The sequence below is a fragment of the Pelophylax lessonae genome, assembly GCF_965119305.1.
Source record: "Pelophylax lessonae genome assembly, chromosome: 4".
NCBI classification, from domain to species: domain Eukaryota; kingdom Metazoa; phylum Chordata; class Amphibia; order Anura; family Ranidae; genus Pelophylax; species Pelophylax lessonae.
This window is the reverse complement of record NC_138771.1, coordinates 228,972,385-229,044,473: the sequence shown is the minus strand read 5'-3', so window position 1 is coordinate 229,044,473 and position 72,089 is coordinate 228,972,385.

Genomic DNA, 72,089 nt, shown 5'->3' with positions numbered 1-72,089 from the left:
ATGTGAAGCTAATGACCAAATATGAAAAGTAAAACCCATCCATGACCTTCTGCTACTCTTTCCTGGTATGCAAATTTAGAAACTGCAGTTTTGTCTGGATCTCTTAATCAGTGCCGGGACAAGGTCATTGGTGCCCAGGGCGAAGATGGCAAACTGTGATCCCCCCCTTAGGTGTAATGAAAGATTCAGTGTCATTTCAAAATGAGAAAATACTTAGAACAGCAGCCAATTTATGCAATAATAACCCACAGCATTTGCATCAGTTTCTGCAATAATGATCCCCGGCAATGGTGCTAGCCTATGTATTAACCCCCAGCATTGATGACAGTGTCTGCGATCCCCATGTGAACTGGCTGGAGTGGTTAACTCTCGGGGGGGGGGGGGGTTAATTAACTACTTGAGCTCTAGAAGGTTTTACCCCCTTCATGACTAGTCCATTTTTTGCAATTTAGAACTGTGGTACTTTAACTGGTAATTGCATGGTCATGCAACGCTGTACCCAAAATACATTTATGTAATTTATTTCACTCACAAAAAGCTTTCTTTTGGTGGTACTTGCACACCACTGGGTTTTGTTAGCTTTTATAATGTGAAAGAAAAAAGAAAAAATTTTGAAAAATTATTTTTTTAATTTCTGTTAGAAAACAGCGAATGAAAAAAATTTGTTTTAATAAATTTAGGCCAAAATGTATTCTGCTGTCTTTAGGAAAAAAATAAGTGTATATTAATCTGTTTGTGTGAAAGCGAAAATGCCTACAAACGATGGGATATATAATGCATTTTTCTTTTTTTTTTATACTAATAATGGCTGCGATAAGCAATTTATAGTGGGACTGTGATAGTCACACTAACTTACACTTTGTGAGAACTGACTAACTGCAACATCACCAGTGACAATACAGTGATCAGTGATAATACTATACACCAGGCATGTCCAACATGCGGCCCGGGGGCCGCATGCGGCCCAAAACCACACGCAATGCGGCCCACTGCCCCCTGACAAATTTTCTGCTGGGGAGGAAGGAAGTCGAGTTGAGGGCACAGCCACAGAGGTTTCCAACTAACTGTAGGCAGAGGCTGCCTCGGAGGGGATCATCCACTAGTTGTGTTAAATTAGTGCTGGGGGGGGGGCACGGCAGCGTGGGAAGAACGCAGCAGTGTTTTATTGTTTTATTACTTATATACCTTAACTATAGTATATATTTTATATGCAGCCCAAGAAAATTTCTCTACACTCAATGTGGCCCAGAGAAGCCAAAAGGTTGGACACCCATGCTATACACTGTCACTGTACTAATGACACGGGCTGGGCAGGGGGTTAACATCTAGGGGCAAATAAGGGGTTAATTGTGTGCCTAACTATATGTATATATGTATAACTATATGCTTTTTACTACAGATCGATTTGTTTATTGTCTCTGCTTTGCAGGGAAAAGAAAAAAAAAACAATCATTCCCTCTGTAAAGAGCCCTGTATTGATTGTCTACACAGAGCTCTGGGATGTGATTTGACGCAGAAAATCAGCAGGTTCCAGACGTGAATCATTGGCTGAGATCTGCTGACAGTCTCCTGCTGTGTCAAATTACAGGGAAGTAGGTGGGCGGGAGCATGAGCCAGAAACCCTGAAACAGGCAGCGACGTATGCCTGTAGCTGCCACCCTATCGCAGTATATGTACTGCGACAGGAAGGCAAGTGGTTAAAGTGGTTATTTGATGTATATTAAGTGTTTGTCCCGTGCTATGGATCTATGTACTAATGGGGATTCGGTATATGATGTCATTGTAGGCGAAACCTTGGGATCTAGTGATCACCAGTCAGTGTGGTTTAATATAAGAACTGTGAAAGAGTCACACCACACAAAAACAAAAGTTTTAGATTTTAGAAAAACAGACTTTTCAAAAATGAAATTAGTCATAAATGAGTCCTTATCAGACTGGAACGGATTACATGGAGTCCAGGAGAAATGGGACTACTTAAAAGGTGCATTATTGAAGGCAACAGAAAATTGCATTAGACTTGTCAGTAAAAGCAAAAAAAGGAAGAGACCACTGTGGTACTCAGCAGAAGTGGCCCAAATCATTAAAAATAAAAAGCTAGCATTTTGTAATTATAAAAAAACCCAGAGCAATGAAGATAAGGAAATCTACAAGATTAGGCAGAAAGAGGCCAAGCAAGTTATAAGAACTTCTAAAGCGCAGGCAGAAGAAAAACTAGCTCAGTCTATGAAAAAGGGGGATAAGACATTCTTCAGATATATAAATGAAAAAAGGAAATTAAAACAAGGAATAACTAAATTAAAAACAAAGGACGGAAGGTATGTAGAAGAGAATAAAGGGCTAGCCGACTGCCTTAATGAATACTTCTGTTCAGTTTTTACAGAAGAAAAAGAAGGAGAAGGACCTCCACTTGAAAGGATGACTAATGAATCATTTGATGCATGTGTCTTTACAGAGGAAGACGTTCTAAGATTGCTGTCTAAAGTGAAGACAAATAAGTCACAGGGTCCTGATGGGATACACCCAAGATTATTAAAAGAGCTTAGTGGTGAGCTGGCAAAACCATTAACAGATCTATTTAACCAATCATTAGTAACAGGAGTCGTCCCGGAAGATTGGAAATTGGCAAATGTCGTGCCCATTCACAAGAAAGGTAGTAGGGAGGAATCGAGCAACTATAGACCAGTGAGTCTGACATCAATAGTAGGCAAATTAATGGAAACCCTATTAAAGGATAGGATTGTGGAACATCTTAAATCCCATGGATTGCAAGATGAAAAACAACATGGGTTTACTTCAGGGAGATCATGTCAAACAAATCTTATAGATTTTTTTGACTGGGTGACTAAAATAATAGACGGTGGAGGTGCAGTAGACATTGCATATCTAGATTTTAGTAAGGCTTTTGACACTGTCCCACATAGAAGACTTATCAATAAACTGCAGTCATTGAGCATGGACTCCCATATTGTTGAGTGGATTAGGCAGTGGCTGAGTGACAGACAACAGAGGGTTGTAGTCAATGGAGAACATTCAGAACAAGGTCATGTTACCAGTGGGGTACCTCAGGGATCTGTACTGGGACCAATTTTGTTTAATATCTTCATAAGTGATATTGCAAAAGGCCTCGATGGTAAGGTTTGTCTTTTTGCTGATGACACAAAGATATGTAACAGGGTTGATGTTCCTGGAGGGAAACGCCAAATGGAAAAGGATTTAGGAAAACTAGAAGAATGGTCAGAACTCTGGCAACTGAAATTTAATGTGGATAAGTGCAAGATAATGCACCTGGGGCGTAAAAACCCAAGGGCAGAATATAGAATATTTGACACAGTCCTGACCTCAGTATCTGAGGAAAGGGATTTAGGAGTAATTATTTCAGAAGACTTAAAGGTGGGAAGACAATGTAATAGAGCAGCACGAAATGCCAGCAGAATGCTTGGATGTATAGGGAGAGGTATAAGCAGTAGAAAGAGAGAAGTGCTTATGCCGCTGTACAGAACACTGGTGAGACCTCACTTGGAGTATTGTGCGCAGTACTGGAGGCCATATCTCCAGAAGGATATAGATACTCTAGAGAGAGTTCAGAGAAGAGCTACTAAACTAGTACATGGATTGCAGGAAAAAACTTACCAGGAAAGGATAAAGGACCTTAACATGTATAGCTTGGAAGAAAGAAGAGACAGAGGGGATATGATAGAAACTTTTAAATACATAAAGGGAATCAACTTGGTAAAGGAGGAGAGCATATTTAAAAGAAGAAAAACTACCACAAGAGGACACAGTTTTAAATTAGAGGGGCAAAGGTTTAAAAGTAATATGAGGAAGTATTACTTTACTGAGAGAGTAGTGGATGCATGGAATAACCTTCCTGCAGAAGTGGTAGCTGCAAATACAGTGAAGGAGTTTAAGCATGCATGGGATAGGCATAAGGCTATCCTTCATATAAGATAGGGCCAGGGACTATTCATAGGATTCAGATATATTGGGCAGACTAGATGGGCCAAATGGTTCTTATCTGCCGACACATTCTATGTTTCTATGTTTCTACTATCCGTAAATCTAGCTGCTGCCTCCACTATAAACAACCCCCCAGTGGTGGTGTCTTAATAAATAAAAAGTGCTAAAGTGCAAGTGGGTGGCGGCGCTGCCTGTGTTAAATAAATAAGTGTTAATAGTGATATGAAAATTATTGTTAAAAAATACATTTTTTATTATGTATTAAATTTGCATGAGTTATACACAGTGGCGTAGCGTGGGGGGTGCAGGGGGGGCCAGCCGCACCGGGCTCAACATTTGGGGGGGCGCATCCCCAGTGTCACTCTGTCTGACTCTGACATACACAGTTCACACACTGTCTGCGGCTGCCTCCATCTTTAGGCTGGGATATATCCAGCGTGGCTGCCCTATGGCTGAAAATGGTGGGTCGAGGCAGGGCGGGGCTAGACTGTGTCTCACCTGCCCATTGGTCAGTGGCGGCTGGTGCGTTAGGGGCGCAGGGGCGCTGCCCCCCCATCCATGCCCCCGACCCCTAATCTACATGCGGGGCGCCGGACGCATGGAGTTCAATGGGGTTTTTTTTTTTTAATCCCCTGATCAGAGCCAGAGGCCACCCATTATGAGACCCGCTTCCTGATTGGCTGAAAGGCGAATGCATGCCATTGGCCGAGGAGATGGCGGGAGGACTCGAGGAGACGCGGGGAACTGAGGAGAAGCCGCCGCTGCAGGTAAGTCTCTCTACATTGAAGGGGGCAAGCTGGTCGCTCTGCATTGAAAGGAGGCACGATGATCTCTCTGCATTAAAGGGGGGCATGGCAGGCTGGTCACTCTGCATTGAATGGGGGCACGCTGGTCTCTCTGCATTGAAAGGGGGAATGCTGGTCTCTCTGCATTGAAGGGGGCACGCTGGTTATTCTGCATTGAAGGGGGCACGCTGGTCTTTCTGCATTGAAAGGGGGCACGCTGATCTCTCTGCATTGAAAGGGGCACGCTGGTCTCTCTGCATTGAAAGGGGGCACGCTGGTCTCTCTGCATTTAAGGGGGCACGCTGGTCATTCTGCACTGAAAGTGGGCGGGCACGTTGGTCATTCTGCATTGAAAGGGGGCACACTGGTCATTCTGCATTGAAAGGGGCACGCTGGTCATTCTGCATTAAAAGGGGGCACGCTGGTTATTCTGCATTGAAAGGGGCACGCTGGTCTCTCTGCATTGAAGGGGGTACGCTGGTCTCTCGGCATTGAAAGGGGGCACTCTGGTCTCTCTGCATTGAATGGAGGCACTTTGGTCTCTCTGCATTGAAGGGGGCACACTGGTCATTCTGCATTGAAAGGGGGCACGCTGGTCTCTCTGCATTGAAAGGGGGCACGCTGGTCATTCTGCATTGAAAGGGGGCACGCTGGTCTCTCTGCATTGAAAGGGGACACGCTGGTCATGGTCATTCTGCATTGAAAGGGGACACGCTGTTCTCTGCATTGAAAGGGGGCACGCTGGTCATTCTACATTGAATGGGGGCACACTGGTCTCTCTGCATTGAAAGGGGGCACGCTGGTCACTCTGCATTGAAAGGGGGCATGCTGGTCACTCTGCATTGAAAGAGGGCATGCTGGTCACTCTGCATTGAAAGGGGGCACGCTGGTCACTCTGCATTGAAAGGAGGCACGCTGGTCACTCTGCATTGAAAGGGGGCACGTTCGCACTCAATAAAGTATTTGAAAATAAACTTGTATTTAGATGAATTTTACTTTAATTACATCAGTATTTTCATAACAAACAATACATGTGCTTAGGGGGTAAGGGTTTCTTTAACTAATCTAGTGGAAGAGATTCGAGTGCTAAAATCCCGCGGGTTAGGGGGCGCAAATTACTTGCCTTGCCCCGGGTGCTGACAACCCACGCTACGCCTCTGGTTATACAGTATTGTTTATTGCACTTGTCACAACTGTTGTATATGCAATAATTGAACAGGTTTTATTTATTGACATCCCTAATCATGTTTATGGTCTGATCACTACTCAAGGCAACACAGTAAGGATTTTCAATATTCAAATTAATTAATTTTTTAACAATACTTTCCATATCGCTATTGACACTTATTTATTTAACACAGGCAGCACCACCACCCACTTGCACTTTAGCACTTTTTAAAGTGGTTAATTACCAATATAATTTGTAATAAACAGCATGAGGAGGTTAATGTATTTCCACTGGTCACTAATGCATTAGTGACCAACCAGTGTCAGTAAATGAACCCCTGTGTGCTGCATTAATGGCACCAGTGTCAGTGTTAACACTGACACTGGTGCCACTAATGCAGCACAAAAGGGTAATTAACTGCCACTGGTTGGTCACTAATGCATCAGTAACCAGTGGAAATGCATTAATCTCCTCATGCTGCGTATTACAAATATCATTGGTAATTAACCTCCCCTCAGCACCCCCCCTTCCCCCTAATCCAAAGAGTTAATTTTCCATCTGAAGATGGCAATCTGCTTACTTGTGCGATACACACTTGGTTCCTCCTCGGCTCCTCTAGGTTCCAGCCCTGGCAGCAGCACTCTATGCTTCTCTGAGTCCTCTGGCCGGCATCTCAGTAACGTCACCCCAAGCCAGCACTGTGAAGCGCCTGTCGGGGGGAGTATCTCTGCTGACAGGGAAGTGAAGGCTTGGCTGTTCTAGGCTTGTGCCGAGTGCAGGGGCGCACTAGGCACATAGCGGATGGTGTGTACAGTCTCACACACACACAGTGTACTCTGCCGGCACTTCACCTGCGCCCCCCCCCCCTCCTCTACGAAAATTGTATTGCCAAGGGGATCAGGCCCTTCTGCCCTCCCCTTGTACTGGCCCTGCTGCTAATTCTAAGTATCCACCGTTTATTGGTTTAGGAAGCCAGTGACGAAGATATGTAGAGCAGCCAGCAATATCATTATAATGTCAAAATTCTTCTCTGAAAGTCACTTTACAGTGATTAGTGCCTTTCTTGTTAAAGTAGATTATCTCATCATGGGGATCCATTGAATCATGCTAAATTTAGCACCATACACAACTAAAGTTTCTAGGAGGCAAGCCATTGTCAAGGGCATAGGAAGTTGGACACTGACATGGGAACTTTTAAAATGCCACACAGCACAGATAGGGTCTTTTTATGCAACTTCCAGGTTGACATGGGAAAAACAGTGGATGTAAGCAGCTTGGATAAGCAGCATTTTAAGAGGGAGAGACAAAGCAGGTTTTATTCTAAAATAAAAATTAGAGTGTGTTATATGAGAGACCATAGTAACAAACATTGTACAGTGGACGGACAGTTTGTAGGCAGCTTGGTTAGGCCACAATATAAGAGATAGGACAGTTTTCTATTGAAATTAGCATTACAGTGTTTTCTCTGAGAGACCATAGTCACAAATATTTTTGCATGCTGAAGCACCGGAATATACTGCAAACATCAGGCACAAGACAGGATTTACATGGAAACATCATGTTGCACCTTTATAGTGTACCATAATAAGCAGCAAATTCTGAGGCTCAACACAGGATTTTCCCTGCAGCATATATTAGAATTAGGAGTGAGCTCTGTGTTCCATGTGAATGTAAGTGCCACTGCCAGAGCACCAGAATAGACCATGAGAGGTGGCAGAAGCTGACAATGGTGGCTGGTTGGATTGGCTGGTATACTTTTTGTTTGCGGGGGAGGCTGGATGACATTTAAAAATTGAGTCTATATTGTCAGCAGCTGGGGTTTTGTACTCACTGGCAATGCAAGACTGGTTCATTTTGACACAAGTGAGCCAGTACACACTATCAAGGGTCAGGATTCCCCTTTTTGGCTGGCTGTCACAGATCAGCTGTGGAGCTTATCTGTGTCTTACTGTTTGCATATATTTTTTACCTTTTGTTGCTGTAGGTCTGCTGGCACCTGTGGTTCCACAAGCCTGTGCTCTGCTTTTGCTGCACTGACTTGGCAGCTATGGGTGTTGCCTGCTTCACCTGATGGATAATATAATGTCTTTCCTTCCTGCTACTTCCTGTCCAGCCTCCCATGTGTCTCCCTATTTAAATCCTACTCAGACCAGTTTCTGGTTGCTTGAGCAACACTTGTTCCTGAGCTCCTTCCGTGTTATTATTCTTACCTGACTTCTCATGGACTGATCTCTTGTGCACCAACTTGGCTAGTTCTCCTGATTACATTTGTCTGCTGCCTGCCCTGATCTTGGCTTGTTATCCAGCTCTCTTTTTGCTCTATCCATCCGTGCCTGCACTGTCTCTTTGGGAACTCTCCTCGCGAGCAGGGTGAACCTGGGGGTCGTGACCTGGGGTCAGCATGCAGCTAAGTCCAAACTCCCATGAGGGGTTCCCTGGCAAAACACACCCGCTGGCCCTTAGAGTCCACGCCCTGGAGGATCCTGTGTCACCTGCTCGTCTGTGGGCTCACATCCATAGAACCGTGACACTGGCATACTGACTGCAGGGTTAGCCAGGTGCTGCAGAGTATACTGTGTAATGGTCCGGTCAATGGTCCAGTCTTAACACCCAATAGCCCATTTGATTCTCACCTCTGAGAGAGTGTGCACTCAGCCCTATACCATTTGTTTATCACTCATATTGTTCAGGCTAAGTTTGTAAGTGTTGCCTGTGGCCTGGCCAGACCACAGTAGTTTAAAAAAAAAAATCTCTAAAGATGGAGCTGAGGCCACCCTATCTCCTCCTTTTAGAAATCAGAGGATTTAAGGCATGATGATCATCAGAGGAGATCCTGCCACTATCAGGAAATGCAGTAAATATGTTCTTGGACAGCAGCTCTTCAAAGTAACGCATTTTGAGCTTCTGCTAGATCTAATAGGGTAGCCATTCATTAGTTGTATCTTGCTTTGACTGCCCAAATACAGGGGTCCTTGCACAGAAATTTGAGCACAAGAAAACAACACCTAAGTGATAAACCACTTTAGTGGTAAAAAAAAAAAAACAGAGCCTGTCCCCATACCATATTGACCCAAGTACTCATTGAAGTCACACTGCTGCTACTGGTGCTTGTAGCGTGACCAACATTAAGTTCCAGCATGTGCTAATGAGGTGGTTGGCAGGCAGCTTATTTAGGCAGCTTATTTAGGCATTGCATTCCTGCCAGGCAAACACTGACTGGGTCACTGACTAAAGTGGCCATAAATCCTTCTGGCCTGAAAAACCTCCTAGTTACTACAGGGTGGTTTGGGGTCAGCCACCTCTCTCTCTCTCCCTCTCTCTCTCTCTCTGGGCCTGGAGAGCTGCCAGCAGCTCTAGCCTGAGGTGTTGCATATGTTTTGGGGCACCTGGCAGGTATGCTGGTTCCAAGGTGTCTGAGGATGAGGCCAGAGAGAAAGAGGGAGTACAGGTTACAGTATTGTCACCATCATACAATTCTGTTAAGCAGCAGATCGGTAGAAGATTCATGAAAAAAGGACTAGACTGCAGAGCCCAGTGAACTGTCTCTGGGGATCGAAGTGGCCTGTACCTGTAGGGCAGTCCCATCAGATGGATTAGGGTGGCTGCTCCTTCCAGTCCTCTACAAAGTGCTCCTGGACAAAACCTCTCTAGCTGCTGTTTTCTCCTCCCTTAGAACTATCCTCCTCTTCAGTCAGTGGTACCAACAGACAGTATGCCATTTCATCATCCATCACATTCTCCTTGTTGGAGCCCACATGGCAGTATGTTTCAGCTGCACGAACATTACTACCCTTTGCTGTTCCTTGTCTGATAACTCCCCTCTATGGTCCTGGTGCTATCTTCTTCATCCTCAACAGAATGGTAGTGCGTGACCAAGATCATGCTTCTGCAGCAAACATGGATCATACGTGATCCAACGATTCCACTGATTTGTCATTGACAGCTTGTGGGGCTATGATGGGATTAGCAGAAAATGAGGAGGAGGAGGAAGAGGGTGTATTAGCATTCTTTGCAGACAACTGGTTGCTCTGTGCCTGGCAGGAGAGCTATTCAACTAATTTCTGTGCATGCTGTGGTGGTATAGCATGACCACTCTGAGAAAGAGAAAGCAAATGTGCCCTGTTTCTAGATGGTGCGACCCAAAATCTGATTTGTCTTACACAACCAGCTTGACCCCTATTACATTCACAAATCTCTGACTCTCCCTTTAGCCCTACCTGACATTTTTTTGTTTTTAATAAAGGGAATATTCTACACTTAATGACAGATAGAGTAATAGGGAGAATATATATGTGCACACTACTTTAGTGCACAAGTATGCTGTTACATGCTGCAAACAAAGGGCAGCTTTGCCAGTGTCAATAACAAGTGTATGCCAGGGAAAGAAAATAAAAGGTCCTAGCAAAAGAAAATGAAAAAATAAACCTCCTCTAATAAGATAAACGCTAAAACACTAAACCCAATCCATTCTTTATTTAGCTGAAAATTAAATAATGGCTAAATGTGAAGTTAAATAATATTAAAATAACTTTAACTAAAAAAAGAGACTATAAGGGGGCCTGGTAGGTTAACAGCAAGTACATACATACTTACATAGTTACATAGTTAGTGAGGTTGAAAAAAGACACCAGTCCATCCAGTTCAACCTATGATGAGTGTGTGTATAAGTGTTTATGTCAATAGAACTTTGTATACCCCTGTATGCTATGGTCATTAAGGTACCCATCTAATAGTTTTTTGAAACTATTGATGTTCCCCGCTGACACCGCTGCTTGTGGAAGAGAATTCCACATCCTTACCGCTCTGACGGTATAGAACCCTTTTCACAATTTAAGGTTAAACCGCTTTTCTTCTAATTTTGGCCGCGAGTCCTTTTAGATTCCCTTTCGCTGAATAGTTTGTTCCCTATGCTAGGGTCGCCAGTACGGTATTTGTACATTGATATCAAATCCCCTCTCAAGCGTCTCTTCTCCAGAGAGAATAAGTTCAATGCTGGTAGTCCTTCCTCATAGCTGATGTCTTCCATTCCCCTAATTATCTTTGTTGCTCCTCTCTGGTCTCTCTCTAGTTCCAGTACATCCTTTCTGAGGACCGGTGCCCAGAACTGGACGGCATACTCGAGATGCGGCCAGACCAGAGTCAACAGTTGTTGCTGACATATACAAAAAAGAAATGTTGGGTCTCTGATCTGTGAACTCAGGGAGTGACACAAAGTAGCCTACCACATTGCAATCCACAATAATTGAGCACAATGCAGCAAAGTATAGTACTGCATAGCACAAAACTATGTCACCCTACATAAGGTGTCAGCTCTCCCTAAACTGCTCCAACACACATAATAAATTACTTAAGTTACATAACAAACCCCCCATTTTTAATTCCTCTAGGCCAGCTGTTCAAAAACCATGAAGTACATTATGGTTACAAAATAATTCGGCCTGGTGAAATTTACCAAAGTTCAGCATCAATGTGAACCTTGAGCACACTGTAATCACCTCAAACAGATGCTAGCAGTGAATCTTAAACTTATACCTGCTTTTTAATAGCCTAATTGCCTGTTGTGCCCAAGAGTAATTTAGCACTCAAAAAACCCTGCACAGCTTGTGTGACCTGGCAGCTGGCAAATGTCTCTATTGCAATGCTAAAAGGCTAAATCAGCTACATTGAAATCGTGTAACAGACTTATGTCAAACATGTTGCTGCAAAACATCTAGGAGAGGAGATGGAGACACTATTAGGAGTGACAAGTACTTTGAAAAGAACAGGTAGTGACAACTTTCTTTTGGTCACTAAAGAAATTAAATTATTTCTACAATGTTGCCCTTTGGAACTAGACAGGAAAAATGAAGAAAAAACATAATAGTATCACATTTTTAAATCACTGTAAACGTGTATATATACATCCTTCCAAATTAATTAATAGGAAACTAGCAGTATTTAATAGTAGCATGATTAAAATGTGATTTTTGACAACTGACAGTGCAGTGTTTTTGTGTTTTTTCAAGTTGCAAGTCTAGTACAACATTTTTAGAGTGTGTCAAAGTTTAACAAAACTATAAAGCGACTCTGTACAGAAAATCCACTTGCTGAAAATAGCTGTGCCATCAAAAGAATAAAGCAAAACTCACCTTTCTCTGCCACTGAACACAACTCCAACAAGGAAAAAAATCTTCACTTATATCTCTCCTAAAACCAACATTTCCAGGAGTATCAGTCTCCAGTGTCTCCTCCTCTCAGTAGTTTATCTCAATGACCTTATATCACGTCTCTGAGATAACAAACAGTTTGCCCACACAGGGGCCAATAAACTGGACAGAGTATGAATACATAAAGCATTCAAATGTTGTTTGCACAAAACGATCACCAATAGAAACATGCATTAGGTAATTGCAATTTGCAACCAGGTTGGATCCTTCAAGGAGTCGGTACAGCCAGTAAAAGAAAACAAGAGAAGGGGGAATGGAAAGCAAGGGAAAAGGAGAACAGGGGTGTATTTAAATATATCTTCCATAGACTTGGGTCAGGAGAGCAGGGCAAATGATTTATATGATGCTCAGCCTAAAGGGGGTTTAAGGATGATAGAGTGAAGGTAAGCCACAGTTCCCGTGTTTTGATGAATGTGGATTGCAATTCATTAAGGATGCTCGATAATTTTTCATTGATCGGCATCAGGATGAAACATGAACAGGAAACTGATGATTTTTTTCAGGCCTTAGCTAATATTTGTTTTTCTAGCAGAAAAGGGTATGTGGCCAGTTTCTGTTGATGTGAGTAAAGGCCAGGAATCCGTTAGTCAAGCGAACCATGCACCCCTAGGGACTATTAAATGGAATAAGAATTGAAGCAATCCAAAAATTCTGGTCGAGAAAGCAATAATTTGGGGAATAACCACCATATGTGTATCGCAAACTTGCAGAGGCTACATCACAAACATATACTTACTCTTTGCAAGTAACGGTACTTCTGTTTGCAAAAGAAATATAGTATCTAGGCCTTTGTGAGCAGCACATGTTAAGATATTGTTCAGTATCTATCAACAGTCGAGTTCTATCAGCATGGCTTATATAGGTGTCATATATCTTTAAAGTGTATGTAAAGCTAAAACGCTCTTCTAGTTGGGTTTCTACTGCTATCCAGGGCTCTGTTAGAGGCATTTGCCCTTATTTCCTTTCCTGTTGTTATAAAAAATAGTTTTGCCTGTATTGCTGTTGGAAAGCTACACTCACTTCCAGTCTGGTAAAACTTTGTCAGTCAGATAGGAAGCGTGGAAATATCCCTTCCCCAATGTATCTAAAATGAAGAAATAATGTTTTGGACATACACTTTGGAAAAACCCATATCAGGTGCCATATTGGTCATGATAATTTTATGTTGTTCACTGAAACAATGGATTAATTCTTGGTAACAATACTGGATATTGAAAACAGAAACAGAATAGCATTCTCCACCTCATTCTCCAATGGCATGACTTCTTTTTTGAATTACAGAACCAAATTCCCCAAAATATATAGTCCTTTTGGAGCTTGTGAAATGTTCAATGAGAGCATCCTTTTCATTTGATGATGTATGTAAAATTGAAAGACCATTCCCCTCCACTGAGGACTGTTTTGTACAGTACACACATCAAATCCAGCACATTACATCATATTCAGCTACATTATCAGTGCATTAAAAAGATGAAGAATCCAAAGGTCACTGACATATATCCTTAGCTATCTTCTCATGCTTCATTCTAACTATCTCTTTGGCATTTTATCTGAATATATGATCTAATGAGAAGTTTATAAAAGGCTTCATAAAAAGTAATTCTAAACCAAGATAGATAAATGCACCTCAATAATGTTTAATGAGCTCATTGGCAGAACATCAATGTCCCAGATGGGATAATTGACTGCGTTCAAGTAGAAGCTATTCTGTCTTGGCTAAAGAGAGGTCAATATGAGTGAGCAGTAAAACAGCAGAAGAATGGACTATTCGGGATATGTGATTGATGCTGAAGCAATGGTGGATGAAAGAATGAAAAAGTGATCCCCTACGCATCAGTAATGCAGACATTTAATTCTATGCATCAGCCCAAGGCAATCAATAAAGGTTACAGATATTCTTTGTGTGGTCCGCACTGTATTAATGTTGGAAATGCCAAATGTTTGGATTGTGGCCAAATTTAATAAAGTCAGTTTGTAGGTATTAACAATGTAAGTAAATCATGCATGTGAATCTAGTGTTAAAGGCTGTCAGAGCCTATGTGCTGCACAATGAAGGAATGGAAAAAATGCACGGTAAATAGTAGATGATACCATGAGTAGTAATCATATATCTTGTCTTTCAAGCAGCCTAGTCACAAGGGTTAATGTAAAGCAAGCATGGTTATGTTAGCACAGTGATGTATCTGCTTAGGACAGAGGTTTGCTATACTTAAAGATATATTAGTATGACTTACATTAAGAAAGAAGTAAATCATTTAAAAAGGAACTTCTACTCCTTGGAAAAAATATAATGGGTGTCATAAAAGGTGCACTATGTACATATATCACCCCATATTGCAACATGAAATCATTTATCCGTATAAGGTTTGCTGTTCGAAACGTTTAGCTCCTAATGGAAGGAGGGTAAGGCAGAAATGAAATAACTTGTTTTTGTCTTCAGAGAAATATAGTGTATACCCTTTTCCGTGCTCTGCATGCGAGAATACTGTAGATACTTCTATCAACCTATATTTGCATATTTTCTGTAATTTGTTACCTGCTCATATTTGTAGGCTAGCAAGTATCATCCTTTTATTGTCTTATATTTTGTCTTGTAATGAGCTGAGCTTTTGAATAAAATGCCAGGCATACATGTAATTTCACCTCATAACATGCAGCCTTCATTATATTCCTGCACCTTGTTATGTTCAGATCTGTGTATGACTTAAAGAGGAGCTCCAGGCTCCTTAAAAAAAATAAAATAATACAATTCAGCATCTACAAATACTGTAGCTGCTCACCAATTAGAAAACAACCACAGAAAGCGTATAAAAGAGTAAACCAGTCCAGTTAGATAATGATCATGATATACAACATGGGGTCTGATTGACCTTCCTTCATAGAGGGTATGGAGGCAAAGAAAGCAACATAATTAGTACTGTAACAGATGAAAAATAACAGCAGTATACCACCCCAAGCCCATCTACATATCATTGCACCAAAGGTGACCTTGTACCATAAGTTGGACATAAGAAAGGAGAACACAGAGGGTAAGCGCAGAAAGGGAGGAAATGAGAATAGACAGGGAGGGGGAAAGGGAGACAGAAAAAGGAAGAACAAGAGTAATAAAAGTAGCACTCTAATATAAGTAAGTTCGATCATGCATCAAAAGTCCCAGTGGAACGGATCTAGTCTGTCTCCGACAATCTACCTCTCTTGAAGATCAAGAACCTGTTAGTTGAGACCCCGACAGGGCCTTGACGGTATAATGAATCTACGTGGCCCATATAGCATTAAACTGATCAGTTCGGCCCTTACATTTTGCCATCCACCCCTCTGCAGCCATAATGTCATTCACTAGGCGAATCCAGTCCGCTCGGCCCGGGATTTGGGCTTTCTTCCAGTAGACAGGGATCAGTCACCTAGCTGCATTCAGAAGGTGAGGCAACACCGACTTGCGGTAATGGCTGAGAGGGATAATGGGAACATCAAGCAGGAGCTCCATTAGGGAGTCCGGTAACTTAATATCCAAGATCACTTTTATTTGGGATCTGATATCTTGCCAGTAGGGTTGCAGCTTGGGGCACTCCCACCAAATATGGAGGAACGTGCCCCGATGCCCAAATTCCCTCCAGCGAGCACCTGAAAGGGCTGGGTAAATTCTAGCGGGTTTGGAGGGAACCCTTTACCAAGTTGTGTCTCGGTGAACACATGTTGCAGGTCCTTCTTCCACTCTCCTCTGTATACCGGCTTTCCTCTAGGTTCCATTGATTGCAACATCTCATATAAAATGGATATAGAATGTGGGATCATGGCAGTGGACAGACAGAGCTTCCTCTATGTGGAGTAGTTGAAAAGGAAGGGGAATGGATAGTCTGGGGCAAGCTACGGACAAAATGTTGAAGCTGCCAGCTTGGATGTGGACATATAGGGACACTCTACCATTGCCTATGGTCATGCCCCAACCTCACCAGCCTCTGGAATCAGATTTTAGAACTGGCTAGTTCTATCACTGGTATAATACTCAAGCCGGACCCTGCTTTGGCACTGCTGGGACTAGGTATAGACGACTTCCCTCCAGCTTATAGAACGGTCACCTCCCACATACTTCTGACAACCCAGCTCCCAATCCTCAAAATTTGGAAATCCAAGTCCACTCCCAATAGATCCGACGTTGTCCATACTATTAATCAAAACTGCATCCTTGAACACATGTTGGCTATGTCTAATATGACACTCTCGAAACATAACACTGCTTGGTCCATCTGGCATAATGCATGACCCAACCTATTTAGCAGGTATGGTACTCAAGACATTATCCTGACATCACATATCTAGGAGAGGACTTTGAGTCTCTGGACCTTCCCGAGGAGGTGCTAAGGTCCTGGGCACAGGATGTTCCCATTGGGGTGCCCGGGGTTGGATCTTCTCTGAGGCGAGATCCTCATGACTCTCTGTCCTGACTCTCATCCCCTTAATAGCCCCCCCATTCCCTTGGTGTCTCCATTATTGTATATCTCTCTGATTTGCAACTGTAACCAGGCATGTAAGCACTCTTGAACGAAGCATATCCTTCACTTGATTGTTGTATCCGATGTTCATTTCCCCTATGTTATGCAAAGTCTATTACGTTGATATCATTAATGGTTTCAGTTACTATTGAAAATTCATGCTACCATTGAGCATATCCTTGTACCACTTTCTTTGTTGTTTCTTCTTGTAACACTTGAAATTTCAATAAAAATTTACTTTGTAAAAAAAAAAATGTTGAAGCTGCCTGTATCGCCAGTCATTTAGCACGCGTCATTACCCTTGTGACCTCCATTCCTTGACCAGACCCTGCAGACTCCTACAACCACTGTATCTACCTGTGGACCGACACTGCACACACAGAGTGGCATGAACGAAGAGTGCTCTGGTGGACTACCTCTATGTGGATTCTGTCCATGAGGCATTAGGAGCCTTTAGCACAGCTAGGGAATGGTGAGGACATATTTTGTGTATGCTGTCCATGGGACACTGACTCACCCACATGTAGCTGGCCTCCTAGCAAGATACTGCACACACATGGCTCCTATCTGCACCCATCCACCTGCCTACAGTTCAGCTTTACACAGCCAGGTTAGCCATTGGGCAACCATTCAGTACATCAGTGCGCAGACCCAATTCAGCCTTTATCTGTACCTACAGCTGTACTATGCAAGTGCACCACTGATTAACTCTGTTTCAGCGGATCCAGCTATATATCCATCCCTTATATAATCCACATCACGTCTGGCCCTGTACTACCTTTGAAGTCATAGTCTGGCCAACTGTGGAAAAAACCACATCATACTGCAGCCACTTTCTCTAGTGCCTCTTTGATTACACCATCAGATTGGATAAGTGTGTGGTAGATGTGTGGTTTGTGTGGGTGTCTGCAGCTGCTTTCTTGTCTAGTTTTGACAGTGTTGTCATTTTAACTTTTTGGTATGTCGGAGGTTTTTTGCAATTTTTCATGTTTTATTTTTACCAAATATACTTCAATAAAGCTGTTTATAATTGACCGGTTGATTCTCTCTAAAGATTTATTTGTGGCCTTTACTCCTCCTTAAATATATGCTTATATATCTAGAGAATTACGCTACCATCCACTCCCTGTATTAATTGTATAGAGGTAATTTGACTTTGTATGGGACGATGGTGCATGAGATACAGTAGAGTTTGAGGTATCTGATTCCTCTTAGGATACTCTCCTCTATATCTCCAGCTGAGGTGATTACACAGTGATTTATATCTTTTTATCTAGGGGAAAACATCCATATTGATCTCTAAGGGTGTCCAAGGATAGCGGCCCCTGGTACTGGACAAACCTGCCACATCTCACTTCCCCGTCAGCCACCCAGGAGTGAAAAAAGGAGATGTGCTCCCCTGGAGTAAACCAGGGGAAGCCTCCCAGGAGAGCAAGGGGGGTAACCAGAGGGGCCTAATGTTCCAAATTATTTAAAACATCCCATAGCTGTAGAGCATGAGTAGTGGTGGGAGAGGTAAATTCAGACAGCCCTTGATGCTCCCGGTTGTAGCCAAAGAACATAGGATAAGTTGTGACTTTTTGGAAATTTTTCTAAAGAAACCCATGATTTAGTGTACACACTATGGTGCCAATCCAATACCTATACCTATTGCAGGGCAATCGCCTCATAATATTTGCGAAGGACAGGTACACCCATGCCACTTATCTGCTTAGATTGCTGCAGGGTGCGAAGATTGTTGGGAGTGAGATGAAAACCCAGGTATTTTAACCAGTTCTGGAGAAGAAGGATTTGCTCCCTGAATGACCAGGCCATTTTTTGTGATTTGGCACTGCGTTACTTTAACGGACAATTATGCGGTTGTGCGATGCTGTACCTAAATAAAATTGCTGTCCTTTTTTTCCCACAAAAAGAACTTTCTTTTGGCGGTATTTGATCACCTCTGCGATTTTTATTTTTTGCGCTAAAAACAAAAAAGAGCGACAATTCTGAAAAAAAAAAATGTTTTTAAATGTTTTTAACATTTTAGGCCACTTGTTTTCTGCTACATATTTTTGATAAAAAAATAATTGCAATACGCGTATTTTGATTGGTTTGCGCAAAAGTTATCGTGTCTATTAACTACGCGAAAGATTTAAGTCATTTTTTGGGTTTTTCTTTTTTTTTTACTAGTAATGGCGGCAATCTGCGATTTTTAGCCAGACTGCGACATTGTGGCAGACAGATTGGACCTCTAACTGACAGTTTTTACACTTTCGGGGGGGGGGGGGAGGGGCAGTAGTCAGTGCTAAAAATATGCACTGTTACTGTAATAATGACATTGGCAGGGAAGGGGTTAACCTAGTGGGTGATCAAGGGGTTAAATGTAATCCTAGAGGAGTGTTTCTAACTGTATGGGCTTTTGAAATGATCACAGAGACCTGTGATCCTATATAGAAGGATCACAGGCACTCTGTGATCATTCCAAAGAGAAGAACGGTCAGCTGTGTTTACAATAGCTGACCGTCCTTCTCTCTCAGCGGGGAGCGATCATGGGTGGCCGGCGGCAATTGGAGCTGCCAGCCCCGTGCATCAGAGTCCCTGCTGTTGAGTGGGAGCAGGAGCATGCCACCAGCAGCGCACGCTCACCCCCTAGCAGCAGGCTCAGGACCGACGTAGGGCTACATGCAGGAGGGACTGCCTGCCGCAGAATATCTGCGGCGGGCGGTCCGGAAGAGGTTAAAGAAGCGTGACACCAGGTGAAGGAGAACAAGGATTAGAGCCATATACGTAAGCCCGAGGGGACATTCAAAGGCAGAATTTCGGACTTGCTATACTACATTTTAAAATGTGGGAGCGAGCCGAAACCCTGCAACTCTGCCATGATGTGTGGGGGAGAGATCAAAGGATCAACAACATAAAACAAAACATTGTCCGCATAAGCAGACAGCTTGTGTTCCCCTGACCCCACACAGAATACCTTAATATCTGGATTCAAGCATATCTTATTAGGCGATCGTTTAAAGCTGAGTGCAAAAAGGAGGGGGGACAGTGGGCACCCTTGCCTAGTTCCATTGCAGATGGGAAACGTATCAGAGAGGATGCCATTCACCTTAACCTGAGCCTCTGGGGATGCTATCCAGGAGAGCTTGCAGGGACCAAGGCCTAATCTAGCCAACACCGCTCAGAGGTATACCCAATCCACCATGTCGAACACCTTTTCGGTACCTGTGGCAAGAAAGAGACAGGGTGTATGGTCAGTCTGTGATTGTGCCCAGTGTATCAGCTGGATTGTATGGTTAGAATTTTCCCTGACTTCTCTCCCGGCAATAAAGCCTGTTTGGTCTGGGTGAATTACTGTTGGCAGAATGGGTTTAGGGTGGTTAGATCCTCGCTAATATTTTTATGTTGATGTTTAAAAGCGAAATTCGTCTATAACTACTAGTGGTAGTAGGATCTTTCACTTCTTTGGGGATGAACATGATATGGGAAAGCAACCCCTCCTTGGGTATCATAACACCTGTGGCCAAAGCATTGAAATAAGCACACATAGAGTTAGACAGAAGTGGGTGAAATTTACTATAGTAGGCATTTGTGAAGCCATTGGGACCTGGACTTTTCCCCTTCAGGAGTTCCTTCATAACTGCCGCTAACTCTGTTGGAGTGATGGATGCCTCTAGTTGGTTGCTAACTTGGATAGTGAGCTGAGGGGATTGAGCCTCCTCCAAATATTGCAGGATATGTTCAGTTTTTTGGGCTTCTGTAGAGCCAGGTAGTGTATCGGAGAGGTGGTAGAGCTGGGCATAATAGTCTCTAAAGGCTGTAGAGGACCAAGGAACACGCTGCTGTGTGAACTTTATGAACATGATCCAAACTCCACTGTTGTCTTAGAGCCTGGCAAGCAGACTCCCACACTTATTCCCAAACTCATAGAACTTATGAGAGACGTGATGGAATTGTGGCTGAATCCGGGTGTCGAGTAGGTTGGCAAGCTACAAACAGAGGGACTGGAGTTACGAAACCAGCTTCGGAGTCATACAATGCTTATGTTTAAGTTCCGTGGACCGGAATTTTGTGAGAAGGGTTTGCAGTTCCCCTTCACGTGCCTTCTTTATCTGGAGCCCTGAGAAATAAACTCCCCCCGAACCACAGCTTTAAGGCCTTCCCATATATAGGCCAACCCCACATCGTCTGTTGAGTTCACTGCAAAATACAAGGAGAGAGAGTAGAACACCAGCTGTAGTGCCACCGCATCGTCTAGTATGTTCTCATTCATATGCCAGGTTCATGACCTTGTGTCAGAGGACAGCAGATGTAAGGAGATGGGGACCGGGGCATGAACTGATATGGTAAGCGATCTGATCAACGCACCAGACTGAGACTCCAGGGAAAACTGATCCATCAGCAACAGTTCTATTTGGGTATACACAGTATGGGTAGCCGAATAGTAGCTGAAGTCCTTATCAGTAGGATGGAGCACTCTCCAGCAGTTGACCAGATGGTAGGAGTGTAGAGACTTTCTAAAGTGTTTAAGAAAGGCGAATGAGTGCGTAGAGTGGCCATAGGGGGTGTCGGGCTGTGGGCCAGGGCTCACATTGAAATCACCCCCCAAAATCAACAAGCCTACTCGAAAGGTGGAGAAGAAATCTAAAACAGAGTCTAGAAAGGTAAGCTGCTGAGTATTCAGGGCGTACACGGCTGCAAAAGTGAATTTATGTCCCAAAAATGGTGCCCTTGAGAAACACAAATTTACCATTAGGATCTCATCTAGCTGATCTATCATAACAAAAGGCCGCCACTGTTTATGTATGGCTATGGCCACCCCTCCCAAAAAAGAATGTGGAGAATTACTGAGACACCATTGGTTGTATAAGTGTATGGGGAGGCGAGGGACAGTCAGTGTAAAAGTGTATCTCCTTCAACAAAAGAACATGTGCCCCCAGCCCCAGGAGTTTCATCTCGAGCCACAACTTACTGCGCTTAAAAGGCAATCCAAGGCCACAGACATTATATGACACAATCTTCAGGCCATGGCGGTAGGGAGCTCTGGAGACACCCAAGGTTCCCGTCAGATGCAGAGAGAGGCCTGCAACAGACCGATCCATAGGTCAGAGAGTGCTGGGGGAAACAAAGAACATGAATAAAACTTTTAAAGAAAACAATGTACCAGGGGTAAACTAGTATATCCAAACACCTCTATTTGGGGGTCTTCACTCGGCCCCTCGGCCAAGAAAAGAGTGGCCAACCCGAAGATTAACTGTGAAAGGCAAACCCAGTAAAAAAAGAGTCCAAAAGAGTCCCTCAATATTCTGTCCGAGGGGAGGAAGATTGTGAGGCTGAGCGAGAGGGGTTTGCTTCTGGGCCTATTCTGGCCCCTGCGGTGGGCATAGTGCCATGTTGCCCTGGAGGGCTTTGATATCCTGCCTTAGGGCCTTCTTGACCCTGTGAGCCATAAGCTCCAGGTCAGCCGTAGCGGGGAGAGATAAAATGTGTGATCAGGGACGATGTACTCTACTTGCAGCACGAGATTGGTCACCGACACCATATTGGAAGTTGCAGCAGGGCCTCAGGGGGCCTCAGAGAAGTAAAGGAAGGATGTCCAGGGACACCGAGTGGCTCAGAGGGGTCTGCTCTGGCTTTGGGGATGTCCGCTGCTTAGGGGGCATAGTATGGTGCCGAAATCTCCCCGAAAAAGCTGCTGTCGATGCGAGCAAGAGAGCGAGGTTTTACAAAGCTCCTCTGATGTGCTTCCTCACACGCTCAAGCAGCGGCCATGCCCCGGCTGCTGACTTTGAATATTAGGACACTTACCTGTCCAGGAATCCAGTGGTGTCTTTTCCCGAGCTGATTTTTCAATCCACTATCAGGTGCTGCCGCCACCATCTCCACTAAGGGAAACCGGCTGTGAAGCCTTGCAGCTTCACAGCTGGCTCCCTACTGCGCATTGTGCGAAGTGCGCTGCGCTCTGTGAATGGGTTGGCAGTGGGGGAAGGAGGAGGGGGGCTGAACTTCTGGCTCAGTTTGCCATGGCAAATTCATCTGGAAATTTTTGTTTTGTTTTGGATGGAGTAGAGAGTGATTATAACACGTGTCAGATTTTATTGCTGTCTGTGCCCCCGTTAGGAAGATCTATAAAGACATGGATGAATGAGTTTGGGGTGGAGGAACTTCTCGTCCACATCAGTCCCTGACCTCACAAATGAGCTTCTGGAAGAATGGTCAAACATTCTAATAGACACACTCCTGAACCTTATGGACAGCCTTCCCAGAAGAGTTGAATCTGTTATAGCTGCAAAGGGTGGGCCAACTCAATATTGAACCTTACGGACTAAGACTGGGATGCCATTAAAGTTCATGTATGTGTAAAGGCAGACGCCCCAATACTTTTGGTAATATAGTGTATATAAAACTCACAAGTCTATAGCTCTCCTCAAACTGTTTTCCCAGTCTCTGCTAGAAATTTTACACTGTAAATAATGCAGCAGGGACAGTGAAATCCCCCTTTCAAAGAATACAACATGGAGACATCACCAATGACGGCCTTTAGAGATAACAACAGCATCTAATGAGTGATTCAACTGAACAATATTCACTAAAATCAGAAATGTAAGTTATGTGTTGGATGATCCTATTTAGATGAATAAGTAGGCAGTATTGTATTATAGTTTTTAAAAACCCTTATCTTTCAAAAACAAGATACTGTACCCGCAACAAAATGTGCATTTATTATTTTTTTCTAAAAGTGAACTTATCCTTTAAGGTTACAACATTGCTGCTACATAGATACAGAACAGAGTAACAGAACAGAGCATTGTCACCCTTGGACAGTCAGGGATTCAGTTAAAAAAAACTGGAAAGTGCAAAATTTGGTGCAGCTCTGCTCAGAAGCCAATCAGCTTTCAGGTTTTTTTTTATCAAAGCTTAATTGAACAAGCTGAGGTTAGAATCTGGTTGATAACCATGCACAGCTGCACCAGATTTTGCACTCTCCAGTTTCAGAGTCCATTCACACTTGTGCAACTTAAAAACCATGCGATTTCCATTGCAACTTTACCCTGCAACTTGATGCAACTTTGGATGAGTGTGACTTTGTTACAACTTTGGCTTTGATAAACGTGATCATTTTGTTTGTGCTCCACAAAGTCTCTAGACATGTCTAGAATGGAAAATTTTGTTTAGTTTTGTTTAGTTTCTTTGTTTTTTAAGGAATTCCAAATTTTCATGAAAGACTGAAGACTTAACAGCTGCCAGTGGGTTTCCCCAGCTGAATGTAAACAAATTTTATTTGCCCCCCTAGAACCCATACCAGTCTCTTATTCAAGCATGCAGCCTGGCAGGTTAGAAAAGAGGGGGGACAAGCAGGTGCCCCTCCTCCTGAACCATACCAGCCCACATGCCCTCAATATGGGGGGTGCTTGTCCCCATGGTGATGTCACCGGTGGCCCCACCCCTTAGTTATTTAAGAGCTGTCACACAGCGGACCAGGCAGTGCAGCGGGTGGCATGATTGAAGATGGATCTACATCGGGGGACTTTTTTTTTTTTAACGCATGTAGTGTCTTTATTCACTTTTTAAACTTTTTCGATGAATGAGTAGGGGTACTATATAACCCTACTCATTCGCATAGGGTGGGGCTGGGATCTGGCTGGAAAGCCAGCGGGGCTGGCTTCAAGATCCCGATAGGACCCCGCCTGCAGACCCCCTCAACCACCAGCCAGATTGTGGGGAAAAGGCCCTTGTCCCCATCAACAGTGGAACAAGGTGCTTTGAGGAGGGCAGAGACCCCCTGCCCCAAAGCATCCCCCCATGTTGAGGGCATGTGGCCTGGTATAGTTTAGGAGGGGGGCACTCGCTCGCCCCCCTTTCCTGACCTGCCAGGCTGCATGCTCAGACAAGGGTCACATATAGATTTTGGGGGGACCCCATGCCATTTTTTTTAAATTTGGAATGGTATGCATGTGGGGGGGGGGGTCAGTCATTTTTTTTTACATTGCAGGCATTCACAAGTTGCATATTTATCATACAGGTTTGATTTTCGTGCGACTTTTGAGGGTTTACATTGAGGTCTATGAACCTCAAGTCACATGAAAGTGGGACCAAAGTAGTGCAGGAACTACTTTGAAGTACATAAAGTCGTACAGATATAAACGGCAGTCATGGGGAAACATGGGGTGTGACTTGTAAAGTTGCACAAGTGTGAACGGGGCCTTAGTAAATCAACCCCTCAGTGTGGTACTGACAGAATCGCTAAAGTAAAATTAAGGGTAAAATTTGCTTTGTAAAAGACAGCCTTTATATTTGTTCTTTTTTTCCCTAGTAGTGTGTACCTTGCACAGTAATCTCCGAGGAGATAAGAGACAGAGTAAGCCAAATTCAACTGCTGATTAGGAATGATCGAACTTTTGAAAAGTTTGGTTCGGCCAGAACACCCGAACTTCCCGAAAGTTTGGGTCCGGATTCCAGAACCCCATTGAAATCAATGGGACCCGAACTTCGGTAATCAAAAAACACCATTTTGAAGCCCTAAAACCCAATAAATGCCCCTAAAAAGTGCCCAGGGTTCTGGGTCATGCCCCAGGGACTATTAATCACACACAAAAAAGTTCTTAAAAATTGTCCTTTTTGATAGAGAGCCAATTATTGAAAAAATTATTGAAAAAAAAATGAGATTTCTTTGGATTTAGTGTCTGGGGGGTCTAAAAAGTGTACCTGTGAAGTTTCAGCTCTGTAGCATGTCGAGAACCAGAAAAAAAAGATTGTATGTCTTAGAATTGCAGTAGAGCAGGCATATGGCTCCGATATTTTCACACCTGGCCGTTTTTGTTGCAGGCGTTTATTGGGCTTTTTTTGTGGACGTCTTTGGAGGCAGGCATGACATCTGAACTTCTGTGTAGGGGTATATATACACACACACATATATGTATATATACACATACACACATATAGGTGTGAAAGTAGCGGAACCCTATGCCTGCGCTAATTAAATTATTTGCAGGCATGTGGCTCCGCTCCTATCACACCTATATGTGTGTATGTGTATTGTGACAGGAAGTCAGGTAAATCTGGGAATGTAGTCACTGAGAGGAGACACATTCCCACCTGCTTTGAAAAGTTCACTGATACTATAGGGTGTTGGCTGCAAAAAGAGCCAGCAGGAAGTTGAAAACCATTCAGCTGTTCAGAATGAGGAGATCAAGGCCTCTATAATTTGTCCAGAGAAAATCTATTGAGTGCTGCCTCCTGTCGCCGTGTGGGCTGGGAGAGGGGGACAGTCGGATGTGTGCCTCCCGACAAGCTGGTGAGCATGGGAGAAGACCCCCTACAGCGATGTGAAGCTAAGGAGGGTAACCACGAGTGAAGACGTCTCAAAGGTGAGAAGACAAAGTGTTCCATGTGAAGAGTGTGAAGAGAAGTGTTCCTGTTAAATGAACTGTGTTCAATGTGAAGAATCTGAAGAGTAAAGGATCCTGTTATAAATGAACATGTGCTGTGTGAAAGAAAACAAAGGGACATGTTCAATGGACAATGTTTGTGCTGTGTGAAAAGCAAACAAATGGACATTTGAGTGTCTGCTGTAGGATCAGCAGTGTCGGCCCAACAGTAGGTTGGAAAGACTTCTTAGGTAGGTTCCAGCGTGAGAAGGTAGCCGCCCACAGAGGCAAGGATTTATTTTGTCTTTTATTTTATTTTGGCTGTTTTGACGCTTGCAATTGTGTGAAGTAAATTGCATGAATAAATCAGTCTTGTTTTCAACCTCTGCTCGGCTATCTCTCTGTGAAAACGCACCCCCAAAGGGGTCACCCATACGCCTACCACCGAGCTAATCCCTCACATATGGTGGAGGTATGCAGTGGGCAGAAGCAGCAAGATCCCTGCAAGGAAGTGCAAATGTTTGATGAACTTTATCTGGTGCATGAGATTGCACAATCTATGTGTGCAGGAGAGAAGATCCTGACAGAAAAAAAAAAGTGTTTTAAAGAGACAGCGGTCTCAAAATTATTTGATGAACTTTGTTGTGTCTGGTGCAAGTGACTGCACAAACTGTGTGCGCAGGAAAAGAGATCTTGCAAGAGAGAGAAAAACTACATGTGTTAAAGAGACAGTGGTCTGAAATTTTTTTTTGCTGGACTGTGAAAAATTTGTTTGTGGAGTTATTGAAGATGGGGCGATCCAAACGCCTGAAAAATGCAAAGATAGATGAAATGAGAGACCGAATTCTATGGATGGAGGGGATGCTACCATTTAACCCAGCCCCATCCATGCCTGAACGGAATCGGCTAAAGAGAAAAGTTGTTGTCCCTAGCAACACTGGGGCAAATGAAACTGCTTTGGAGACGCAGGGTTCTCAGATGAAAAGTAAACCCAAAATGGGGGAGATGCTGAAACAACGGAGCTTTGCAGCTCAACAAAAGGCTCACCAAGAGAGCATGGCAGGCTGGAAACAGAGACGCCAGCAGCCAATGGAGGCCATCGGTTTGGAAGAAACCGAATATGTGTGCAGGGCTGAGTTGGATGCCTTGCAACGGAAAATGGAAGAAAAGGAACAAGCCTTGGAATTGCTTAAGATGGAGCATAGAAACTTGCAGGAAACGAATGAACTACTCAAGTCTCATGTGTCACAGTGGGAAGAAACCACTGCTCTTCTTTTGGTCGAGTTGCAAAAATGTCAAGACACTATAAAGGAGAAAGATACCATCCTCATGGAAAAGGAAATTGAAATTCAGACTTTGCAGAAGCAAAGCATGTGTGAAATGTTGGAGTTGCGTAATCAGCTGGAAAAAAGTCTTCAGTCTTTGGGAGCTACAAAAATAGACCTGCAGGAGTCGCAGGAACAGAATGTGGCTCTGAAAGCGACATTGTCTCTCAGCGACAAAGAGAAAAGTGAAAGAGAGGCTAAATTACTGAGTACTGTGTATGAGCTCACTACTTTGAGCAATGTGGTAGATGAATGGCGTGCGGACTGTGAAAGTTGGAAAGGTGAAGCCCAACGTTTCCAGCAGCAGTTAAAGGAGAAAGAAGCCTGTGTGGCAGAATTACAGTCTCATTCCCAGAAACTAGCCAATGAGGTGAAGGCTCTTATGCAGGGAAAAGGAGATTGTGAACATAAGAGGGAAAAAGTAGAGGCACAGCTTCTGGAATCGCAAGTCAAGGTGTCAGAAGGTGACCGATTATGTGCTAAGCTGTCAGAGAAGGCAAACCGACTGCAGGTTGAGTTGGACAATGTTACAAATCAGCTTTCTCAAGCAGACAGCAAATCTAGAGAAGTTGCGGAAGATTTTTCTATCTTGGAATCGCAGCTGCAAGACACGCAGGAACTCTTACAGGAAGAGAGGTGTCAAAGGCTGAGTTTTAGCACAAAGCTCAAACAAATGGAAGATGAGAAAAATGGCTTCCTGGAACAATTAAAAGAGGAGGCGGAAGCAAAGAAAAACCTATCAGAGCAACCATGTCGAACACCTTTTCGGTACCTGTGGCAAGAAAGAGACAGGGTGTATGGTCAGTCTGTGATTGTGCCCAGTGTATCAGCTGGATTGTATGGTTAGAATTTTCCCTGACTTCTCTCCCGGCAATAAAGCCTGTTTGGTCTGGGTGAATTACTGTTGGCAGAATGGGTTTAGGGTGGTTAGATCCTCGCTAATATTTTTATGTTGATGTTTAAAAGCGAAATTCGTCTATAACTACTAGTGGTAGTAGGATCTTTCACTTCTTTGGGGATGAACATGATATGGGAAAGCAACCCCTCCTTGGGTATCATAACACCTGTGGCCAAAGCATTGAAATAAGCACACATAGAGTTAGACAGAAGTGGGTGAAATTTACTATAGTAGGCATTTGTGAAGCCATTGGGACCTGGACTTTTCCCCTTCAGGAGTTCCTTCATAACTGCCGCTAACTCTGTTGGAGTGATGGATGCCTCTAGTTGGTTGCTAACTTGGATAGTGAGCTGAGGGGATTGAGCCTCCTCCAAATATTGCAGGATATGTTCAGTTTTTTGGGCTTCTGTAGAGCCAGGTAGTGTATCGGAGAGGTGGTAGAGCTGGGCATAATAGTCTCTAAAGGCTGTAGAGGACCAAGGAACACGCTGCTGTGTGAACTTTATGAACATGATCCAAACTCCACTGTTGTCTTAGAGCCTGGCAAGCAGACTCCCACACTTATTCCCAAACTCATAGAACTTATGAGAGACGTGATGGAATTGTGGCTGAATCCGGGTGTCGAGTAGGTTGGCAAGCTACAAACAGAGGGACTGGAGTTACGAAACCAGCTTCGGAGTCATACAATGCTTATGTTTAAGTTCCGTGGACCGGAATTTTGTGAGAAGGGTTTGCAGTTCCCCTTCACGTGCCTTCTTTATCTGGAGCCCTGAGAAATAAACTCCCCCCGAACCACAGCTTTAAGGCCTTCCCATATATAGGCCAACCCCACATCGTCTGTTGAGTTCACTGCAAAATACAAGGAGAGAGAGTAGAACACCAGCTGTAGTGCCACCGCATCGTCTAGTATGTTCTCATTCATATGCCAGGTTCATGACCTTGTGTCAGAGGACAGCAGATGTAAGGAGATGGGGACCGGGGCATGAACTGATATGGTAAGCGATCTGATCAACGCACCAGACTGAGACTCCAGGGAAAACTGATCCATCAGCAACAGTTCTATTTGGGTATACACAGTATGGGTAGCCGAATAGTAGCTGAAGTCCTTATCAGTAGGATGGAGCACTCTCCAGCAGTTGACCAGATGGTAGGAGTGTAGAGACTTTCTAAAGTGTTTAAGAAAGGCGAATGAGTGCGTAGAGTGGCCATAGGGGGTGTCGGGCTGTGGGCCAGGGCTCACATTGAAATCACCCCCCAAAATCAACAAGCCTATTTGAAAGGTGGAGAAGAAATCTAAAACAGAGTCTAGAAAGGTAAGCTGCTGAGTATTCAGGGCGTACACGGCTGCAAAAGTGAATTTATGTCCCAAAAATGGTGCCCTTGAGAAACACAAATTTACCATTAGGATCTCATCTAGCTGATCTATCATAACAAAAGGCCGCCACTGTTTATGTATGGCTATGGCCACCCCTCCCAAAAAAGAATGTGGAGAATTACTGAGACACCATTGGTTGTATAAGTGTATGGGGAGGCGAGGGACAGTCAGTGTAAAAGTGTATCTCCTTCAACAAAAGAACATGTGCCCCCAGCCCCAGGAGTTTCATCTCGAGCCACAACTTACTGCGCTTAAAAGGCAATCCAAGGCCACAGACATTATATGACACAATCTTCAGGCCATGGCGGTAGGGAGCTCTGGAGACACCCAAGGTTCCCGTCAGATGCAGAGAGAGGCCTGCAACAGACCGATCCATAGGTCAGAGAGTGCTGGGGGAAACAAAGAACATGAATAAAACTTTTAAAGAAAACAATGTACCAGGGGTAAACTAGTATATCCAAACACCTCTATTTGGGGGTCTTCACTCGGCCCCTCGGCCAAGAAAAGAGTGGCCAACCCGAAGATTAACTGTGAAAGGCAAACCCAGTAAAAAAAGAGTCCAAAAGAGTCCCTCAATATTCTGTCCGAGGGGAGGAAGATTGTGAGGCTGAGCGAGAGGGGTTTGCTTCTGGGCCTATTCTGGCCCCTGCGGTGGGCATAGTGCCATGTTGCCCTGGAGGGCTTTGATATCCTGCCTTAGGGCCTTCTTGACCCTGTGAGCCATAAGCTCCAGGTCAGCCGTAGCGGGGAGAGATAAAATGTGTGATCAGGGACGATGTACTCTACTTGCAGCACGAGATTGGTCACCGACACCATATTGGAAGTTGCAGCAGGGCCTCAGGGGGCCTCAGAGAAGTAAAGGAAGGATGTCCAGGGACACCGAGTGGCTCAGAGGGGTCTGCTCTGGCTTTGGGGATGTCCGCTGCTTAGGGGGCATAGTATGGTGCCGAAATCTCCCCGAAAAAGCTGCTGTCGATGCGAGCAAGAGAGCGAGGTTTTACAAAGCTCCTCTGATGTGCTTCCTCACACGCTCAAGCAGCGGCCATGCCCCGGCTGCTGACTTTGAATATTAGGACACTTACCTGTCCAGGAATCCAGTGGTGTCTTTTCCCGAGCTGATTTTTCAATCCACTATCAGGTGCTGCCGCCACCATCTCCACTAAGGGAAACCGGCTGTGAAGCCTTGCAGCTTCACAGCTGGCTCCCTACTGCGCATTGTGCGAAGTGCGCTGCGCTCTGTGAATGGGTTGGCAGTGGGGGAAGGAGGAGGGGGGCTGAACTTCTGGCTCAGTTTGCCATGGCAAATTCATCTGGAAATTTTTGTTTTGTTTTGGATGGAGTAGAGAGTGATTATAACACGTGTCAGATTTTATTGCTGTCTGTGCCCCCGTTAGGAAGATCTATAAAGACATGGATGAATGAGTTTGGGGTGGAGGAACTTCTCGTCCACATCAGTCCCTGACCTCACAAATGAGCTTCTGGAAGAATGGTCAAACATTCTAATAGACACACTCCTGAACCTTATGGACAGCCTTCCCAGAAGAGTTGAATCTGTTATAGCTGCAAAGGGTGGGCCAACTCAATATTGAACCTTACGGACTAAGACTGGGATGCCATTAAAGTTCATGTATGTGTAAAGGCAGACGCCCCAATACTTTTGGTAATATAGTGTATATAAAACTCACAAGTCTATAGCTCTCCTCAAACTGTTTTCCCAGTCTCTGCTAGAAATTTTACACTGTAAATAATGCAGCAGGGACAGTGAAATCCCCCTTTCAAAGAATACAACATGGAGACATCACCAATGACGGCCTTTAGAGATAACAACAGCATCTAATGAGTGATTCAACTGAACAATATTCACTAAAATCAGAAATGTAAGTTATGTGTTGGATGATCCTATTTAGATGAATAAGTAGGCAGTATTGTATTATAGTTTTTAAAAACCCTTATCTTTCAAAAACAAGATACTGTACCCGCAACAAAATGTGCATTTATTATTTTTTTCTAAAAGTGAACTTATCCTTTAAGGTTACAACATTGCTGCTACATAGATACAGAACAGAGTAACAGAACAGAGCATTGTCACCCTTGGACAGTCAGGGATTCAGTTAAAAAAAACTGGAAAGTGCAAAATTTGGTGCAGCTCTGCTCAGAAGCCAATCAGCTTTCAGGTTTTTTTTTATCAAAGCTTAATTGAACAAGCTGAGGTTAGAATCTGGTTGATAACCATGCACAGCTGCACCAGATTTTGCACTCTCCAGTTTCAGAGTCCATTCACACTTGTGCAACTTAAAAACCATGCGATTTCCATTGCAACTTTACCCTGCAACTTGATGCAACTTTGGATGAGTGTGACTTTGTTACAACTTTGGCTTTGATAAACGTGATCATTTTGTTTGTGCTCCACAAAGTCTCTAGACATGTCTAGAATGGAAAATTTTGTTTAGTTTTGTTTAGTTTCTTTGTTTTTTAAGGAATTCCAAATTTTCATGAAAGACTGAAGACTTAACAGCTGCCAGTGGGTTTCCCCAGCTGAATGTAAACAAATTTTATTTGCCCCCCTAGAACCCATACCAGTCTCTTATTCAAGCATGCAGCCTGGCAGGTTAGAAAAGAGGGGGGACAAGCAGGTGCCCCTCCTCCTGAACCATACCAGCCCACATGCCCTCAATATGGGGGGTGCTTGTCCCCATGGTGATGTCACCGGTGGCCCCACCCCTTAGTTATTTAAGAGCTGTCACACAGCGGACCAGGCAGTGCAGCGGGTGGCATGATTGAAGATGGATCTACATCGGGGGACTTTTTTTTTTTTAACGCATGTAGTGTCTTTATTCACTTTTTAAACTTTTTCGATGAATGAGTAGGGGTACTATATAACCCTACTCATTCGCATAGGGTGGGGCTGGGATCTGGCTGGAAAGCCAGCGGGGCTGGCTTCAAGATCCCGATAGGACCCCGCCTGCAGACCCCCTCAACCACCAGCCAGATTGTGGGGAAAAGGCCCTTGTCCCCATCAACAGTGGAACAAGGTGCTTTGAGGAGGGCAGAGACCCCCTGCCCCAAAGCATCCCCCCATGTTGAGGGCATGTGGCCTGGTATAGTTTAGGAGGGGGGCACTCGCTCGCCCCCCTTTCCTGACCTGCCAGGCTGCATGCTCAGACAAGGGTCACATATAGATTTTGGGGGGACCCCAGGCCATTTTTTTTAAATTTGGAATGGTATGCATGTGGGGGGGGGGGGGTCAGTCATTTTTTTTTACATTGCAGGCATTCACAAGTTGCATATTTATCATACAGGTTTGATTTTCGTGCGACTTTTGAGGGTTTACATTGAGGTCTATGAACCTCAAGTCACATGAAAGTGGGACCAAAGTAGTGCAGGAACTACTTTGAAGTACATAAAGTCGTACAGATATAAACGGCAGTCATGGGGAAACATGGGGTGTGACTTGTAAAGTTGCACAAGTGTGAACGGGGCCTTAGTAAATCAACCCCTCAGTGTGGTACTGACAGAATCGCTAAAGTAAAATTAAGGGTAAAATTTGCTTTGTAAAAGACAGCCTTTATATTTGTTCTTTTTTTCCCTAGTAGTGTGTACCTTGCACAGTAATCTCCGAGGAGATAAGAGACAGAGTAAGCCAAATTCAACTGCTGATTAGGAATGATCGAACTTTTGAAAAGTTTGGTTCGGCCAGAACACCCGAACTTCCCGAAAGTTTGGGTCCGGATTCCAGAACCCCATTGAAATCAATGGGACCCGAACTTCGGTAATCAAAAAACACCATTTTGAAGCCCTAAAACCCAATAAATGCCCCTAAAAAGTGCCCAGGGTTCTGGGTCATGCCCCAGGGACTATTAATCACACACAAAAAAGTTCTTAAAAATTGTCCTTTTTGATAGAGAGCCAATTATTGAAAAAATTTTTGAAAAAAAAATGAGATTTCTTTGGATTTAGTGTCTGGGGGGTCTAAAAAGTGTACCTGTGAAGTTTCAGCTCTGTAGCATGTCGAGAACCAGAAAAAAAAGATTGTATGTCTTAGAATTGCAGTAGAGCAGGCATATGGCTCCGATATTTTCACACCTGGCCGTTTTTGTTGCAGGCGTTTATTGGGCTTTTTTTGTGGACGTCTTTGGAGGCAGGCATGACATCTGAACTTCTGTGTAGGGGTATATATACACACACACATATATGTATATATACACATACACACATATAGGTGTGAAAGTAGCGGAACCCTATGCCTGCGCTAATTAAATTATTTGCAGGCATGTGGCTCCGCTCCTATCACACCTATATGTGTGTATGTGTATTGTGACAGGAAGTCAGGTAAATCTGGGAATGTAGTCACTGAGAGGAGACACATTCCCACCTGCTTTGAAAAGTTCACTGATACTATAGGGTGTTGGCTGCAAAAAGAGCCAGCAGGAAGTTGAAAACCATTCAGCTGTTCAGAATGAGGAGATCAAGGCCTCTATAATTTGTCCAGAGAAAATCTATTGAGTGCTGCCTCCTGTCGCCGTGTGGGCTGGGAGAGGGGGACAGTCGGATGTGTGCCTCCCGACAAGCTGGTGAGCATGGGAGAAGACCCCCTACAGCGATGTGAAGCTAAGGAGGGTAACCACGAGTGAAGACGTCTCAAAGGTGAGAAGACAAAGTGTTCCATGTGAAGAGTGTGAAGAGAAGTGTTCCTGTTAAATGAACTGTGTTCAATGTGAAGAATCTGAAGAGTAAAGGATCCTGTTATAAATGAACATGTGCTGTGTGAAAGAAAACAAAGGGACATGTTCAATGGACAATGTTTGTGCTGTGTGAAAAGCAAACAAATGGACATTTGAGTGTCTGCTGTAGGATCAGCAGTGTCGGCCCAACAGTAGGTTGGAAAGACTTCTTAGGTAGGTTCCAGCGTGAGAAGGTAGCCGCCCACAGAGGCAAGGATTTATTTTGTCTTTTATTTTATTTTGGCTGTTTTGACGCTTGCAATTGTGTGAAGTAAATTGCATGAATAAATCAGTCTTGTTTTCAACCTCTGCTCGGCTATCTCTCTGTGAAAACGCACCCCCAAAGGGGTCACCCATACGCCTACCACCGAGCTAATCCCTCACATATGGTGGAGGTATGCAGTGGGCAGAAGCAGCAAGATCCCTGCAAGGAAGTGCAAATGTTTGATGAACTTTATCTGGTGCATGAGATTGCACAATCTATGTGTGCAGGAGAGAAGATCCTGACAGAAAAAAAAAAGTGTTTTAAAGAGACAGCGGTCTCAAAATTATTTGATGAACTTTGTTGTGTCTGGTGCAAGTGACTGCACAAACTGTGTGCGCAGGAAAAGAGATCTTGCAAGAGAGAGAAAAACTACATGTGTTAAAGAGACAGTGGTCTGAAATTTTTTTTTGCTGGACTGTGAAAAATTTGTTTGTGGAGTTATTGAAGATGGGGCGATCCAAACGCCTGAAAAATGCAAAGATAGATGAAATGAGAGACCGAATTCTATGGATGGAGGGGATGCTACCATTTGAACCAGCCCCATCCATGCCTGAACGGAATCGGCTAAAGAGAAAAGTTGTTGTCCCTAGCAACACTGGGGCAAATGAAACTGCTTTGGAGACGCAGGGTTCTCAGATGAAAAGTAAACCCAAAATGGGGGAGATGCTGAAACAACGGAGCTTTGCAGCTCAACAAAAGGCTCACCAAGAGAGCATGGCAGGCTGGAAACAGAGACGCCAGCAGCCAATGGAGGCCATCGGTTTGGAAGAAACCGAATATGTGTGCAGGGCTGAGTTGGATGCCTTGCAACGGAAAATGGAAGAAAAGGAACAAGCCTTGGAATTGCTTAAGATGGAGCATAGAAACTTGCAGGAAACGAATGAACTACTCAAGTCTCATGTGTCACAGTGGGAAGAAACCACTGCTCTTCTTTTGGTCGAGTTGCAAAAATGTCAAGACACTATAAAGGAGAAAGATACCATCCTCATGGAAAAGGAAATTGAAATTCAGACTTTGCAGAAGCAAAGCATGTGTGAAATGTTGGAGTTGCGTAATCAGCTGGAAAAAAGTCTTCAGTCTTTGGGAGCTACAAAAATAGACCTGCAGGAGTCGCAGGAACAGAATGTGGCTCTGAAAGCGACATTGTCTCTCAGCGACAAAGAGAAAAGTGAAAGAGAGGCTAAATTACTGAGTACTGTGTATGAGCTCACTACTTTGAGCAATGTGGTAGATGAATGGCGTGCGGACTGTGAAAGTTGGAAAGGTGAAGCCCAACGTTTCCAGCAGCAGTTAAAGGAGAAAGAAGCCTGTGTGGCAGAATTACAGTCTCATTCCCAGAAACTAGCCAATGAGGTGAAGGCTCTTATGCAGGGAAAAGGAGATTGTGAACTTAAGAGGGAAAAAGTAGAGGCACAGCTTCTGGAATCGCAAGTCAAGGTGTCAGAAGGTGACCGATTATGTGCTAAGCTGTCAGAGAAGGCAAACCGACTGCAGGTTGAGTTGGACAATGTTACAAATCAGCTTTCTCAAGCAGACAGCAAATCTAGAGAAGTTGCGGAAGATTTTTCTATCTTGGAATCGCAGCTGCAAGACACGCAGGAACTCTTACAGGAAGAGAGGTGTCAAAGGCTGAGTTTTAGCACAAAGCTCAAACAAATGGAAGATGAGAAAAATGGCTTCCTGGAACAATTAAAAGAGGAGGCGGAAGCAAAGAAAAACCTATCAGAGCAAGTCGCAACATTGCAAGCTCAGATAGCGGATATGAAAAAACGCATGGAAGAAAGCGTTGGTTCATTACAGTGTGTTGAAGATGTGAAAAAGAAGTTTGATCAGATGCTTGGTGAAGAGAAGACTGTGTCTGCAAAATATGCAGAAGAACGCGCCCGTGCAGAAACGGAGGTGCGTGATAACGAGAGCAAAGCCCTGTTCTTGGCTCGCTCCTTGGAGGAAGCTCTAGAGTGTAAAGTTGAACTAGAAAGAGTTAACCAACAGCTGTGTACAGAAATGGAAGATTTGGTCCGCTCCAAGGATGATGTTGTGAAAAGCGTTCAGGAGCTAGAAAAGTCTAAGCGAGTCTTAGAACAGCAAGTAGAAGAGATGAAGATTCCGTTGCAGGAACTGGAAGAGGAATTCCAGGCAACAGAGGATCTGTCCCAAAGAGGGGATAGTGTGCCTGATGCAGTTTTTAAAAGGATCAGTGTTTTGGGGTCTGTCCTGAGTGAGCCTCAGAAATGTGATGACATGTGGCTTGAATCACCCCTTTGGAATAAACCGTTCCTTCAAAAACTTCAAGCATTGGAAAATGTATCATTAGAACTTCAGCAAACAAAGGAGCTGAGTAAGAAATGTGATGATTTCTCAGTTCAGGCTGAAAACCTAGTGGGGAAAACTAAGGCTGTTGGTGAAAACGTGAAGCAAATGAATAAGTGCCTTTCAGGGAGTGTTTCCAAAATGGAACTGGTGAAAGACGGGTGGCAGAAGTTTGATCGTGATCTTGAGATGCATTCCATGTGGAATTCAGATAGAGAAAAAGAACTAGGTGACCTTGAGCGGTCAAATAGTTCAGCAGAAAGTGCATTGAAGAAACCTGTAAAAGAATGTGTTGCAGTTCCATGCTTCTTCACTGATGCAGAGAGGAGGTCTATAATGGATACCACCCAGATCGCTGGGTTCAACTGTGTTGTTGCCTTTAACCCCTATGTTGGTGGAAGGAAAGTTGATGATGTTCTGCTTGGCTACTTCTGTGAAGAGTTTGGCAAGAAATATAAACTGAATATCAAATCAAATAGTAGGCCTTTACTGCGACTCGCTCAGGAGGGCGAAAAGTTTAAGAAGTTGATGAGTGCAAATGCTTCAGATCTGCCTATGAATATGAAATGTTTGAATGATATTGATATCTCTGGGAAAAGGAACAGGGGTCACTTTGAAGAAATGTGTGACAGCCTGTTGTCTCAATTTGAAAATTCTCTGCACAGCATCTTAGAGCAAGCAAAGCTCAAGAAGGAAGATCATTCCCTTTTACAACAAAAAGTCAATGATCGTGTACAGCTGTATGGAGAGGCAACTCAAGTCACAGAGCGATGTCAAGAGTCCCTACTTGGAACAAAGCTTAGTGAAGCAAAGGTTCTCAAAGTTTTGTGGAAAACATTTATGGATTGCAGAGAGAGGCGTCTTAAGAATGTTGAAGACATTAAGACTAGCCCAATTGAGTTGCCTATGGATCACGGTCCTCCATGGTGGATTGGACAGACGGTTATGAGGGACAAGCTGTCTGACATTTATGAGAAAGCTGTCAATGAAGATGACAGAAACGAGAAGGAGCAAAATTATGCCAAAAATGCAGTTGAAGAATGTGTATATGAGATGAGAGACAAACTGTGTGGCATTTATGAGAAATCTGTCAGTGAAGATGACAGAAACAGTTTCATCCGGAAGTTTGAGGATAATAGGAGGCTTATCAGTGAGTCAGCAGTGCCTGACACATGCGTGCCTGGAAATATGTGTCCCAACCCTAGGGTTGAAACAAGAGGGGGGGGTATGTGACAGGAAGTCAGGTAAATCTGGGAATGTAGTCACTGAGAGGAGACACATTCCCACCTGCTTTGAAAAGTTCACTGATACTATAGGGTGTTGGCTGCAAAAAGAGCCAGCAGGAAGTTGAAAACCATTCAGCTGTTCAGAATGAGGAGATCAAGGCCTCTATAATTTGTCCAGAGAAAATCTATTGAGTGCTGCCTCCTGTCGCCGTGTGGGCTGGGAGAGGGGGACAGTCGGATGTGTGCCTCCCGACAAGCTGGTGAGCATGGGAGAAGACCCCCTACAGCGATGTGAAGCTAAGGAGGGTAACCACGAGTGAAGACGTCTCAAAGGTGAGAAGACAAAGTGTTCCATGTGAAGAGTGTGAAGAGAAGTGTTCCTGTTAAATGAACTGTGTTCAATGTGAAGAATCTGAAGAGTAAAGGATCCTGTTATAAATGAACATGTGCTGTGTGAAAGAAAACAAAGGGACATGTTCAATGGACAATGTTTGTGCTGTGTGAAAAGCAAACAAATGGACATTTGAGTGTCTGCTGTAGGATCAGCAGTGTCGGCCCAACAGTAGGTTGGAAAGACTTCTTAGGTAGGTTCCAGCGTGAGAAGGTAGCCGCCCACAGAGGCAAGGATTTATTTTGTCTTTTATTTTATTTTGGCTGTTTTGACGCTTGCAATTGTGTGAAGTAAATTGCATGAATAAATCAGTCTTGTTTTCAACCTCTGCTCGGCTATCTCTCTGTGAAAACGCACCCCCAAAGGGGTCACCCATACGCCTACCACCGAGCTAATCCCTCACAGTATATATACATATATATGTGTGTGTGTATATATACCCCTATACAGAAGTTCAAATGTTATGCCTGCCTCCAAAGACGCCCAAAAAATGCCCAAAAAAACGCCTGCAACAACACACCTGGGCGTTTTTGTTGCAGGCGTTTATTGTGCATTTTTTGGGCGTCTTTGGAGGCAGGCATAACATCTGAACTTCTGTATAGGGGTATATATACACACACAAATATATGTATATATACATATACACACATATAGGTGTGAAAGTAGCGGAACCCTATGCCTGCGCTAATGAAATTATTTGCAGGCATGTGGCTCCGCTCCTATACCACTACCCTGCTCTACTGCAATTCTAATACAAACAATCTTTTTTCTATGGCGGTCACCCTGACATGGAAGAGTTTGGTTACCCTGCCATAGCAGCAGAGGCGTACCTAGGGTCTCCAGCGCCCTTGGCAAGAAGCTGTATCGGCGCCCCCCCATAATTAAAGAGTTAGATATTCTGTTGTTTATCTTTTTACATCAATTTCTATTAATATTAATCATCTGCGTATCCATTAAAGATAATGTTTAGGTTATACAGTACTTTTTTAATTGTTTTGACTCAGAAACAGATATTGCATATAAGCATAGTAGTCAGATGAGATTTAAAAAAATTTTTTGTGTACAATCGCGCCTAGGTGCTGTAAAAATATATATAATAATTGGGTATCTGTGGGAAGCTGCAAAGTATCAGGTGCACTAATGTTAGTGATCTGGAAAAAATGTGAAAAAGAAAAATACTGCGCTACCCTGGGTGTGTAGGATGAACAGCTCTATACCACAAATTGATATACAATATATATATAGCAATATATATGTGAAAATAAGTGAGTGTGGATCACTCCAATATCTCAAATAAGAAAATATATAAATGGCACTGTATGCTTGTGTATACAGTGAAAAAATAAACAATATAAAAGTAAACAATGATACAGTAAATATAAAACACTGGTGATGATGGTGACAGTCCAAAAAAAAGCGTGACTAAAGTGCAAAAAAGTGCTGCATAAAAAGTCTCTTTAGTGCAATAACATTCAGTGGTGACTCCTGTGACCTCCTGCTTCACCCTTCAGTGCTCAAAGGTAAGGTAGCCCACTTACCAGATGTAGTTGATTCTTATGGCGTACGCCAAAAAGAATCAAAAATCGCTTGTGTGTTACTCCTGGTATCAGATGACCCGATTCTGTATTGAGCCCATAGGCACTCGGGATAAACAAGAAGAGAAGAAGCTCCTCATAGTGTGAAAAAGTAACGTCCTTTATTTTCACTCGAACATGGTAAACACACTCTTCATTATAAAAAACATCCAGTATAAAAGTCCATAAAAACTGTGGTAAACTCCAAACGTGATATTATAAAACTTGTGCAAACTCGCACTCGCAAGTAAACAGTGAGGGATCACAGCAAAAAAAGGGGGGGTACCCACTGGGGGGTCCCCTGGTGGATGTGTTGCCGCTACTGAGCTCCTGTGGTGCCTCGCGGCACGATACAACAGGACGCTGGTATACTCCGCTGTTAACGCCTTACCCGGAAATGGTGTAGTCGGCGTGCGGTCCAGCAGTAGCTCAGAGCGAGGCAGCGTGCGTACCAGCTTGACGCGTTTCGTCAGAGATATGACGTCTTCGGAAGTGGTACGTACGCTGCGTGTCAGCTTGGTTTTATGCGGAAGGATTCTAATTGAACCCGCCTTACCTCCCGCCTTAGTGTTGTCATTGATTTATACCACCCGGAAGTAATAGATGAAGTCCGTATTCTTAACTCTGTATGCATAAGTAATTCCCGTGGTTTAATACTGTTGCAACCGGCTTTATGCAAGTAACCCCCTATTTTGAGCCAACCATTAAGTAATTTTGGCAGTACTCATCCCTGATATACTGTTATACTATACTATACTGTGGTATAGATAGGATATGGGGCTCAACCAATTACTTCCGTGTGGAATGTAACCGATTTTTTTAAAAAAAATTTTTGTAAATAATTTCCTTTATGCACGTCAATATTGTCAACTAATTGTCCATCATTATTATACATACATACTATATACCGAGACCCTTATGGATAACCATTAACGGTACTGTTTAAATTTATCGATTTTGGTTCACTCAATCTAATATAGTAACGGATGTCTAATTGGTGTTAAAAAATATTAAAAAATTAAAAAATATATATATTAAAAAATATATTGTGTAAATTTAAATGCAAAATCCCCTTCTAAAATATTAAATACCCCTAATCATGTTTAGAAATTGGTTAAAAAACAATTTATATCCAAATCCTTATTCATTCCACCAGGTTGTAAAGTGCCTAGTTCACATATCCAAAAGGTTTCATTCTTAGATATAGCAATTTTTCTGTCTCCTCCTCTCCAGTGTGGATCCACCATATCTATACCACAAAACTGTAGTAGTGAGGGGTCCCTATTGTGATGGGTCCTAAAATGCATGGAGAGGCTGTGTTTCTTGTATCCTCTCCTGATGTTACCAAGGTGCTCCCCTATCCTTATACTCAATTTTCTGGTAGTACGGCCTACATATTGTAGGCCGCATGGACATGTAGCCAGGTATGTGACGTGAGTGCTTGCACACGTGATTAATTTTTTAATTTCATATTCTTTAGAAGTAACATGGGATACAAAAGAAGTTTGTTTTCTAGCTTTAGTTCTCACTGTGTTACATGCTTTGCATTTTCTGCATGCATAAAAGCCTTTGAAATCCAAAAAAGTGGATACCATCCGCTTTGGTGGATCAGGAATATTATGAGCTAATTTATCTTTCAAATTAGGCACTCTACGATATATAAATTGTGGCTTGGGTGGTAATATACTTTTTAAAGTGTTGTCTCTCATGAGTATGTGCCAATGTTGTTTGAACACTTTTTCTACCTGTTTGTAATTTCTATGGTATTGCGTGATAAAGGCTAAGTTAAAGTGACTGGTGCTTGGATCATTATTCTTGTGCTTATCTTGCAATAAGATTTTTCTATCCTTATTTTTTACTTGATCTCGCAAAGAAATTAATTTTTGAGTGTCATACCCCTTATCTGAAAACCTTGCTATAAGGATATTGGTCTGCTCTATATAATCCCTATCATCTCTACAATTTCGTCTCATTCGCAACATCTGACCCTTAGGGATACCCTCAATCCATCTGGGATGATGGCAACTGTGGGTTGGTATATATCCGTTGCGGTCCGTGCTCTTAAAAAAAGTTTTTGTGTAAAATTTACCCTCTCTTATATAAATAGTCAAGTCTAAAAAGTTAATTTCAGTTTTGTCATATGTTCCGGTAAAACTTATCTTATAGTTGTTAATATTCATATTTTCCATAAAAACTTTTAAAGACTCCTCGGTTCCAGACCACACAATAAAAATGTCGTCAATATATCTTTTATAAATTAAGAGGTTCTGATTAGTTGTGTGGAATATTTCTTCATGTTCCCACTTACTTAAAAATATATTGGCAACACTAGGGGCATACTTTGCCCCCATTGCAACGCCTCTAAGTTTTTTTTTGTAAATTAAGTTGCGCTAAGTGTGATAAATGGAGATGTAAAGTCCATAAAGTCCCAATAGTAAATGATGATGACAAAATCCTAGATGTAATCCTGGACCAGACTCCCTTAAGGGTATAGGCTTACCAGATTCAGGTAAGAGAAAAGCAGATGCTCAATGAATCTTGTCACCTTGATAGAAGATCCAGGCCCACGTGAGCGGTAGACTCAATGGTCATTGGATCATGAAAAAAATGTAAAATACGCAATAGCGTAAAACCCAACAAATAGGTAAATATCACCAATGTGACTTGAGAATAACGTGTGTAAAAATTAGACCACCACCAAAGATTCTTATTATCAGTGGGCAAGTGTATATTAAAGAAAATGGTGTGTGTTAAATACCCCTTACCAAATATAAATAAGGGTAGGTGTATATAAACCAATAAATAATTCCAGCTGAAGTTGCCTCTTAACAGACGACTATAATGGATGTGCCAAAGTGAAAAAAACAATGATGAAAGATAGGTGTAGAACCATCACCAACTAGATGAGCCTCTTACCATGTGAACGAAATCAAAATGTGTAAAATCAGATTCCAATAAGACACCAAGATTCAGTACCGAAAAGGAACCAGTAGGGGTCACCTCTTACCAGATCTTTAGATCAACCACGCTTGTATGATATTAATTGGTTGGGGGTCCGGCAACAGACTCGAGCAACTGATCCTCAGATGTTCCCAATGTTCACCATTCAAAAAGAGAGAGAGAGGCTCCCATAGCGTAAAACAGTAAAATTTATTCCAAAAATAAAAGCAAGAACACTCACAGAAACCAGGATGGAATGAGCAATTGTATACAGCCGCCGGCCGAACGGCTTCGCTCGCCCGCACTCTCTGGTCGCGATCGGATGACGTCAGTACGCCGTGCCCTTAAGTTAAAGTGACTGGTGCTTGGATCATTATTCTTGTGCTTATCTTGCAATAAGATTTTTCTATCCTTATTTTTTACTTGATCTCGCAAAGAAATTAATTTTTGAGTGTCATACCCCTTATCTGAAAACCTTGCTATAAGGATATTGGTCTGCTCTATATAATCCCTATCATCTCTACAATTTCGTCTCATTCGCAACATCTGACCCTTAGGGATACCCTCAATCCATCTGGGATGATGGCAACTGTGGGTTGGTATATATCCGTTGCGGTCCGTGCTCTTAAAAAAAGTTTTTGTGTAAAATTTACCCTCTCTTATATAAATAGTCAAGTCTAAAAAGTTAATTTCAGTTTTGTCATATGTTCCGGTAAAACTTATCTTATAGTTGTTAATATTCATATTTTCCATAAAAACTTTTAAAGACTCCTCGGTTCCAGACCACACAATAAAAATGTCGTCAATATATCTTTTATAAATTAAGAGGTTCTGATTAGTTGTGTGGAATATTTCTTCATGTTCCCACTTACTTAAAAATATATTGGCAACACTAGGGGCATACTTTGCCCCCATTGCAACGCCTCTAAGTTGTCTATAGTATTGCCCCTCATGCCAAAAATAGTTACCTCCCATGGCTAGATCTAACATTTCTCCCATTAGGCATTGTTGTTCCGTTTTTAAATCTGTCTTTTCTTTTAAGGCCCACATTATTGCTCGTAATGCATCTGTCTGATCTATATTTGTGTACAGTGACTCAACGTCAACTGTAGCCATAATTAAATTGGGAGTACACTGTGTTTGGTCTAGTATATTGATCAGCTGTTTACTATCCCTGAGGTAGGCCGGATAGGACTGTACCAAAGGCTGTAAATAGAAATCTAAATATTCTCCTATTCTGGAGAATATGGAATTTATTCCACTAATAATGGGCCTTCCCGGTGGGGCTGTGGTGTTTTTGTGTATTTTGGGAACTTGATATATGACTGGTAATCTTGGGTGGTCCGGAATGAGGTATCTATATTCTTTTTTATTTAGAATACCTCTTTTGTGTGCTTTTTTTAATAGAAGTTTCACTTTACTCCTATATTTGCTTGTAGGGTTATGTTTCAATTTTTCATAAGTGGATATGTCCTGCACCAATCTGTTAAGTTCACGTTTATACATTTCCTTACTTAATATAACAATCCCCCCCCCTTTGTCTGCGGGGCGGATGATAATGTTTTTCCTTTTTTCTATTTGTCTAATACCTTCCCATATGTCCTTTTTTGATCTTCCTTTGTGTTTAGTTATATTCTTTAAATCCTGGGCTACCATATTTTTAAAAGTGTCCATGTAATGATTATTTAGGGGTTTAGGGTTAAAAGTTGATTTATTTTTAAAATGACTATGTTTAAAATCACTGGAGGTGGTAGGTATAGGATTTACATCCTGTCCTTCATTTTTCTCTTTTTGGTGGAAATGTTTTTTTATATTTAAGGTCCTTATAAATTTTTGCAAATCTATAAAAGTTTGAAATTCATTAAATTTATTGTCGGGCGCAAATTTTAATCCTTGGTCTAAAACCAAAAGTTCTTGCTCTGTAAAGGTCTCACTGGTCAGGTTGAATATCCCTTGACCTAGTGGTCTCTTTTTCTTTTGTTTGCGGCCCCCTCTGCACCCTCTCCTTCTCTGTCCTCCCTTCCATGCGCTGGTTGGGGGGGCAAGGATGTGGGTGGGGGTGGGGGTGGTGGAGGAGGTGGGTGCTGGTAGGGGTAGGGTTGGTACCAAGGTTTCCCCCTTCCCCCCCTTCCCCTTCCTCGGTATTGGGGATTCCATCCTCTGTTGCCCCTGTATGAGTACGGGGGTCCTGGAGGGTTGCCATACCCCCTGTGTTGAAAATCCTGAGGATGGGGATGATAGGGATAGTTGGATGGGTGATGATTCCCCTGTCCATTGTCCCTAAATTGAGGGCTATTATAATGGTTGTTCGGTGGATAATTGGGTGTCCTTGTTGACTGGGGGCCTCTAGGTGTGTTTTGTTTATTTTCTGTTCCTGATTGGTTAGGTCTCCCTGGGGTATTAATTATGCCTGTACTCGGTTGCTGTCTATCTCTAGCAGGAGATGAGTCCCTAGAAATAGCTTCCGGTTCCTCCAATAATTCTTGCCACTTATATACCAATTTGGTTTCGTAATCCTTGATGTCTCTCTGATATTTTTTTACCTTTTTGTTTTGCGTGTCCCTATCCAGTTATTCCAAAAAATCTTTAAGATGTTTATATCTATCTTTATATTCTGTAGATTGGGCATATGGTTCTAATTGGTTTTTTATAGTTTTTATTTTTTCTTTAATAGTTAATAATTTTTTCTTTCGTCTGGTTACTATTAACTCCAATAATTTGGTTTCACTGTCTTTGAAGAAGTTATACCATTCCTCTTCTAATGCGGTATCCTCTATACCATCATTGGGGGCTAAGTCCCACCTTAACCTCCTGGGAGTAATATCTTCCTTAATATATTTCTCCAAGGTGGTGATGTCCCACCATGTCCTAATTTGTTTGTCCATATTATTTTTTAATACTTTGAATAGCTGTTCTAAATTGGGTGTTTTTGCTTCTATTTGACCCCCTGAAAAAAGTAGATCTACATCTATCTTTTTGGTGTCAGCATAATCAAATATGTTGCTAAGGTCCATGGCTGCGTATAGCAATTAGTCACCAATGTGAACTAATGTGAATGAAAAAAATTTTTTGTGTACAATCGCGCCTAGGTGCTGTAAAAATATATATAATAATTGGGTATCTGTGGGAAGCTGCAAAGTATCAGGTGCACTAATGTTAGTGATCTGGAAAAAATGTGAAAAAGAAAAATACTGCGCTACCCTGGGTGTGTAGGATGAACAGCTCTATACCACAAATTGATATACAATATATATATAGCAATATATATGTGAAAATAAGTGAGTGTGGATCACTCCAATATCTCAAATAAGAAAATATATAAATGGCACTGTATGCTTGTGTATACAGTGAAAAAATAAACAATATAAAAGTAAACAATGATACAGTAAATATAAAACACTGGTGATGATGGTGACAGTCCAAAAAAAAGCGTGACTAAAGTGCAAAAAAGTGCTGCATAAAAAGTCTCTTTAGTGCAATAACATTCAGTGGTGACTCCTGTGACCTCCTGCTTCACCCTTCAGTGCTCAAAGGTAAGGTAGCCCACTTACCAGATGTAGTTGATTCTTATGGCGTACGCCAAAAAGAATCAAAAATCGCTTGTGTGTTACTCCTGGTATCAGATGACCCGATTCTGTATTGAGCCCATAGGCACTCGGGATAAACAAGAAGAGAAGAAGCTCCTCATAGTGTGAAAAAGTAACGTCCTTTATTTTCACTCGAACATGGTAAACACACTCTTCATTATAAAAAACATCCAGTATAAAAGTCCATAAAAACTGTGGTAAACTCCAAACGTGATATTATAAAACTTGTGCAAACTCGCACTCGCAAGTAAACAGTGAGGGATCACAGCAAAAAAAGGGGGGGTACCCACTGGGGGGTCCCCTGGTGGATGTGTTGCCGCTACTGAGCTCCTGTGGTGCCTCGCGGCACGATACAACAGGACGCTGGTATACTCCGCTGTTAACGCCTTACCCGGAAATGGTGTAGTCGGCGTGCGGTCCAGCAGTAGCTCAGAGCGAGGCAGCGTGCGTACCAGCTTGACGCGTTTCGTCAGAGATATGACGTCTTCGGAAGTGGTACGTACGCTGCGTGTCAGCTTGGTTTTATGCGGAAGGATTCTAATTGAACCCGCCTTACCTCCCGCCTTAGTGTTGTCATTGATTTATACCACCCGGAAGTAATAGATGAAGTCCGTATTCTTAACTCTGTATGCATAAGTAATTCCCGTGGTTTAATACTGTTGCAACCGGCTTTATGCAAGTAACCCCCTATTTTGAGCCAACCATTAAGTAATTTTGGCAGTACTCATCCCTGATATACTGTTATACTATACTATACTGTGGTATAGATAGGATATGGGGCTCAACCAATTACTTCCGTGTGGAATGTAACCGATTTTTTTTAAAAAAATTTTTGTAAATAATTTCCTTTATGCACGTCAATATTGTCAACTAATTGTCCATCATTATTATACATACATACTATATACCGAGACCCTTATGGATAACCATTAACGGTACTGTTTAAATTTATCGATTTTGGTTCACTCAATCTAATATAGTAACGGATGTCTAATTGGTGTTAAAAAATATTAAAAAATTAAAAAATATATATATTAAAAAATATATTGTGTAAATTTAAATGCAAAATCCCCTTCTAAAATATTAAATACCCCTAATCATGTTTAGAAATTGGTTAAAAAACAATTTATATCCAAATCCTTATTCATTCCACCAGGTTGTAAAGTGCCTAGTTCACATATCCAAAAGGTTTCATTCTTAGATATAGCAATTTTTCTGTCTCCTCCTCTCCAGTGTGGATCCACCATATCTATACCACAAAACTGTAGTAGTGAGGGGTCCCTATTGTGATGGGTCCTAAAATGCATGGAGAGGCTGTGTTTCTTGTATCCTCTCCTGATGTTACCAAGGTGCTCCCCTATCCTTATACTCAATTTTCTGGTAGTACGGCCTACATATTGTAGGCCGCATGGACATGTAGCCAGGTATGTGACGTGAGTGCTTGCACACGTGATTAATTTTTTAATTTCATATTCTTTAGAAGTAACATGGGATACAAAAGAAGTTTGTTTTCTAGCTTTAGTTCTCACTGTGTTACATGCTTTGCATTTTCTGCATGCATAAAAGCCTTTGAAATCCAAAAAAGTGGATACCATCCGCTTTGGTGGATCAGGAATATTATGAGCTAATTTATCTTTCAAATTAGGCACTCTACGATATATAAATTGTGGCTTGGGTGGTAATATACTTTTTAAAGTGTTGTCTCTCATGAGTATGTGCCAATGTTGTTTGAACACTTTTTCTACCTGTTTGTAATTTCTATGGTATTGCGTGATAAAGGCTAAGTTAAAGTGACTGGTGCTTGGATCATTATTCTTGTGCTTATCTTGCAATAAGATTTTTCTATCCTTATTTTTTACTTGATCTCGCAAAGAAATTAATTTTTGAGTGTCATACCCCTTATCTGAAAACCTTGCTATAAGGATATTGGTCTGCTCTATATAATCCCTATCATCTCTACAATTTCGTCTCATTCGCAACATCTGACCCTTAGGGATACCCTCAATCCATCTGGGATGATGGCAACTGTGGGTTGGTATATATCCGTTGCGGTCCGTGCTCTTAAAAAAAGTTTTTGTGTAAAATTTACCCTCTCTTATATAAATAGTCAAGTCTAAAAAGTTAATTTCAGTTTTGTCATATGTTCCGGTAAAACTTATCTTATAGTTGTTAATATTCATATTTTCCATAAAAACTTTTAAAGACTCCTCGGTTCCAGACCACACAATAAAAATGTCGTCAATATATCTTTTATAAATTAAGAGGTTCTGATTAGTTGTGTGGAATATTTCTTCATGTTCCCACTTACTTAAAAATATATTGGCAACACTAGGGGCATACTTTGCCCCCATTGCAACGCCTCTAAGTTGTCTATAGTATTGCCCCTCATGCCAAAAATAGTTACCTCCCATGGCTAGATCTAACATTTCTCCCATTAGGCATTGTTGTTCCGTTTTTAAATCTGTCTTTTCTTTTAAGGCCCACATTATTGCTCGTAATGCATCTGTCTGATCTATATTTGTGTACAGTGACTCAACGTCAACTGTAGCCATAATTAAATTGGGAGTACACTGTGTTTGGTCTAGTATATTGATCAGCTGTTTACTATCCCTGAGGTAGGCCGGATAGGACTGTACCAAAGGCTGTAAATAGAAATCTAAATATTCTCCTATTCTGGAGAATATGGAATTTATTCCACTAATAATGGGCCTTCCCGGTGGGGCTGTGGTGTTTTTGTGTATTTTGGGAACTTGATATATGACTGGTAATCTTGGGTGGTCCGGAATGAGGTATCTATATTCTTTTTTATTTAGAATACCTCTTTTGTGTGCTTTTTTTAATAGAAGTTTCACTTTACTCCTATATTTGCTTGTAGGGTTATGTTTCAATTTTTCATAAGTGGATATGTCCTGCACCAATCTGTTAAGTTCACGTTTATACATTTCCTTACTTAATATAACAATCCCCCCCCCTTTGTCTGCGGGGCGGATGATAATGTTTTTCCTTTTTTCTATTTGTCTAATACCTTCCCATATGTCCTTTTTTGATCTTCCTTTGTGTTTAGTTATATTCTTTAAATCCTGGGCTACCATATTTTTAAAAGTGTCCATGTAATGATTATTTAGGGGTTTAGGGTTAAAAGTTGATTTATTTTTAAAATGACTATGTTTAAAATCACTGGAGGTGGTAGGTATAGGATTTACATCCTGTCCTTCATTTTTCTCTTTTTGGTGGAAATGTTTTTTTATATTTAAGGTCCTTATAAATTTTTGCAAATCTATAAAAGTTTGAAATTCATTAAATTTATTGTCGGGCGCAAATTTTAATCCTTGGTCTAAAACCAAAAGTTCTTGCTCTGTAAAGGTCTCACTGGTCAGGTTGAATATCCCTTGACCTAGTGGTCTCTTTTTCTTTTGTTTGCGGCCCCCTCTGCACCCTCTCCTTCTCTGTCCTCCCTTCCATGCGCTGGTTGGGGGGGCAAGGATGTGGGTGGGGGTGGGGGTGGTGGAGGAGGTGGGTGCTGGTAGGGGTAGGGTTGGTACCAAGGTTTCCCCCTTCCCCCCCTTCCCCTTCCTCGGTATTGGGGATTCCATCCTCTGTTGCCCCTGTATGAGTACGGGGGTCCTGGAGGGTTGCCATACCCCCTGTGTTGAAAATCCTGAGGATGGGGATGATAGGGATAGTTGGATGGGTGATGATTCCCCTGTCCATTGTCCCTAAATTGAGGGCTATTATAATGGTTGTTCGGTGGATAATTGGGTGTCCTTGTTGACTGGGGGCCTCTAGGTGTGTTTTGTTTATTTTCTGTTCCTGATTGGTTAGGTCTCCCTGGGGTATTAATTATGCCTGTACTCGGTTGCTGTCTATCTCTAGCAGGAGATGAGTCCCTAGAAATAGCTTCCGGTTCCTCCAATAATTCTTGCCACTTATATACCAATTTGGTTTCGTAATCCTTGATGTCTCTCTGATATTTTTTTACCTTTTTGTTTTGCGTGTCCCTATCCAGTTATTCCAAAAAATCTTTAAGATGTTTATATCTATCTTTATATTCTGTAGATTGGGCATATGGTTCTAATTGGTTTTTTATAGTTTTTATTTTTTCTTTAATAGTTAATAATTTTTTCTTTCGTCTGGTTACTATTAACTCCAATAATTTGGTTTCACTGTCTTTGAAGAAGTTATACCATTCCTCTTCTAATGCGGTATCCTCTATACCATCATTGGGGGCTAAGTCCCACCTTAACCTCCTGGGAGTAATATCTTCCTTAATATATTTCTCCAAGGTGGTGATGTCCCACCATGTCCTAATTTGTTTGTCCATATTATTTTTTAATACTTTGAATAGCTGTTCTAAATTGGGTGTTTTTGCTTCTATTTGACCCCCTGAAAAAAGTAGATCTACATCTATCTTTTTGGTGTCAGCATAATCAAATATGTTGCTAAGGTCCATGGCTGCGTATAGCAATTAGTCACCAATGTGAACTAATGTGAATGAAAAAAATTTTTTGTGTACAATCGCGCCTAGGTGCTGTAAAAATATATATAATAATTGGGTATCTGTGGGAAGCTGCAAAGTATCAGGTGCACTAATGTTAGTGATCTGGAAAAAATGTGAAAAAGAAAAATACTGCGCTACCCTGGGTGTGTAGGATGAACAGCTCTATACCACAAATTGATATACAATATATATATAGCAATATATATGTGAAAATAAGTGAGTGTGGATCACTCCAATATCTCAAATAAGAAAATATATAAATGGCACTGTATGCTTGTGTATACAGTGAAAAAATAAACAATATAAAAGTAAACAATGATACAGTAAATATAAAACACTGGTGATGATGGTGACAGTCCAAAAAAAAGCGTGACTAAAGTGCAAAAAAGTGCTGCATAAAAAGTCTCTTTAGTGCAATAACATTCAGTGGTGACTCCTGTGACCTCCTGCTTCACCCTTCAGTGCTCAAAGGTAAGGTAGCCCACTTACCAGATGTAGTTGATTCTTATGGCGTACGCCAAAAAGAATCAAAAATCGCTTGTGTGTTACTCCTGGTATCAGATGACCCGATTCTGTATTGAGCCCATAGGCACTCGGGATAAACAAGAAGAGAAGAAGCTCCTCATAGTGTGAAAAAGTAACGTCCTTTATTTTCACTCGAACATGGTAAACACACTCTTCATTATAAAAAACATCCAGTATAAAAGTCCATAAAAACTGTGGTAAACTCCAAACGTGATATTATAAAACTTGTGCAAACTCGCACTCGCAAGTAAACAGTGAGGGATCACAGCAAAAAAAGGGGGGGTACCCACTGGGGGGTCCCCTGGTGGATGTGTTGCCGCTACTGAGCTCCTGTAGTGCCTCGCGGCACGATACAACAGGACGCTGGTATACTCCGCTGTTAACGCCTTACCCGGAAATGGTGTAGTCGGCGTGCGGTCCAGCAGTAGCTCAGAGCGAGGCAGCGTGCGTACCAGCTTGACGCGTTTCGTCAGAGATATGACGTCTTCGGAAGTGGTACGTACGCTGCGTGTCAGCTTGGTTTTATGCGGAAGGATTCTAATTGAACCCGCCTTACCTCCCGCCTTAGTGTTGTCATTGATTTATACCACCCGGAAGTAATAGATGAAGTCCGTATTCTTAACTCTGTATGCATAAGTAATTCCCGTGGTTTAATACTGTTGCAACCGGCTTTATGCAAGTAACCCCCTATTTTGAGCCAACCATTAAGTAATTTTGGCAGTACTCATCCCTGATATACTGTTATACTATACTATACTGTGGTATAGATAGGATATGGGGCTCAACCAATTACTTCCGTGTGGAATGTAACCGATTTTTTTTAAAAAAATTTTTGTAAATAATTTCCTTTATGCACGTCAATATTGTCAACTAATTGTCCATCATTATTATACATACATACTATATACCGAGACCCTTATGGATAACCATTAACGGTACTGTTTAAATTTATCGATTTTGGTTCACTCAATCTAATATAGTAACGGATGTCTAATTGGTGTTAAAAAATATTAAAAAATTAAAAAATATATATATTAAAAAATATATTGTGTAAATTTAAATGCAAAATCCCCTTCTAAAATATTAAATACCCCTAATCATGTTTAGAAATTGGTTAAAAAACAATTTATATCCAAATCCTTATTCATTCCACCAGGTTGTAAAGTGCCTAGTTCACATATCCAAAAGGTTTCATTCTTAGATATAGCAATTTTTCTGTCTCCTCCTCTCCAGTGTGGATCCACCATATCTATACCACAAAACTGTAGTAGTGAGGGGTCCCTATTGTGATGGGTCCTAAAATGCATGGAGAGGCTGTGTTTCTTGTATCCTCTCCTGATGTTACCAAGGTGCTCCCCTATCCTTATACTCAATTTTCTGGTAGTACGGTCTACATATTGTAGGCCGCATGGACATGTAGCCAGGTATGTGACGTGAGTGCTTGCACACGTGATTAATTTTTTAATTTCATATTCTTTAGAAGTAACATGGGATAAAGTGAAACTTCTATTAAAAAAAGCACACAAAAGAGGTATTCTAAATAAAAAAGAATATAGATACCTCATTCCGGAGCACCCAAGATTACCAGTCATATATCAAGTTCCCAAAATACACAAAAACACCACAGCCCCACCGGGAAGGCCCATTATTAGTGGAATAAATTCCATATTCTCCAGAATAGGAGAATATTTAGATTTCTATTTACAGCCTTTGGTACAGTCCTATCCGGCCTACCTCAGGGATAGTAAACAGCTGATCAATATACTAGACCAAACACAGTGTACTCCCAATTTAATTATGGCTACAGTTGACGTTGAATCACTGTACACAAATATAGATCAGACAGATGCATTACGAGCAATAATGTGGGCCTTAAAAGAAAAGACAGATTTAAAAACGGAACAACAATGCCTAATGGGAGAAATGTTAGATCTAGCCATGGGAGGTAACTATTTTTGGCATGAGGGGCAATACTATAGACAACATAGAGGCGTTGCAATGGGGGCAAAGTATGCCCCTAGTGTTGCCAATATATTTTTAAGTAAGTGGGAACATGAAGAAATATTCCACACAACTAATCAGAACCTCTTAATTTATAAAAGATATATTGACGACATTTTTATTGTGTGGTCTGGAACCGAGGAGTCTTTAAAAGTTTTTATGGAAAATATGAATATTAACAACTATAAGATAAGTTTTACCGGAACATATGACAAAACTGAAATTAACTTTTTAGACTTGACTATTTATATAAGAGAGGGTAAATTTTACACAAAAACTTTTTTTAAGAGCACGGACCGCAACGGATATATACCAACCCACAGTTGCCATCATCCCAGATGGATTGAGGGTATCCCTAAGGGTCAGATGTTGCGAATGAGACGAAATTGTAGAGATGATAGGGATTATATAGAGCAGACCAATATCCTTATAGCAAGGTTTTCAGATAAGGGGTATGACACTCAAAAATTAATTTCTTTGCGAGATCAAGTAAAAAATAAGGATAGAAAAATCTTATTGCAAGATAAGCACAAGAATAATGATCCAAGCACCAGTCACTTTAACTTAGCCTTTATCACGCAATACCATAGAAATTACAAACAGGTAGAAAAAGTGTTCAAACAACATTGGCACATACTCATGAGAGACAACACTTTAAAAAGTATATTACCACCCAAGCCACAATTTATATATCGTAGAGTGCCTAATTTGAAAGATAAATTAGCTCATAATATTCCTGATCCACCAAAGCGGATGGTATCCACTTTTTTGGATTTCAAAGGCTTTTATGCATGCAGAAAATGCAAAGCATGTAACACAGTGAGAACTAAAGCTAGAAAACAAACTTCTTTTGTATCCCATGTTACTTCTAAAGAATATGAAATTAAAAAATTAATCACGTGTGCAAGCACTCACGTCACATACCTGGCTACATGTCCATGCGGCCTACAATATGTAGGCCGTACTACCAGAAAATTGAGTATAAGGATAGGGGAGCACCTTGGTAACATCAGGAGAGGATACAAGAAACACAGCCTCTCCATGCATTTTAGGACCCATCACAATAGGGACCCCTCACTACTACAGTTTTGTGGTATAGATATGGTGGATCCACACTGGAGAGGAGGAGACAGAAAAATTGCTATATCTAAGAATGAAACCTTTTGGATATGTGAACTAGGCACTTTACAACCTGGTGGAATGAATAAGGATTTGGATATAAATTGTTTTTTAACCAATTTCTAAACATGATTAGGGGTATTTAATATTTTAGAAGGGGATTTTGCATTTAAATTTACACAATATATTTTTTAATATATATATTTTTTAATTTTTTAACACCAATTAGACATCCGTTACTATATTAGATTGAGTGAACCAAAATCGATAAATTTAAACAGTACCGTTAATGGTTATCCATAAGGGTCTCGGTATATAGTATGTATGTATAATAATGATGGACAATTAGTTGACAATATTGACGTGCATAAAGGAAATTATTTACAAAAAATTTTTTAAAAAAAATCGGTTACATTCCACACGGAAGTAATTGGTTGAGCCCCATATCCTATCTATACCACAGTATAGTATAGTATAACAGTATATCAGGGATGAGTACTGCCAAAATTACTTAATGGTTGGCTCAAAATAGGGGGTTACTTGCATAAAGCCGGTTGCAACAGTATTAAACCACGGGAATTACTTATGCATACAGAGTTAAGAATACGGACTTCATCTATTACTTCCGGGTGGTATAAATCAATGACAACACTAAGGCGGGAGGTAAGGCGGGTTCAATTAGAATCCTTCCGCATAAAACCAAGCTGACACGCAGCGTACGTACCACTTCCGAAGACGTCATATCTCTGACGAAACGCGTCAAGCTGGTACGCACGCTGCCTCGCTCTGAGCTACTGCTGGACCGCACGCCGACTACACCATTTCCGGGTAAGGCGTTAACAGCGGAGTATACCAGCGTCCTGTTGTATCGTGCCGCGAGGCACCACAGGAGCTCAGTAGCGGCAACACATCCACCAGGGGACCCCCCAGTGGGTACCCCCCCTTTTTTTGCTGTGATCCCTCACTGTTTACTTGCGAGTGCGAGTTTGCACAAGTTTTATAATATCACGTTTGGAGTTTACCACAGTTTTTATGGACTTTTATACTGGATGTTTTTTATAATGAAGAGTGTGTTTACCATGTTCGAGTGAAAATAAAGGACGTTACTTTTTCACACTATGAGGAGCTTCTTCTCTTCTTGTTTATCCCGAGTGCCTATGGGCTCAATACAGAATCGGGTCATCTGATACCAGGAGTAACACACAAGCGATTTTTGATTCTTTTTGGCGTACGCCATAAGAATCAACTACATCTGGTAAGTGGGCTACCTTACCTTTGAGCACTGAAGGGTGAAGCAGGAGGTCACAGGAGTCACCACTGAATGTTATTGCACTAAAGAGACTTTTTATGCAGCACTTTTTTGCACTTTAGTCACGCTTTTTTTTGGACTGTCACCATCATCACCAGTGTTTTATATTTACTGTATCATTGTTTACTTTTATATTGTTTATTTTTTCACTGTATACACAAGCATACAGTGCCATTTATATATTTTCTTATTTGAGATATTGGAGTGATCCACACTCACTTATTTTCACATATATATTGCTATATATATATTGTATATCAATTTGTGGTATAGAGCTGTTCATCCTACACACCCAGGGTAGCGCAGTATTTTTCATTTTCACATTTTTTCCAGATCACTAACATTAGTGCACCTGATACTTTGCAGCTTCCCACAGATACCCAATTATTATATATATTTTTACAGCACCTAGGCGCGATTGTACACAAAAAATTTTTTTCATTCACATTAGTTCACATTGGTGACTAATTGCTATACGCAGCCATGGACCTTAGCAACATATTTGATTATGCTGACACCAAAAAGATAGATGTAGATCTACTTTTTTCAGGGGGTCAAATAGAAGCAAAAACACCCAATTTAGAACAGCTATTCAAAGTATTAAAAAATAATATGGACAAACAAATTAGGACATGGTGGGACATCACCACCTTGGAGAAATATATTAAGGAAGATATTACTCCCAGGAGGTTAAGGTGGGACTTAGCCCCCAATGATGGTATAGAGGATACCGCATTAGAAGAGGAATGGTATAACTTCTTCAAAGACAGTGAAACCAAATTATTGGAGTTAATAGTAACCAGACGAAAGAAAAAATTATTAACTATTAAAGAAAAAATAAAAACTATAAAAAACCAATTAGAACCATATGCCCAATCTACAGAATATAAAGATAGATATAAACATCTTAAAGATTTTTTGGAATAACTGGATAGGGACACGCAAAACAAAAAGGTAAAAAAATATCAGAGAGACATCAAGGATTACGAAACCAAATTGGTATATAAGTGGCAAGAATTATTGGAGGAACCGGAAGCTATTTCTAGGGACTCATCTCCTGCTAGAGATAGACAGCAACCGAGTACAGGCATAATTAATACCCCAGGGAGACCTAACCAATCAGGAACAGAAAATAAACAAAACACACCTAGAGGCCCCCAGTCAACAAGGACACCCAATTATCCACCGAACAACCATTATAATAGCCCTCAATTTAGGGACAATGGACAGGGGAATCATCACCCATCCAACTATCCCTATCATCCCCATCCTCAGGATTTTCAACACAGGGGGTATGGCAACCCTCCAGGACCCCCGTACTCATACAGGGGCAACAGAGGATGGAATCCCCAATACCGAGGAAGGGGAAGGGGGGGAAGGGGGAAACCTTGGTACCAACCCTACCCCTACCAGCACCCACCTCCTCCACCACCCCCACCCCCACCCACATCCTTGCCCCCCCAACCAGCGCATGGAAGGGAGGACAGAGAAGGAGAGGGTGCAGAGGGGGCCGCAAACAAGAGAAAAAGAGACCACTAGGTCAAGGGATATTCAACCTGACCAGTGAGACCTTTACAGAGCAAGAACTTTTGGTTTTAGACCAAGGATTAAAATTTGCGCCCGACAATAAATTTAATGAATTTCAAACTTTTATAGATTTGCAAAAATTTATAAGGACCTTAAATATAAAAAAACATTTCCACCAAAAAGAGAAAAATGAAGGACAGGATGTAAATCCTATACCTACCACCTCCAGTGATTTTAAACATAGTCATTTTAAAAATAAATCAACTTTTAACCCTAAACCCCTAAATAATCATTACATGGACACTTTTAAAAATATGGTAGCCCAGGATTTAAAGAATATAACTAAACACAAAGGAAGATCAAAAAAGGACATATGGGAAGGTATTAGACAAATAGAAAAAAGGAAAAACATTATCATCCGCCCCGCAGACAAAGGGGGGGGATTGTTATATTAAGTAAGGAAATGTATAAACGTGAACTTAACAGATAGGTGCAGGACATATCCACTTATGAAAAATTGAAACATAACCCTACAAGCAAATATAGGAACAAAGTGAAACTTCTATTAAAAAAAGCACACAAAAGAGGTATTCTAAATAAAAAAGAATATAGATACCTCATTCCGGACCACCCAAGATTACCAGTCATATATCAAGTTCCCAAAATACACAAAAACACCACAGCCCCACCGGGAAGGCCCATCATTAGTGGAATAAATTCCATATTCTCCAGAATAGGAGAATATTTAGATTTCTATTTACAGCCTTTGGTACAGTCCTATCCGGCCTACCTCAGGGATAGTAAACAGCTGATCAATATACTAGACCAAACACAGTGTACTCCCAATTTAATTATGGCTACAGTTGACGTTGAGTCACTGTACACAAATATAGATCAGACAGATGCATTACGAGCAATAATGTGGGCCTTAAAAGAAAAGACAGATTTAAAAACGGAACAACAATGCCTAATGGGAGAAATGTTAGATCTAGCCATGGGAGGTAACTATTTTTGGCATGAGGGGCAATACTATAGACAACATAGAGGCGTTGCAATGGGGGCAAAGTATGCCCCTAGTGTTGCCAATATATTTTTAAGTAAGTGGGAACATGAAGAAATATTCCACACAACTAATCAGAACCTCTTAATTTATAAAAGATATATTGACGACATTTTTATTGTGTGGTCTGGAACCGAGGAGTCTTTAAAAGTTTTTATGGAAAATATGAATATTAACAACTATAAGATAAGTTTTACCGGAACATATGACAAAACTGAAATTAACTTTTTAGACTTGACTATTTATATAAGAGAGGGTAAATTTTACACAAAAACTTTTTTTAAGAGCACGGACCGCAACGGATATATACCAACCCACAGTTGCCATCATCCCAGATGGATTGAGGGTATCCCTAAGGGTCAGATGTTGCGAATGAGACGAAATTGTAGAGATGATAGGGATTATATAGAGCAGACCAATATCCTTATAGCAAGGTTTTCAGATAAGGGGTATGACACTCAAAAATTAATTTCTTTGCGAGATCAAGTAAAAAATAAGGATAGAAAAATCTTATTGCAAGATAAGCACAAGAATAATGATCCAAGCACCAGTCACTTTAACTTAGCCTTTATCACGCAATACCATAGAAATTACAAACAGGTAGAAAAAGTGTTCAAACAACATTGGCACATACTCATGAGAGACAACACTTTAAAAAGTATATTACCACCCAAGCCACAATTTATATATCGTAGAGTGCCTAATTTGAAAGATAAATTAGCTCATAATATTCCTGATCCACCAAAGCGGATGGTATCCACTTTTTTGGATTTCAAAGGCTTTTATGCATGCAGAAAATGCAAAGCATGTAACACAGTGAGAACTAAAGCTAGAAAACAAACTTCTTTTGTATCCCATGTTACTTCTAAAGAATATGAAATTAAAAAATTAATCACGTGTGCAAGCACTCACGTCACATACCTGGCTACATGTCCATGCGGCCTACAATATGTAGGCCGTACTACCAGAAAATTGAGTATAAGGATAGGGGAGCACCTTGGTAACATCAGGAGAGGATACAAGAAACACAGCCTCTCCATGCATTTTAGGACCCATCACAATAGGGACCCCTCACTACTACAGTTTTGTGGTATAGATATGGTGGATCCACACTGGAGAGGAGGAGACAGAAAAATTGCTATATCTAAGAATGAAACCTTTTGGATATGTGAACTAGGCACTTTACAACCTGGTGGAATGAATAAGGATTTGGATATAAATTGTTTTTTAACCAATTTCTAAACATGATTAGGGGTATTTAATATTTTAGAAGGGGATTTTGCATTTAAATTTACACAATATATTTTTTAATATATATATTTTTTAATTTTTTAATATTTTTTAACACCAATTAGACATCCGTTACTATATTAGATTGAGTGAACCAAAATCGATAAATTTAAACAGTACCGTTAATGGTTATCCATAAGGGTCTCGGTATATAGTATGTATGTATAATAATGATGGACAATTAGTTGACAATATTGACGTGCATAAAGGAAATTATTTACAAAAAATTTTTTAAAAAAAATCGGTTACATTCCACACGGAAGTAATTGGTTGAGCCCCATATCCTATCTATACCACAGTATAGTATAGTATAACAGTATATCAGGGATGAGTACTGCCAAAATTACTTAATGGTTGGCTCAAAATAGGGGGTTACTTGCATAAAGCCGGTTGCAACAGTATTAAACCACGGGAATTACTTATGCATACAGAGTTAAGAATACGGACTTCATCTATTACTTCCGGGTGGTATAAATCAATGACAACACTAAGGCGGGAGGTAAGGCGGGTTCAATTAGAATCCTTCCGCATAAAACCAAGCTGACACGCAGCGTACGTACCACTTCCGAAGACGTCATATCTCTGACGAAACGCGTCAAGCTGGTACGCACGCTGCCTCGCTCTGAGCTACTGCTGGACCGCACGCCGACTACACCATTTCCGGGTAAGGCGTTAACAGCGGAGTATACCAGCGTCCTGTTGTATCGTGCCGCGAGGCACCACAGGAGCTCAGTAGCGGCAACACATCCACCAGGGGACCCCCCAGTGGGTACCCCCCCTTTTTTTGCTGTGATCCCTCACTGTTTACTTGCGAGTGCGAGTTTGCACAAGTTTTATAATATCACGTTTGGAGTTTACCACAGTTTTTATGGACTTTTATACTGGATGTTTTTTATAATGAAGAGTGTGTTTACCATGTTCGAGTGAAAATAAAGGACGTTACTTTTTCACACTATGAGGAGCTTCTTCTCTTCTTGTTTATCCCGAGTGCCTATGGGCTCAATACAGAATCGGGTCATCTGATACCAGGAGTAACACACAAGCGATTTTTGATTCTTTTTGGCGTACGCCATAAGAATCAACTACATCTGGTAAGTGGGCTACCTTACCTTTGAGCACTGAAGGGTGAAGCAGGAGGTCACAGGAGTCACCACTGAATGTTATTGCACTAAAGAGACTTTTTATGCAGCACTTTTTTGCACTTTAGTCACGCTTTTTTTTGGACTGTCACCATCATCACCAGTGTTTTATATTTACTGTATCATTGTTTACTTTTATATTGTTTATTTTTTCACTGTATACACAAGCATACAGTGCCATTTATATATTTTCTTATTTGAGATATTGGAGTGATCCACACTCACTTATTTTCACATATATATTGCTATATATATATTGTATATCAATTTGTGGTATAGAGCTGTTCATCCTACACACCCAGGGTAGCGCAGTATTTTTCTTTTTCACATTTTTTCCAGATGAGATTTAGGCTAAACGTGTGGTATCACATTCAGAAGAAATATAAAACCCTAATAGGTTTTATATTTTTTCTGATATAGCTAATTTCACATTTTTAAAGGTGCTATGCTATAATAAAAGATAAGAATCTGTATTCAAATTATATGAAAACAATATTATTAATTTATATATATATATATATATATATATATATATATATATATATATATATGATATATACGCACAGGATATGGCATCCTCTATTATTATACTGCACAATATATATATATACACATCATATATACGCACATGATATGGCATCCTCTATTATTATACTGTACTATATATATATATATATATATATATATATATATATATATATATATATATATATACATATACATATATACTTTATATATATATAATATATACGCACAGGATAGGGCATCCTCTATTATTATACTGCACTATATATATATATATATATATATATATATATATATATATATATATATACACACACACATATATATACACACACACATACACACAGGATGTGGCCTCCTCTATAATATATATATATATATATATATATATATGTATATATATATATAGTGTAGTATAATAATAGAGGATGCCATATCCTGTGCGTATATATTATATATATACAGTATATATGTATATATATATATATATAAATAGTGCAGTATAGAGGAAGCTATATCCTGTGTTCATATATTATATATATATACAGTATACATTAAATTTTGTAATATTTCTTATAGTACCTGGGACTCTGGGAGCCTAAGCTTCCGTCACTCACTGTCACTGAGTCACTGGCACTCTGAGTGTGTGCAGAATTCTTTATTCACCCCTGGCAGCCTGCTGAGCCTTAGCCTGGAGCTGCCTTGCCTAGGAGCCTGCTGATGACGAGATCGGTATCGGATCATCATGTGGGCGGAGCGGAGCCCTGTGACGCGGGGTGCCGCCGGCCCGCCCATCGCACGTCCGACACACACAGTCACAGTGTACACACACAGGAGCTCTGGGGGAGCGGCTTCCGGGATTGAAGTGGAGCGGGGGGGGGGAGCCGAACGCAGGTCCCGGGGGGCGCAGGCTGAACGGAGGACCGGCAGGAGCGGTAAGTCACTGCTTTTGCACTACACTGCCACTGTTTTTCCGCCCCCCCTCGGCCTGCGCCCCTGGCGGGCGCCGTTCTGGCCAACCCCACGGTACGCCCCTGCATAGCAGTCAGAGTCAGTTCACCCTACACTACACTACGGTCACCCTGACACTTAACACTTTCCCTATAGAAACTAGATTTTTGAATCTAACTATAGTGGAATATAGTACCCTAACTACACTAGATATCCCTTTCCTCACACTAATAATTGCTAAATGACACTTTTGCAGCAGGAGTAACAGAACTGCTTCCACTTTCTTCCACAGCCCCTGTATTACAGTGCTAGCGATTTGGCGGGGCTATCTTATATACTGGGGGGCGTATTCACTACTGATTGGCCTTTGGACCCCCTAGTCACTCCAATCACATTCCTAGCATCCTCCTGCCCCCTCAATTGGCATTTACTAATGTTTCTGGTCCAATCACTGGCTTTTAAGGCCCAGTTCCTGTCCCATTGCATTTTGGTCGGTTCTGGTTGCCGAATTCCGAACTTTTTCCGCAAAAAGTTCGGAATTCGGCCGAATGACCCGAACCGTTCTATCATCCCTACTGCTGATCATAATCTCTGTAGCTGTTCATGGTCATTGAATAAAACAATATTTCTCCTCCATAAGAGGCATATCATTTGGAGATATTCAGCAGGGGGTCCTTGTGTGCAACGTGATTGTGGAGGCATCTTTCCTAACACTGCAGGGGTGCCGTTAATATGCCCAAATGCTCCTTTAAATTAGGTGTATAGAGAGAAGATGCATTTATTTCAATGTACACAAAATGGATGTAAATGTAATGCTGATTATCTATACTTTCAAAGTGGTAAAAAACTTCCTTGAAGAAGACAATTTTGAATGTTGAAACACGTTGGAATCCTAGCATATTTGTAGCATTCACTACAACAGAAAGTGTCATATGAATAAAGGATCCCTACAATTAGCTGGAATTACCACTACGGGCTAAGTTTTTTTTTTTTATGGAATGCAATACGGTGGACTAATATGGGCTCTGTCAAATTTTGTTCAAGCTCACATAAGCTCCAACATACCGTCATATTGTGTTGAAAATCAATATTTTTCACTTTTAAGATTATAAGACCCCCATCTGGAGGGGATTTGTTCTTTTTTATTTGTAACTTAAAAAAAGTAAATCCTTTTATTATAATAATATTTTTTTGTGGAAATTAATAATTGCCTGCACAATCCCACAAAAAAAGAGGACAAAAAAACTTTGTGATAAAACAATATTTCTCACCTCTATTCTTGAAGAACCCCAAATGGGTCACATTTTCAAAAAATCTTTATCTTTGAATAGGCGATTTAATAAGGGACACTGAATTAGTACAGTAATTGGCATAGCTGTTCCCGTCGAGAAAAATCCTAAAACATCCTGTGTTTGGAATACTTGAGGGCTAAAGTTGAGAAATATGTTGACATACAATCATTTATTTGATGTTAGATGACTAGATAATCATTTGGCAGATATCAGGTTGGGTTTTCCATTGCCGACATATTCTTCCCTCAGTTAGGTAAAACTGCTAAACATTGCTCAATACAATGGATCACCTTTGCATATGATACCTGGGCCAGAAAATGAAAGCCCTCCACTAAAAAGGCTAGGTTTGTATCTTTACTATATATGTAATTTGAAATAACACGTTTGCATGCAAGCCTTAGGTCCATTCCCAGCAAAAATATTACCATCCACAGCAAAAACAGAAAATGACAGGCAGCTCAATCAGATTAAACCTAGCAAGTGACAAATTGCAGCAAGAATATAATATAGAACTTTCCAAAGTTCAGCCCACTAGCCAGCTTGGAGAAAATAATGAAACTCATTTGTAACATTTTTAAGAAAGCTGTTATTGTGAGAAATAGGAAAGCTGTTACTGCCGACTTTTTTATATTGCCAGCTTCTTAGCGTTTTGATTTTTAATTGTGTGCATTTATACAATTTATATGAAATGCACACACCTTAACCAATCTATCGAAAGTATCAACATTGGCTGTTCTCCAGGAGATTTTCCCCATGTATTCTGGACCTGTCCCGCTATCACCGTGTTCAGGACAGAGGTTTTGCATTTAATTGCTAATGTTAAATATGTTTCCCAGAGACAAAATTTGGGGATCTGCTTATTGGGGTTTGTGGGAAATATCATCCCCATGGATGAAAAAAGAACTCAAATAAGTTTGCTCCTTTTTTATGCGAGAAAAGCACATACATTATGCTGGAAAAAGCCGGTCCCTCCTTCACTGGCTTTTTGGAAGTATTTAGTAAATGGTGGTCTACCATCATATAAAGATACCTACTTTAACCACTTAAGCCCTGGAAGGTTTACACCCCCTTCCTGACCAGGCCTTTTTTTTGCGATACCGCACTGCGTTATTTTAAACTGAAAATTGGCTGTTGTGAGATGCTGCACCCAAATAAAATTGATGTCCTTTTTTTTCCCACAAATAGAGCTTTCTTTTGGTGGTATTTGATCACCTCTGCAGTTTTTGAGCTAGAAACGAAAAAAGACAGACACTCCGAACCACGTACTAGAGTAAGCTTCTCATCAGGTCACTTAAGACCCAACGGGAGATAACTGTTTCACAGTACTTTTATTAAATATTTTGTGCGCTATTGGGAGAAATATTATCAGACTCCCCAATAAAAATTTAAATTTTACATTAATAATTGCGCTGACTTATACCCACGTTTGAAGATTTTCCACCATTAAGCTCTAGGTAATGCAATATCCTATGTTACTTGCCTCTAGGATCTCAAATCAGTTCATATGTACATAATGATCAAAGAAATGTATCTAAAAAGACATATTGTACACTGTCCTTGTTTTTTGTTCTTGTATTCTTTTACTACCTTTATACTGCTGTATTCTGTATTTTTATTCTCTTAATAAAAAGAGTTTGAAACAAAAAAAAAGAAAAAGGCCACCAATGTTTTTTTCCTTTTTGCTTTAAAACACACCCAATAAAAAAAATGTAAAAAATCAAATTTCTTCACCAATTGAGACCAATATGTAATCTGCTACATATTTTTGATAAAAAAATTCCAATAAGTGTATATTGATTGCTTTGCACAAAAGTTATAACATCTATAAACTATGGGATATTTTTATTAAATGTTATTTTTTTATTTATTTTTTTATAATAGTAATGGGGGCGATCAGCCATTTTTAGCAGAACCACAACATTGTGGCGGACAAATATGACCCTAAGTGACACTTTTTGGGGATCAGTGACACAAATACAGTAAACAGTGCTGAAAAAAAGATGCACTGTCACTGTACTAATGACTCTGACAGGGAAGGGGTTAACATCAGGAGCAATCAGAGTGTTAAATGTGCTCCTAGGGAGACCTTTCTAACTCTGTGGGGCATGCATTCACAGGGGGAAGACAGAGATCTGTGCTCCTGCTTAGAAGGAACACAAGATCTCCATTTTCCTCTCTGACAGAATGGCGGTCTGCCTTGTTTACAATCTGCCTCTCCTGAGAATGATTAACATGTCCCGATGGACCTCATCCACCGGATCCGCTGATTGTCTCCCGCTGTGTCCAATCACAGTGGGAACGGGTCAACGGCAGCGTGTGCCCCAGACAGAAGGGCCGCCGCGCCACAGTATATCTGCGTAGGGCAGTCCATTACAGGTTAATAGAGGCTGCTCCAAAAATATGATAGGGTATGGTCCAGTTGGTTAGCGGAGCCCACAACTGCCAATGTTTTAAATATAATATGTACTAAGTTTAACTGATAATTGAAAAGGGAGCTTGTTTTTTTTTTTTTTTCATGAATTAGGAAGTACTTGAGTTTTATTTTATATGTTATGGAGCGTCTTTTTGCATTTTGAGCTGATGTGTTTACGAGCCACACCATAGTATTGGTTTTATTGGTTTTAGGTCTTCCTGATTTTTCTTGTATATGCTTTTGATGATTTTTGCACTGAGGCTCCTGCGAGAGCTCATCTTGGATGTATGTTTAATGTGTTTGTCTTATGTGTATTTTGAAATACTTTAATAAAAAGAATAAAAAAAAAAAAGAAGTATCAACACTGGAACTTATAAAGGCAATAAATAAATTCAGAGGAAACTTTTCCAGAGTTTACTCTATGTCCCCTCAAAAGTATTTAAGTGTTGCATATGAATTATACAAGATGTGCCCTTTAACAATCAGAATTTGTGTGTGCTACCTGAATAACAAAGTATTTGTAGTTATATACATCTTTGTGATATTGAGTATAATTCAATGGAATAAAATAAATGAAACTGAATAATAGATTTTCACTTCAGGCATTAAGTAGATGCTAACAAAAATGCTAAAATGGTCCAGGCAATTAGACGAACAATCATTTGTAGATGTCAGTATGAGAATTTAGCAATTTAGAATTCAATTTAAAATTAGAAGAGGTCCTTTGATAATGTCTTCTTGTTAATGAGTGTGCTGCAGTTATACTGTCTGCAAAAATAGCAAAGAAAGTAATAAGCCTGAAGAATTATGATGTAGAAGTGCCTTTAAAATATTTTTCATTCTTTTAATTAAATACTTTATCGTGATTGCTGATGGGACTATTTATCAAAATCCAACCATGTAGAGCACCCTTAATAGGCTCAAGGTTGGTAATGGTAGCAGTAAATAATCAATACAACATGAAGATGTGTTTAGTGCCCTTTTATTAAATCATTTCCAGCATTGCTGTGTTCAGGATGTTTGTGGTTATATTTTGCAATATACTCACATTATATCTTCTGTTTGTTGGGAAAGGTTTTAAAGGATATTTGATTTCAATTACTTAAATCCTATTTCCACTTTTGCAATCAAAATTGAGAAAGCCCCACTATATGTTTGTTATGTGTTCCTATTCACACAGCATACCTACACTTTTGTTCTTAATGTATTTCTTCACTTTTAGAAGAAATACACCAATTGTGTACGAAACAGTCAGGATGAAAAAAATCCCTCCAGCCGTGAAAGTGATGAAGGTAAGATAGGGTAAGTGTCACCAACCAAAAAAGACACAACCGTGCTTACCAGAGGACGTGTGACCCCCCTAATAGGAGTGGTCTATTGCACATTGTTTACAATAACCAAGCCAAGGATCCGGACCTCCCTGCGGATTTAAGACATATGTTGGTGGCAGCAAAAGGGTTAACGAAATTGTGTATATTTAGTGTTGCCCTTTAAGCCCCTTAAAAGATTTGCTCTCCACTGAAGGACTATTATTAACAAAAAAAAAAAAAACATATAGTACCTCTCCCCCATTGCAGTGGCCAATGATTTATGCCCTTTTTAACAAAAAGTTGCAAATTGGGCTTAAGTCTATATCTATCCTTGCCTAGATGTGAATAGATAAATCCAGGAAGTGAAGCCCTCTGAATATAACTCCCCCAACAAGATGCTCACAAATGACCTGAAATGAAACAGAAGGGTAATCCACATGGCATAATATCGTAATGACAGTTTAATGATAAAATAAGGAATAACACTCACATATGTAGCTTAAAAACAAGCATGATAGTACAAGTAACCATCCTTCCAGGGAGCAAGATGGCCGACTATCAATCCCGCATGCGCATGCGTGTATGCATGACTCCGCCCAATGTATTTTGTCATAGATGACGGCATCATGGGACAATAATGTTGTGCATGTTTATTTCATGTATATTTGATTTAGCGCTGCAATATTTTATTTATGTATATTTATATGTCAAGTGTCTGGACATTGTGCAGAGCTGCTGAATTTTATTTTATCGTTTTTACACAGATATACACTCTTTTCTTTATGTAAGATGCATACTTCCATTTGTCAAACCTGCACCAATGTATTGACTATGCAAGAATATCCATACCTGGAATTCAAATTTAGAGCTCATGCACACATGGGCTTAAAAAGAAAAACTTTTTTTACAGGCATTTGACTTCTTTTTTCTGCCTGTAAACACATCTTTATGTTAAAAAAAAAAACAAAGAAAATTCCTAGCCCAACTCACCAACCAGTCTGCTACCAACTGAATTAACCTAGCAGTTTGCGTTAAAAACAGGGGTTTAGTTAGCACACATTTGCAAATACATGCGTAAGCTGCAGAGCCGCTCCAATGCACCCCAATATTTCTGCAGTCTTTAATTTATGAAAACCTCCACAGTGGAAGCACATGCATTCTAATAGATTTATAGAGGGCAGGTGAGCTTAGAGGTAGCCCACCCCTCCTTAAAGGCACAGGGGCACACTTGACACCCAGCATATAGCACAATGTGTCCAGCGTGTCCCCTCACCAATATTACATCAGTAGCAAACTAATGGCCCCTGCTCCCACCTATAACTGGCTTTTACAGCAAGGATCATATGGAAGGGCAACACGTGAAAAACAAAACCAAAGAAAATTCCCAGCCAAACTCACCAACCAGTCTGCTTCAGAATTACCTGTCCAATAGTTTGCGTTAAAAACGGGTTTAGTTAGCACACATTTGCTAACTATGTTAGCCTATGTGTCCATGCACACAGGTGTATTAGAGGAGGAGCGTTTACAGGCAGAAAAAAACATTAGCGTGTTCAGCAGAGGAGCTTTTGGGCATATGTGCCTAGCAGCCTAAATGTGCCTAAGCTTGTCTAAACACACCTGAACTCTAGGCGAATAAAGTACTCCATAAATGCTTACAAGCTTGATGCACCTAAACAGATGTGCAAAATGCAGCTTTGGTTGCATTATGTAAGCTGCTTTTTTCCTGCCAGGAGAAAAGGTGTTTAGGGGAGCTGAGCAAATGCTTAGTGTGAATGAGGCCTAAAATGTAATGGTATGAGTCCTGTTAATGATTTTACTAAATGCCTTGTAAGTCTTTGCTTCTATATCTATTAGTCTACCTTATCAACACATGTTTATTTTATACTGCTGACAAAAAAAAAATACTGGGTAAGTGTTTGAGCTGATTCAGGTCCATGAATGTTCGATTTATTGTCTTTCCTTGAGAAACAGAACTAAATTGATATATTTTTGCAGCATGTTAGCCTTGAACCTCACCATACAGAAGCAAATGACGATCCCCAGATGGCTCGGTTGGCTAGCATTTCAAACCACAGGGTGAAAAATGTGACTTGTGGTGTGAAAGAAACATTTAAAAGAGTTTATTAAGGCATAACAAACTCAAGACTAAATGCAACTCCAGGCTTTTAATCACAGCCCATACAGAGAAAAGGACCTTTATACTGAAACCGGAAATCTGTACTCTTCAGACTGTAAAACACCTCCAAGCAGCACAAGCACCTTTAGAATGAACAGCTCTGACTTCCTGCAATGACCATTGCAGCAACTTATTATATTCAGCTCTCCGGAAAACTCTTTAGCAGTGCTTTCTCTTCTTAGGATACTCCATACAGGCACCTATTTTCCTGATCCACTTTAGATGTATCCTCCACCAAGACAGCATAACCTTTCTGGCCTCTGAGACACAGGCTTACTCTTATCTTCACCATCCTCAAGCAGCAGGAAAGCATAGTTCACCAACACACCAACCTCTTCTAGGTAGGGCCCATGAGGCAAGGACCTTTCTCGAAGGTCAACCCAAATCTTTAACACCCTCCCGGAAAAATGCCCCACTGGCAACATATCTGGTGATTAGCCGGAGAGATTTAAATATTCCTAACCTAATGTTATTGTAGCTTTTTGCTCTATCTATTATGAATACTCCCCTGCCACAGGCAGAAGTAAGCAATGGCCTAAGCTTAGGGAAACTAGGCAAAAGCTGAACTGTAACAGTCTAGGCTCAGGCTGACTACAGCCTAGCTGCAACACTAAATTAAAGCTAGGGATACTTCTACTTAGGGCAGGGTCAATGCATTTGCTTTTTTTGTATACTAGATACCACTCAGCAGACGGTCGAGGCCGGACTATCCAGCCACAACTTCCAGACCTTGTCAAATTTTTTCGGACAGCCTCTTCTTAAGTATGTAGCCTTATAGAGCGGAGTCACCTTGTTCACTAGACCCTTCCAAAAGAGGGTAGTCGTAGCCACCGGCTTCTTCCAGTGTAGGAGCAGGGCCTTCCGGGCATAAAAGAGCAGTAAGCTCAATAGTGTACGGAGGGCCCTGGTTAGCACCAAATTGTCAACCAGCCCCAGCAGGCAAATGTACACAGTCCTAGGAACCCGCACAGTCGTCACCTCCTCAATACAGCCCAGCACAGCAGTCCAGAAATGCTGAACCACCAGGCATTGCCAGAAGATATGACAAATGTCCGTCGGAGCATGGGAGCAATGCCAGCATTCAGCCGAAGCTCCCGGATAAATGCGAGGGAGCTTGGCGAGCGTATAGTAAATCCTGTGCAAGAATTTAAAGTGAATCAACCAATCCCTAGCAGAAACTACGTGAGTAAACAGGATACTCCACATATCATCCCAGTCCTCCCCACCCAAGTCCGGCACCTCTTCCACCCATCTCTCCCTACACCTGCGGACTGCCAAAGGGGAGGTAACGAATAGTTCTATAGAGCTCCGACAGCGGCTTCCTTATGTTTTCAACCTGCGCAATAGTCTCCAATGCAGACTGCTTGACCCCCAGGCGAGAGGAACCAAACTCTCTAACAGAGCCAACCTCTAACGCACCCACCTCCAACGACGTGCGCAATGCAATGGCCAGCGGCTCTATTATCAGGGAGAACAGAAAGGGTGACAGTGGGCAGCCCTGTCTGGTCCCCCTACCCACTGCAAAGAAAGGGGAAATCGAGGTCCCAATCTTCAATGCCCAAGTATGCTTTTTTGATAGATCCAGTCTGTTTGTAGCTTAATTTTAGGGGCTGATTTATGAAAGCTAAAAAGTCTGTTCATTTTGCATAGGATTTTCCCTTTGCAAGAGAATATTCACACAGCTTAGGGAATAAGTTGAAGGCAACTCTGATGATGTCTATCAGCCAATTACATGCAAACAAAAATACAGTTTTTTTTTTTTTTTTTTGCTTTTGTTTGTTTTGGTGTTTTATGGGTATTCTTCGCAAAGTGAATTTTCACCACATTTATTAAGCTAGAGGAAAATGCTCTTGCAAAATAAACAGCCTATTTGCCTTCAGTAAATAAACCCAAAGGTGTTTCTAAAGGTACACTTCATGGTACAATGACTTTTCTTTATAACTCAAGAACAGTAAAACAGCTGTTCTGCTCTGTCCTATAAAGGACTGAACCCGGTGGAGGCATCATTGAATTTTTAAACTTGCTGTCAAAATTCTCTGACACTAAAGAAGCAGATCTGTTGGCTGTCACATTCAGTTATATATGTATGAACACCATTTCTGGTATTTTAGTCCAGCTCTTCTGCTGTGAGAATAATTTTGTTCCTGTTTGGGGAATTAGTTAGCTACGATATTGTTTGTTCACAAACAATGTGAATGATCTGAAGTGGTGATAGTGGTAATGTAAAGTACGTATAGTAAAATCATTTTCTCTTCTTCTCACCTTGTTAGGCCACTTGATCAAACATGACACAATTCAGCCTCACAGATGTTTTCACTGCTTTTAAATACTTTAATAGTTGTAAATCTGGACATACACAGCAGCCGTGAGCTTGTTTTACCCCTTG